Here is a 72089-nt window from a genome sequence, read left to right as displayed (position 1 = left end):
GTGGGTGGGATGAAAGCCACAGCTTTGGCTGAGAAGCAGAGCAGCTCCAGGAGGACTGGGATGCCACCCTCTTCATGGGATTCATGCTGTCTTTCTACTGGGTCACCAGTGCCTCAAAGACAAATAAAGGGAAATTCTTGCCATGGCTCCATTCCTTTGCACTGTCCCATGTGTGGGCAAGTGCAGAGGAGGCAAAGCACAGCAGCTGCCAGCTCATCTGTGAAGGGGGCTTCCTACATTGGTGTGAACCTCTAAGGAAGCACTGGCTGCCTTTCAGGCTCAGAAGATGCCAGTTATGCATTGCAAAGGAACTATACCTACGGTTCTGTGGGGCCTGGGTCAAGGCTTTTTGATTAGGCACTGGGGAACAAGAGACAGCTAGACACTCTTTAAGGTTATTTGTTTTGAGTAACACTTTCTGCTTACTGATGGAGTTGGCATGGAAACTGAATCAGCACTCATTTTTTAAAAGGATAGTCCATTCAGAGTGAGGTTAGTCATCAGTGGGCAAACCAAAGAGACTCAGGCTGCAGCTGCTAACACTTATGCCTTGCTCGTGAATAGGCAGAATATTCAAAATGGTAGCAGTCATGTTATCCCAACTTCTATGGGAAAAAATGTGCATCTATTGAGAATTATATTATGTGTTTTGGGTGTTGTTTTATTTTTAAAGAGGGGAGAGTTATTTAATTATCTGAAATCCACAATGGAACTTCCTTATTTCTAGAATATGCCTTGTGTTTTTATGGATCAGTTGAATTTAAGGAGTTAACACAGTTCATATAAACAATAGTGCTTGTAATGTTGTGGTGGAAAATGGCATAATACTTTAAGTATTATAGCCTTATAGCTAAGGCTGTAAGCTTAGCACTGGGGATCTGTGAATGTATAGCCAAGATGGAAGCCTACACAGCATGCAGGAAATGGCATTTTCAATTACTTTCCCTTTATTGATGAAAAAATTCAAGATGTGCTTATTTCCATCATATCTTTTTTTCCCCACACATAATGTTAGAAGCAAAGAAACGGCTGCTGGTTTTCTGCACAGCTAGGCTGAGAAAATATTGATGGCTAAATTACTGTTCAGTGGCATTTCATGAAGTGCCTGCTGGCATTCTGTTCTCAGATGCAGAATGATAAATGTATATTTAAATTTGAAAAGTTTAATTTAATCTATAAACTTTGGTTCCTGGCTTTTTGTATCCTCGGAATACAGACAGTACATGCCTTCTTCATTGATACAGGATCTTGTTTACTTTACAGTGACTATTTACATTCAAGCTATAATGCTTTTGCCAAATTGATGAGGGCACTGATTTCTCTTTTCTTTTTCTTTGCCAAACAGATAATCTAAGTGATGCCCTGAAAAAGCTGAAGATAACAACAACTGACAGCACAGCAGATAGCTTGGAGGGATGCTTGGATTGTCTGCTTCAAGCTCTGGCAGAAAACAGTAAGTTGTGTGGATCTTTCAAATTTGAAATTATACAATGAGATCAGTGAATTAAAGTGGAGGTAGTATGATGTGGCAGAAAGACTGACTCAAGCAGTAGGCTGCTGGATTGGCTGTTCTGAGTTTTGGTTTTTTTAACCCATATATCTGTAACATTCAGGTAGCATCAAAGGCAGTGACAGTAAATACCTGGATATTTGGAACAGCATAGTCCAGTCTTTTTTCCAATATGATGAAGTAGCACAATTACTTTTCCAGCTGATCACTCAAGAAACAAAGAACAAGGAAGGACAAATAAGCCTGATGGGATGGGGAGAAGGATATGGGAGCTGCTTCCTAATTCTGGTTAAAAGAGCATAGTTTCCTATTTGTAATATGTTTTTCCTCATACTTCTGATCACATATTTCTTATTTCCAATAGTTTCAATTATCAGAAATAGGCTGGATATCCAAAGATGGTCCAAATTTGACATGTGGTATGTATGATAACAAAAATAACTTAAGAATGGAACAAGATGTCTTTTTCACCAAAAGCAATAGAACGTGTGTCCCCACTTGCAGTAGGCAGAAAGGTATGGTAAATGATTACAGTTTATAAGACTTTTTCAAGTTTAACTTTCTTAGTGCTTTGGATGGTGGCAGAAGAAAAGTCTGTATAAAATTTCAGGTTGAAACACTTGTCAGGATAGATACAAGCCATGATTAGAAGTTCCTTATTAAAAAAAAAAAATACAGTTCTTTGTAAATATCATTGCATTCAAAAGTACATACTATTAATAAGTCTTGTTTCTTTCCTGTGATGATATTCTATAAATTACAGCCTTTTAGCTTAGTTGTAAGGTTGTTAGGTGTAAAATACTTCAAGGGGGTTTTCGCAATAGAATATAAGTACCATCAATGTCAAATCAAATATGGATTGCAACAGTCTTTGCATTTAATCATAATGGGTTTTGCAAGGAGATGACAGCCAGGAAATAATAAAATATTTGTGTTTTAGATCAACCCATTTTTTGAAGATGCTGAATCATTTTTCTTATGGGTTTATTTATCAGGTATATCCAATACTTTAATCCAACTTCCAATTGGATTTGCTGTTTCCTATACTTTTAAGTCCAACACTTAAACAAGAAGTACTAAAAAGAAGATACGAAAAATGGCAAAGTACTTTGTCTAAGTAACAGAGTTTACCATTTTGCCTATGAAGGTCACATAGCTATGTCACAGAACAGGTTTGGCAGATGCAAAATAATTTTGACTAATGTACAGCAAACTTACCGATGCTTCCTTGCAACCAGATGACTCTCTTCTGTCTCAGTCTAGGGCTATGCTCTTCCTTCTGAAATTTTTTCTCTTCTAGTCTCATAGCTGCCAGATCAGACAAGCAGATTATTAGGATTTTGAGGTCTCTCTTTCGGGCAGTTTTACAAAATATAGCTATAATCACGCCACCGTTTACCATGTTCTTTGCATGTAAGTCAGTAACATGAATATAACCCTGCTGAGCTGCCATATGATACACATCTCCACATATTTTCAGTTGCCCAAGATTGAGGGCAGCTAAAAAAACTCACTGAAAATTAGGTGGTTTAGATGAGACAGTTTTTTCAACAGCTTGCTGGTGATTTAGAAGCCTGTATATCAGTTCCCTTTCAAGTGAATTAGATACTTCAATACCTAAGTTTTGCTGTCTCTTTGGACAACACACTTCTCAAGATAGTCTGATGATTTAGGAAGAAAAAAAAGAAATCCTCATAGAAGACACATTTATGCTTTGAAATAAATTTGTGAGAACAGCAATACATTCAAAAGACTTCAGGGATTATGAAGTAAATTGCATATAATGGAGTGATTCAACAAACAGGTATAGAAGCAGTTTTCTACATACTTCAGTCTCTGAGTTATTGGGCTACCAATATGACTGTCCTTCCTTTAACCAAACAACCAATGCATGTCCTTTGTAATAGTTGTCATCTATCCACTTAAGATCCTAATATGGATTTTATTGACTGATTGATTGATTTTTAGTTACAGTGTGTATTATCATATATGTGATATATATATACATGATATCATACAGATATAGGATACACACTGTACCTCTGTGTGCGTAAATTATTCTATAATAATTAGAAATTACATTGTTTATTTAAAACTACATGTTAATTGTAACACAGAAATAATTTAAATAAGATTTCTCATGTAATTATTCTGCTCTCCTTTAGTATATTCCCATGTATATGATTATATTAATGAAGTATACATTCTGATTACAGTTCAGTGAGTCACCATGTTAGAGTAACACTAGAAAAATAAACCATGCAAGGAGAAGAGTGCATTTTAAGAGAATTTTGCAGGACTGTGATTTCATTGTGAATACATGGTGGTGTTATAAGTCACAGTTTTATTAACTTCATTAAGACTTGAACATAAAAATATTATTTTATATAAAATTTATTATATTACTATACATTAACGCAACCCACTACCATCTACTGCCAGACAAAAATAGCAGTTAAACCCAGTATTAATAAAACATTGAGGTTTTTAAATAAAGGAATTAATCATTTCCACAACTTCAGTTTGGGTGTATTGCATTTACATATGAATGTTTCAGAGACCATTACACTGCTTTTAATTACTAACTGCATGTGTGCAGCGTAGGGTTGTGGATGCTGCGGAAACGTAGGTTACATTCCTTAGTCTCTACCAAAACAGTGACAATTATAATTCCATTTACTTTGTATACAATCTTTTAACTTTTCATTAAGTTAAAACATTACAAACTACTTTCTTCACATATTATCTACCATATAGAAAGGGATGGCAAACTTATGATTAATATTGTGGCTTTTAATTTCTTTTTATGTAATCTGCTGATTTTTCTTTTGCTTTCCACATTCCTTCTGACAGATGATCTTTTGACATTCCCAGACAGGCTGTAGTGCCCTGGAACATGATAGCTCCTGTCTGGCTTTATGAGCTATTCTACCATTTGTCACACCAATCATATTAAGTTATATACACACACACGTGCTATACTATACTACACAATCAAATAGTTTGCTGAATGTGATATCTGCTGGTAAATATTTGGCAAGCCAAATTCAGATGGTTTTAGCTACTATTTGTTTAGAGAGAGAGCTGTATAGCCCTTCACATCTGAGACGGGGGTCTGAAAATCCTGCACAGATGGTTTCTTTAGGAGACATCATTTGGGGAGACATATATTCCTATTTATGCAGGTATTTTAGTCCTTATCAGTCACCAGTCCTTCTGGCTGAGGCCAGTCGTATATGGACTAGCTTGATGTCCTAGATAAAACTGAGAACTTTAGTATGAAGGAGACAACAATGACAGAGGAATAAGAGAGAAGCATGCATAAGAAATGCTTTAGAATAATAAGAACGTACCTCATTTTGTGTGGGCTTCCTTCAGCATTCCCAGTGAAGTCAACTGGCATAGCTGGGGACTTTGCACCCATACAGCCTGCAGGAATGAAGACATGCAGTAACATTAGTCTAGATTCCCAGCTGATGTAAATCAGCACATTTCCTTTCACATCTGTGGACCTACCTCATTCATGTAGGCTGAGATTCTGTCCACCTTAATTCTGCAAGGAAAACACAAATGCTTGATCTCTCTCCACCTGCCAGCGTTCACCATCTCTAGATTGCTAAACTTTCCATAATTTATATTTTTAAAGGAGTGCTGTGGTGTGTGATCCATAAGCAATGTTAGCAGCAAAGAAATAGTCAGCCATGCGCTGAATGAAATATTGGCTCTGCTGTGGTGTGTGATCCATAAGCAATGTTAGAAAGAAAGTCAGCCATGCGCTGAATGAAATATTGGCTTCTACTGAATCAGGATGTGAAATTAATGTATCGCATGTGTTTTCTTTTAAAAACTATATATTAAAACAAGTGACTCCATTGTCTGCTCTGTAGAATTTTGATTCTTTCTATATAGACATGATTTGCTATGTTACTGTCAAGAAAGAATTTTGCTGATCTGGAAGCAGACTGTTTACAGTAATATGAAGTGTAGAATGATTATAATAATCAGAAAAGGAAAAAAACAAGGAATTACTTTGTCGGAGAATACGATTCTGATGTTCTGCAGCTTTTTTTGAATTAAAATTTAAAAAACCTCTGAGATTAACGATGTGTTGTAAATGAAATTTATTTTTGTGTTTAATATGTCAGAATTCGTTACATTATAAATTGAGACTTTTTAAAAACGGGTAATTTTCTTCCCCCCACCCTCTGCTAATGAGCTAGAGTAATAAACAGCTTATCTTGTAGCTGTAGTTATGAAAGCTATATATTTCCTCTGATATTTTTGTTAAGTTTCTGTTGTATTTAGCAACATTGTAATTCAAGGGTATTTTGTTGAGTTTTTTTAAATGACAATTTAGAGAGGAACATTTTCTGAAGTGTCTTTTTTCCCCTACCTACAAGTGGTACTGAAAGTTATGTGAAAGATGCAAGGGAGGCATATTTGCTTTCCTGACCAGCAGAAATTCTCAGTGCAAATACTGTAAAAAACTGACAGTATTAAACACCAGCTCCAGTGGCATCATTAGACTTGGTATGTTACTGAATTTTACTATTTTTTGAATAATATAAAACAGCTGAATGTTACAAGATCAAGTTACTTTCTATCTTGGAACCAAAAACCTATCTTGTGAAAAAGAAAACAATTATTGTTTTCAAGAGTTTTGTTCCAAATGCACAGTGTTACATGTTTTACTATCATAATTCAAAGAACATTGTAGTTAGAACTTTGAACTAATTATATGTAGAAAAAGATCTGTGAGACAATTGATAACTTTATTCCTTTTATGATTTTACTGGCTCAGATATTTTCAATTTAAGCCTTAATCAATGGCAGGCTAAACTAACAGAGAAAAATATGATAGCTTAACATATGCTTTGCAGCTTAGAATCTCTATAAACAAACTACTACTCAAAAGAATGAGTAAAACACTTACACACTGGAAAAAAGTATTTTGAAAGATTGTACTCTTGCATTTCTGGAAAGAAGTAGTAAATGCTTTATTTTTTATCTCACGCCCAAAGAAAAATACGGGTATGTACTATTGGGTTTTGTGAATAATAGGTTAATTGTATTGTATGGGGAAATACAACAGAAAACAGTATTTGCCACCATTTTATATCAATGTATACAGATTTACACCTATTAAGAGCCATCTCATAAATATTGTGCCTATCAAAAAAGTGCAGTTATCCCAAGATCCTCAAATAGATGTCGGTGAGAAAGGACTGTCTGAGAAAAAGAAAACAAGAAGGAAATAGAGGCCTTCTGGAAGATAATACTGCAGCAACAACAACAAAAAAAAAAGTTATTGCTAGTCCAGACATGCAGTGTTTCAGATACAAGAGGTTATAGCAGACATAAATAACCCAGTTTTGACAGATGAGAAGTCTGAAAATCTGCTGAGAACATTATTTTTGTCTCTAATATACTCAGTGTAAGAGGCTGAAAATGCCCCCTAATCCCAGCCTTCATTACCTGGCTCTGAAAAATGTCTGACCTGTAACTGAAGTGCAGAGGTTAGCACATGCATTTGAAACATTTTTTTACATACGCTTTTTGGGAAGCTAAGAGTATGAGTTTACAAGCTTATGTGTGAAAATGGTTAAGCAAAATCAGACCAATAAAGATAAGCTGGAGTGAGAGGGTGGGGCACCAATTTTGAAAGGGATTTAGAAATTTTGGAAAGCTCTTACAGTTCAAAGGAGAAGGTTTAAAATAATGCACTTGACATTGAAGATATGGTTGGCTACGATGCCCTATTTTCTATTTGTTAAACTATGCTGATAACTGGTAACTTGAGGAACCATCAAATGACACATGAAAACTTTAAATTTGTGTTTGAAACTGGAAATTTCAGCATTATTCTAAGGCTGCTTTGGCATGTCATTTTTCTCCCCATAACATATTTTGGCTAAATACTGTAGCCATGTTTTGTTTTGGTTTGAATATACTCACTGTGTTGTATCAGAGAAAATAACATTATGCTACAAACTTCCTGAGCAACTGGTAGCAAGCCTGTGCCATCACTTCCTGCTGTTTCAGCTTTATGGTGTTGAGATCATGAGCTCAGCCCTCCTACCTAAAGCTTCTGTTCAGGTTTTCTCTTGAAAGTCACCAGTGGGTTTTGTGAAATGCGTTAGTTCCTATTTGATGGCATCATGGAGGAGGATGTGTTAGCATCTGGAGTGCTTAAGAAAATGTTGGGAATCTGCAAAGACTGCAGATTTCTCAGATTCCTTCATCAGTGATTAAACTTTCCATCCAATGCCCTGAATCTTCTGTAGGCACTTGCTTTCAAAGGCATCTAGTTTTCCATCTTTAATGTTTTGATGGATTTCCAGTTCTCACAACCATATGTTAACACAGAGGTTATATTTGAGTTGGAAATTCTTCATTTTATTCTGTTCTTTATAGCAATGGCTTCCTCATGTTGCTGAATTTAGTTAGTACTCATGCTCTTCCTATACTTGATGTTCCTTTCTCTGATCTTCACTGGCCATATAAGAACAGTTCCTCTACTGGAACTGAAAAACCATGGAGAATTAGAGATAATATTTTGTAATTGTTAAATTCAGGGCTCAACTAAAAAGAAATTCTGCTTCTCTGAAAATTTTAAATGTATTGTTGCTGCTATAAATGCCTTTGATTTTTGGGAAAAAAGCTTTACCTATTTTTATCTATTTCCTTTTTGGACATTTTACCAGTTCTTATTTCTTCATCATGGAGTCAGGTAAGCAGCTATCTGCTTAACTTTTAGCACGTGAGAGTGTCATCTGATTGTAGTGAAATCTTGTACCTCTTTAGTACACACAGAATTAAGCAATAGTAGTTTCATCTTTTGTTTCCATGATTCTCACACATTACTATGAAATTAAAATATGTGCTACCCCCCCAACACAAACATAGAAAAAATTAAGTTGTAGAACCTTTTGTCCTACCGGAGTTATTCTAAGGTATAAACATTACCTGAAATCGCTTTTTTTTTTTTTTCACATTGGCTAGACATTTGAAGCTTACTCCTTTCCCTTTCTGAAGCATGGAGAAAAAACTCCACATTTCACAGCTTGCTCAAGCAATCCTGTCCTTAAACATCACCAAACTAACCTTTCTCTGTTTTGAAGAGACTGTTTGAGCAGAACAAGAGTGAAATGAGATGTAAGAGTAAAATGGAGTAATAATAATTTCATGTGGACTGTGACCAAGTAACAATGCTTTCATAACTGTGAATGCTTGCACAGCATTATAGCTTAAAACAAAACAGTAACCATCTGTAGGCCCTCTTCTGACCCCTCACATGTAGGATTAACTTTTGGATATTGTTGTTTCATAAAAAAAGAGCACTTAGCATCCCCACAGATTTAGTACACATTACTGACAAGTACCCTGTAACAACACAAGCCAGTGCACAAGCACATCAAGGTAGCATAGCACAAGCAAGTGGATAGACAGTGGTACCGATTGGGTCAGTAGTCTGTTAAACCAACTGATAACTAGTAGAATTAAGTCCAATGACAAACTAGTCTGTTAAACCAACTGATAACTAGTAGAAGTCCAATGACAAATAGCATTTTCCTGCTTTGTTATTCCTTTTTGATCTTTAGCATCTCCTTTTCATCTTAGCAGCAGCCTCTCGTCCAGGTGGATTTTTCATCCTTCTCAGGTCTGCGCTCCAGTGATTGCTAGTACATGTCACCCACCTGTGATATGAGGAGGAGGAAGCTACCCATGGATGTATACTCAGACACATGTCTGCATGTTAGTCCTGACACGTAAGTGTCCCAGCCTGTACATTCAAACAAAGCAACAGACATTTGTGGTGTATATCCATGAAAAGGAAATATGTAGATGAAAGCTAAAACATCCTCATCCAAAAAGACAAAAACAAAACAGTATTATTGATAATTGTCTACTGAAATCTATAGTTATCTGCTGAGATTAAAGTATTTTTTAGGAAGATGGTGGCCTTAGCCCATGATAAAGCTTTTACTACTTTGTTATTCCTTGTTTGTCTTGGAAACTATGAAAATATTAAAAGCAGCACTGAGCTACCCATAATACCTTGTACAACTCGTTTTCTTTGCATATTGAAAACGAACTGTTGTCTGTTTAGGAGCTGCTAAGTCTTGATCCAGCTTCTTTGGACGTAAGTGGTACAGGTATAATGTATTTAATGTCTGGTCAAACCAAGAGAGAGAGAGGGAGTAAAAATGAAACTAAGTGGATGAGTAACAAGGAACAAAGTAGTACATAAGATTTTTTAGAGGAAGGAGAAAAATGGAAGAAGAGAAGAACAGATTTAAATACAAAAATTTTGGAAGAAAAAAAGCTAAATGCAGGTACCTAAGCGGCGATGGATGCCATATCTTCATAATTCCCACTGCCTTTTCTAACAGCTGCTTACACTCAGAATCTCTGTTGATTCAGCTCAGTGTATTACTGCAGCACACATTTAGAGCACAGAGTAAAAAGAGTAAAAAGAATATAAAGAAAGGTCCTGATTCTGCCAATATTTACACATATTCTTACCTTTAAGGATGTAGATTCTTATGTTCTGGTAGCCCCACTGAGCTCAAGATGTATATTGTATGTTTAAAGCTATATACACAGCAGAGCATTTCCTTTGTTTTGAGTGACCATCAGTCTTGATTCTTGTATGACAGGAGGCGTCAAGGAAAGTATTCTTCCTTCAAAGATGTATTTCCAGTTTATTTCTTAGTACAGTGTCTTTGCTGAGCATCATATAAACCTGTTTTTTCTTGGTAGCGAATAAAGCTATAAAATTAAAGGAAAAAGCATGACATAAGCATTTAGCTATTGCCATTGGTTTATGTTTTACAACATCTATATTAGTAGAAATTAATATACCATTTAACATAATTGGGAATATTTTGCATGACCAAAAATGATTTTGATTGGCTTATATGCATAAAATCAAGTCTTATGCTCACATAAATGGTGATAATGGATTACAGAGGAAAAAAATTTTGACAGAAACATTTTCGTATAGAAATATAGTTTTGGTGAGAAAATGAAGATAGTACATAAAACCCTGAGGAAGGTTTTATATTCTGCTGCTAGGGAAGGCTTAGGCCTGCTTTTGCACTAGCAAGGGTGAAAACATCTTAGTGGAGATGCAGTTTCCACTGACAAAAACATTCCTTTGCTACAGTTCATTCCTTCCCTTACACCACGTCCCTCAGAAAGTAGCATTACCAACAAAACAGACTTTTATTATTTGTGTAGCTTTTGGCAGTATAGCTGCATCAGCAGTAAGGGTTTGATGGTAGGAAGCCATCAAACCAAAAACCCGCATCTTAGACCACCATACTCATGCAACCGCTTCATCTGTAAGCGAAGTGGCCCAGTAATCCTGATACACTTCCTGTAGTGTTCAATTGAAAACAGATTATGGAGAAGGGCTTATATTAAAAGATACAAGACTTACTTAATAGAAACTCATACAACCAAGAATTTCTAGTCTGCCTCTGATGCAGATAATTTCTTGTAGCAGAGCTAGAGGTTCAAATAGAATTGGGCTAGCTCAGCCAGTTAAACTCATTGCAGTCCATTAAGTTTACCTGAGAAGATTTCTAATAAAATACCTTTCTGAAAGTTGGGGATCCTGATGGATATTTTGATGGAGTTTTGGCTCAAATACTGTGTTATAAAGGGTTCCTCCTTTTGCTGGAGAAAGATGTTTGTTGCATCTTAGCTCATGAAGCTGTTGCCTTTTCATGGTGCTGTATACACATAATCCAGAAATGTTTCATCGTAAGTGCTGTGTATAATATATTATTACAGTATACCTATTTAATTGGAACATACTAAATCAAGGTGACTGCTTTTTATTGGACTGTCTCCCAGTAAACTGGCATATCCTAATGATACTGAATGGTAATCACTGCTGCTTAGTGGGATTATATTTTACATAAATTCCTCTTAATAGTGATGTATTTAGTTAGTGCCAGATAGTTAAATGATGTTTATCCAAGTGTTAAATTCCAAGTGCTATTCATTGAATACACAATGTGCCAAATAAAGATTAAATATTATATATTTTTTCTCCGCAGAAGGCATCAGTGAATAGCAGTTCCAGATAATAGAATTGACAAATTTCTCTATAGACTACATTTTTGAAATGCAATACAAGAAGCAAAGGAAACGGCCTGCCTTTTGAAATGCAGTAGAGAAGCAAAGGAAAAGGCCTGCTTTTTACAAAAAATTGTATTTAGAAATCATGTAATTCACAATTTCAGGTTTAAAATTTCATTCTTGGTTTTGTCTCAGTCCCTTATGACTTACAAATGTGATCTTTTTTAGATTAGCTTTTCCTTAAGCTACTTTGGCAGCAAAACTTTTTAAAAACATCAGTATGAAAAAAATTCCTTGGTACGTAGACATTCTCTTCCAATAAGCACTGGGCAGAATTTGACAGCAGGCATTTGAGCTTGCTTCAGAGCACCCTTAAAGAGATTGCTTAAAAGGAATATGAAACATTTCTTGCATATATAATGGACAGCTTTCAAATCTGATTTGATTTTTTAAATAAATCAAATTTGGAAAAAGGATTTTACGGTATGGGCCTAGTATTTCTGTTATACAGATTGAAAAACTAAAACATGAGGATACTTACAGCTTTCTCCAGTCCTATAATAAGCCCAGTTAGTACAGGTAACAGAGAAGGCAGATTAAAATGTCCCCACAGGCTGAATATAAAATATGAAGATACTAGTGGATGACATTTGTACTAAGATGCCAGACAATGAACTTGGCAGCTGAGGCACTAATATCTTTTAGCAATTGTGCTGCAAAAGCAGTTACCTCCTGCAGCGAGTGAGTCAGAAAGGGGGAGTGGGGGAACTAACGGCTCAGATAAATCCACCAAACTATGCATCATGGCTCTAAACTAGATCCAGTTCAGGAACTCAGGGGTTCTGAGCTGCCTAACTTTAATATTCTGCCTTGTGCTGTGGCATATCCTTTGAAGTATTGATGTGCATATTTCCCTATTGAAAGCAAAGCTGGCATGTATTTTTATTAAATTACTTCATTGGTACCTGCAACGGGCTATTCAACGGTATTGGAACAGGCTGCCCAGGGAAGTGGTTGAGTCACCATCCCTGGCGGTATTTAAAGAACGTGTAGATGTGGTACTTGAGGACATGCTTTAGTGGTGAACTTGGCAATGCCAGGTTTACAGTTGGGCTAGATTATCTTTTCCAACCAAACTATTCTATGAGTCTATGATTCTTCATTAAAAATAGGAACTGAAGTACTTCATTGGTACCTGCAACGGGCTATTCAATGGGTGGGTTTCATCCTGAAATTCACTTTTATTCTTTCGATGTAGCTTTAGAAGAATTTAATCAGTGGGAATCATGCAGCTAGTTGGTTGGTGAATCTGTCTCTCCATCTGTCCTTCCTTTCCTATTAGAGCTGAGATGTTAATTACAAACATCTGTGCACTATCTCTGTGCCTCCTTTCAGAGGAGGCTGAGGGGAGACCTTATCACTCTCTACAACTACCTGAAAGGAGGTTGTAGTGAGGTGGGTGTGGTCTCTTCTCCCAAATAACAAGTGACAGGACAAGAGGAAACCGTCTTAAGTTGTGCCAGGGGAGGTTTAGGCTGGATATTAGGGAAAAATTCTTCACTGAAAGGGTTGTCAAGTATTGGAACAGGCTGCCCAGGGAAGTGGTTGAGTCACCATCCCTGGCGGTATTTAAAGAACGTGTAGATGTGGTACTTGAGGACATGCTTTAGTGGTGAACTTGGCAATGCCAGGTTTACAGTTGGGCTAGATTATCTTTTCCAACCAAACTATTCTATGAGTCTATGATTCTTCATTAAAAATAGGAACTGAAGTTGCCCTGTTGCTGCTGGCAGAGGCAGAACAGACCAAACACCATGATAGAAACATTCACACAGCTAAGGGAGAATCTTCCCTCCCTGCCTCCTAGAGGCAGGATATCCTAGTTGGAAGGATAGGTGAGCAAGCAGACTTTATTTGTGGGGATTTCCCCATGTAAGGGGGAACAGGACAAAAGGAAGTTATATTAATACATTTATTTCTATATATGTATTATTATTAGATTATTTTTGTTCTGTAAAAACAACTCTTGATAATTGGAACAGTCTTTTTGGCTAAGTTATGTTAAGAAAAAGCCTCCTTATCAGTGGTGCATTGTCTGTTGCATGAGAGCATGTAATTTGTTTCACTGAGATTCTTTACAAATCCAGTTTTTGTGCTCTTGTAGTCAGACTAAAATCTCCATTTTGTGGTTTGGAAAATACAGTAGGAGGCTATGGAGAGAGAGCGAGACAAAGCTTCTTGAGGGAGGCCATATATGGAGAGAGCATCAATACTTGCTCTTGGTCACGTGAACTTTTTTTACTGTGATGGTTAGGAGGATGTGCCAGTTAGAAAGATATCCATATCCCTTGCTCCCTTCACTCTCCTCTCTTCTGTCTTCTGAAAGAGCAGATAGAAGGTTCCTTTCATGATATACGTGGCTCATCATTATTTATTCATGTGTTCATCTTTCTCGTTCTGATGAGAATACATGTAGGAGGGACATTATAAAGCCAAGGTAATTTTCTGCAGTAGTTTCAGGAGGTTTATAAGACATCTTTGCAGCTAGGAATACATAAATTTTTCAAAAGAGTACATTGCAAACACGGTTGGCTTAATAAAGAGGACACTCACAAAGCTGCTCATTTACAATTCTGTGGTGTGCCTCATTTCTCATGTAAAGCTCCACAACATGGGAATTATTGCAGTGCTAGCCTTCACTACTGTTTTGATACATCTAATGGTGTAACTTAAATTCATTGTTCACAGAGAACAGGAATGGTGAACCTATAGCTTTCTTCTGCTAGCAAGGGCAAAGTGGTATCACTTCTGAGAGATATGCCTTGTCTTTCCCTTCCCCCTCTCTGCCTTTTCTTTCACTTCAAGGTGGACGAAATGATGCAGAGAGGAGAAAAGAGTAAAATAGATACGAGTGAAATTTCACAGGAAATAGAGCTGAGAGGGAAGAGAGTGTAGAATTGAATTTGAGCCCTCATTGGATTTTTTTTTCCTATAGCGATTTCTGCTACTTAATTAAGCAGTCTGATAGCCATGATGCTTAGCTCTCCAACTCCCTTCTATGGCATTAAGGAATTTCCTGCCCACACCCTTTATTACTCTGACTTCAGCACAGCAAAAACCATGAAAAGTGAAGATATTGACATTTTAGTCACCCAGTTATGACATTAATAAGATTTTGGCACTATGTGATCTAACCTAACCTTTGTTTTGATATCAGGTGATATAAAGAGATACCTGAAGCTGCAGGTTTTACCTTACAGGTTTTTTCCCCCAATTATGCTGCCATGGCATATCAGTGTATTATACTGTGTGCAAAAGGGCTGTTTCTAAAGCAGCATTGTTACAGTCCTACAGTTTTTTGTGCTTTAAGATAAGGGGCAGTGGGTGGGTGGTGCATGCAGACTCAAAGTCAGGCTTTAAAAGAAAGCATTTACAATCCGAACATCACATATAGCAAAAGGATTTTGAAGTGTGGCACCCTGGTGTCAAGCTACCTAGATTGTCAGGTTTCCTTAAGGAACAAACTGAACAGATGCAGTGCTGCTAAAGGAGTTAAATTGGCAAGCATAAGCCAACTTTTTAGCATGTAATTAACGTTGGCTAGAATTTCTTTTTTCTCCATTATAGAAAGCAAGGGAGGAGATTATGTGGTGGAGGTTTTGCCTATAATTTTCTTGCTCCTAGAGAAACATTTGGTTGCTCCATCTACAACTGACAGTATATTGAAACAGCAATTCAATAGACCACAACTGACATAAGTTTTCCAAAATAATTTAGTCTCTAATAATTTACTAGGAAGCCCAGAATGAAACGAGGATGCAGCAGATTCATATCCTTAACAAATAATACATGTTTCATGCATACACACACAGACAGGAAGCCAGGCAGGCCTTCTCCAGCCTCTGAAGAGGACAAATAAAAGGCAAGAATTGAGGGTTGCCTACGCTAAAGCCATTAGCAATTTCTAATACTCAGCAAACCCCAAACTATTTCTCCCAGGCCCAGGCAATGGTATAAGTACCAGCCCTTTGGCAACATTAGTGTGTGATCTTCCAGTCTTAGGTTCTGCAAAAGGAAAACCAAATCATGTTTTTTACAATAACAGTGAAAATACTGCTACATAAATATGACCCTTCATCGTCCTCTTCAAAAGAGTAACACCACACACATGTTTTCCTTGATTTCTGTCCCCATCTATCTTCCTCTGCCTTTTATACAGGACTTGTGTTATATGAAGTTGAGCAAAAAAGAGACAGAAGTGCATGAGCCTTTATGGGCAGGTAGTCTAAATCCATGCTTCCTAAAGACCCAGCCCTAACAACCATGCCACCCTCTGGTTTCAAGTGGAAAAAAACAAAGAAGAAAAGCTTGGCTTGCTTTAGGGCAGTTACTTGCTTTTCAATGGTCTGTGCAGCTGCAGCCCTTTACTGCTACCGTTAGACCTTCAGTGCATCCTGCAGAACAGGGTCTAGAACTGCACACATACATGTGCACAGTCACACGCAAAACTCAGCTCATGTTTTGAAAGTAGCCATGAAGTAATTGTCCCGTTTGGGCATTTCTAAGAAACAGCCAAACTGCTTATTTACCTACAGCTCTGCTGAAATAATCTTCAAAACCTCCAACTTGGTATTTTCTTTTACAACCACATATTTCAACAATTTCTACCTGAACTGTGTGCGCAGTTGACTCCTCAGATGAGTGAAGGGTGGCTGAAGAACTTTGTCTGGACTACCCAGTTTCCACAGGCAACCCTGTGCATCATTTGCCCGTTAAGCCTTCCTCCTTTAAAAGAAGATAAAAAATACTGAGCAAAAATGCTAGATTTAACAAGGCAATTTTAGGTTTATATATAAGACAACTTATTCCAATTAAAATATCTTTCCTTGTGTAAGCATTTCAAAAGCCCACCAAAAAGATTGTTTTTCTGTAACTAAAATGTCTGCCAATTACATATATCTTAGGAAATTTATTTTTATATTTCAGCACATTCTTTTTTTTCCATCTTTTTGTTAGAACTTTAATGTGATGAACATAGAATCCCTGGGAAAAAAAAAAAAGGATTTATTCTGCAAGTACAAAACAGGACAATTTAGAGTAATGTGCATGTGGATGTAACAGTAATTTTATTGGCACATTCCCTTATGATGCCTTATATGGAGGATATACTATAAACTGCCAGCAAGAATTTAATGTCATACTGTCATATCTCTGTTTTGACACTGCAATAATTTGTATATTACACCAAGTGTAAATTATAAATGTTCTGCAGAGAAAGCACATTGTGGGCTGTGTAGTTAGTAGCTATATTCTGCCTGATGCTAGAGTAACATGCTTTTCCCCTCAAACAATTATATTTGAACACTCACTCAGGGTAGAGAGGAGGTAGGGGTGCCCCTGCCCAGTGGTAGGAGAGGTACACTTGCTGCTAGTCAAATTAATCAGTCTTCCCTCTTTTGTCAGTAGCAAAAGTTTGACATTTATACTCAGCCTGGGTAACAAGAACCAGTGGGATGTTGGTTTGAAGGGGAGAGTATATGCAGGTGTGCCTCCTGTATTGCTTAAGAGTAAGGAAAAAAAAAATCAATGGTCTGTTTTCATCTGTGTGATCCCAGCTAGCCGATTTCTCATTTCTGACTGGTCTGTATAGCCCTATACTTTTATTGGTACTCACCTGCTTATCATAATAAAATAAGTCAGTGCATATCTGCTACATACAGCTGGCCTGGAGAAGTATTTAATTTTATTTTCCCACTTCTTGCAGGATATATTTTGTTCAACTTATGTAATTTAAGCTTTGCACAGTAATAAGTCCATCAAACTACAGGTCACAGAAATAACATTGGATACTCTGTATCTCAGCAACATGGCAGGAGAAAATGCATTAACTTCTCCTGCCTACTAATTGTGGTTAAGCTTATACAAGCTTACAGATATCTGCATTTCCACTTTTAAAACTTTCAGTTTTGAACTTAAAGGAGAAGGAGGATCTCTTCTTTAATAGACAGCTAAGGTGTCTGGACCAGTCTTTAGTCCTGACATGATTTTCTCTGAATTCAAACTTTTCTTTCATCCGTATATATCCATGGAAGAATGTACCTACTAAGTATATGCTATATGTCAGAATTTCTAAAAGCTTCCAAATAAGCCATAAGCTCCTGTACATTGTATCTTCTGAGAGGGTATCTCAGTGCATTTCAAAAATTGCAGTTAACTGGATTGCAAACAGATTAATAATTAGCACTTATATTATGCATGATGTGTTGAAATTATTCAGTCTTAATTTTATACCTAATCTGTTTGTAATCAGATGTCAGCTTAGACATACTGTAGATGTCCTAGCCAACAAACAACATCCCAAGATGGAATTGAATACAGAAATAGAGTCATAACTGCAATCCAGACTTGAAGTTCTCTCCTTTTAGTCCATTTTCTTCTGTCACCTAGACATCACTGGCTCTTAGCCAGTGAAGCATGTACATACTGTATGTGAGCCACAAAACCTGTGTGAGTCACCTCTACCAGGCTTGTGCTGACTTATCTGCAGGGTGAGCTCGAGTGGCTCTGTCCTGTGCTCAGAGGCAGCAGGGGTTGTCCCAGAGCTGCCACAAGTCAAAAATCAATTGCAGTCCTGAGAATGGGGAAAGGAGGAGGAGGAGGAGGAGGTGAGCCTAGTGACATGTCGTTACCAGTTCACAGGTAAGAACAGCTGAAGAGTGGTTGCAAACTGCTGCTCTTGAAAACTAGCCAGTTGTGATGCACAAAATACTCATTTACTTGTTTAGAGAGAAAACAGGGACTGTTGTCTTAAAAAAACTATTGGATTAGTTTAAGGCTCCTCCTTTGCTGTTCAAGAGTGTATAATATCTCTCCCTTTACTCCCAGATTTGAAAGATACCAAAATTAATTGATTACTACTATCGCTGCCCAGCCTGACTGTCTTGATAACTCTTACACCACCGTAAGAGTGCTTCTAACAAATGGCAGAAAGTGGTGCTGTCTTCTCAACTCTGAAATGTCTACATCTGTTTCTCACTGACAAGCCCTAGCAATTTTTTAAATTTTAACTTGTGCTTACTGTAAAGCTTTTAATTTTAGTGATGTGAGGGGGTTTGTGCATTTTGTGGTGCTTAAAAATGCCCCTGGGAGACGGGGTTGTCGAAGAACAGACTTGCATTCAGATGGATTTGTTTTGCTGTGCAAAAGTCATCCATTAGAGCATCTCACAGCCATATTTGGAGAATGCAAGTAACTTTAATTATGGATGGCTTAAGGAATCATGATGCTTTCTGAAGTGATAGCTGCCATCTAATCATATTGTATGTCACACTAATATTCATCTCAATTATGTGGTTATTTGAAAGCATTAGCAAAACATATTTTAGCATCTAGTACCTTATCTTTAATTGCAGTGGAATCGATATTAATTTTTAGTTTGTTACAGAGGTGTTGGCCAGCAGTGCTAGGTGGGGCCCTGTTATGGAGCAGCTGCACAATTCCTCTCTACTGTAGGTAGAAAGAAGAAAAAAATTGTCCTGAATCTTTAATTTGTACTCTACTACAAGAAACTCAGTGTTATTTTTCCCTTTCCCTTCTACTGAGACTATGCTGGAGCTACTGTAGTTTAGCAGAGTAACAGAGAAGATATCCAGGCTGAGTGCAAGAGGAGTCTAGACCAGGATCTGCTTAGCTCTCCCTTTTCTCTGGTGTCTGACTCCTACGCTGCATTAAGCTGTGCCCTCAGCTGTAATGACATCCCCCCATCATTCCTTGAATGTTTCAAATAATTAATCAGTTCAGAGTACTGTTCCTTCACTTTTACATAGTGTTTTAGGATACTGCCTATGACTCCATGAGCTTTAGTCCTTCTACCAGTCTCTCCAGTAGTTTCTCTATGTATGCATGAGTATGTATCTATATGTACTTCTATAACACAGAGTTGCCTTATAAAGATCAATTGATGAGAAATGGCAAAGTATTAAGTTCTATAAACATATCATAGAAAAAAATTATGATCACTGAAAGAGCAGTTGGTTTCTTATATGGGAAAATAAGTACTTTAATAGTTACCTTTGAGAAGACTTAACTTCCATTCTGCTTTTGTTTCTTTTCTTCCCCAAAGCAGGCTGTTGCGCAAGTCATTTTTCTGTGATGTGTTTTTCAGATACGGAAACAAGTGAAAAAATCCAGAAAAGTGGAGTTCTTCAGGTGTTTGCGAGTCTGTTGACGCCACAATCTTCCTGCACAGCAAAAGTAGCTAACATCATAGCAGAAGTAGCCAGAAATGGTGAGGTTTTCCACAAGAACTTTTCTGCTGGAACATCTTCAGTTTTTCACCTCACTTGTCAGTATGTTTTACTTCATTTATGTTTTCATTTCGTAGATTAGACACCTTCCATATCCTTTCCTTTCACTCTTTTTGGTTTTGTTTTGTCAAATTTGTTTCTCTACTTTTTAATACAATCGAAACAGCATTTGGCTGCTGGAATTTTTTTAGGCCTTACTTTCATGCTATTTAGTCTTTAAGACAATCAACAGTATAATTTGTTGGGCAGAAGTAGCACGCTGCTGGTTTTATGAAATGCATATAGGAAAAAAAGACATGCATCATTTATGCATGCAGTTACACATAGTGCACATAATTACAATAGTAGTATGTATACCAGTGGTTAAGGGATAGTAGATCATTTCTTTAGTCTGAAATTTGTGATTATATTATTACCATTATGTGGCCTTTGATACCCCACCAAAACTAGTTACTCCTACCTAAAGAGCATTACATGTGTTAGAGTAAGAGCCCAAAATGACAAATGAGAATCAGGAGTCCCTTCTGGTATGTATTATATATATATACAGTCATATAATGTAGGAGATAATCTAAAACTATTTAATTTTTTTTCTTTAGAAAGAATGATCTTAAAACTCACCCAATACCCTGCATACCTTGAGCTCAAAAAAATTGCCTCATATCTGCAGGCAGGTGATACTGGCAGACCCTGTGATGAGGGTGGAGGAGGTTTGTGGCTGACTTTTCTCACTCCTCGACTTGCTGCTGTCCCAGCCAGAGACACACAGACTGCATTTTACACTTTCCTTCCCCAGAGGCTAGGCAGAGAAAAATAGGATGCCTCTTAAATGCTGTCTACATGCAGGCCTGGCAGCATCTCTCCCTCTGTAAACTCTCATGCTGATGCCTTTTCAGAGAAAGGGTTACATTATTGCTGAGTATTTCCACATTGCCTTTCCTCCTTTTCTTTGGAATCACAGTACTACAGCTTCTTACTGATAGCCCCTGGGTGACCTCCTCCACCCAGTTCACTGATTTTGAGACAGTGCTGTATATGGATATTCAGAAATAACATTAACAGGAAAATAAGATATACTTTTTTAGTTTTTAAGTTTTAAAATTCTTTAGATAAATATACAGTAAAAAATGTAAACTTAGAAATGTTTCAGAATGATAGATTCATGCAACTGTATCACATACTTTTTCTGTACTTAAGAAATTAAAATAATAATAATAATAATAATAATTAATAATATATTTAGAATATTGCAGTCAACTGTGTATCCTCGAAGTTAGTCCTTTTAGCTCCTACCTCAGAATGGGAAAAGTTAAGAATAAAAACAATGTTCACAATAGCTTAACTGATTACTATGCATTGTTTCCTGCAAGATTCTCTTACAGAGCATTTTAGTCAGTATCTTTCAAAGCTGAATTAATACATGAAATCTCTGAATAGTTTCTAATGTATCATTTTCCCTGCCAGCTTTTAAATTGCTGTTATGAGTACACTCTTCAGAAGAGCCAGCATTTTACCTGGTTCATCGTACGAAATAGCTTTTGTCTTTTTCTTACAGTTATTTATCAGGTGTAACTGGGACATCTGACAGCCAAAGTTAAAGTGAATGTATTCAGAAATTATTTAAGGTGCCCAGTGCTTTTAAGACTGAGATGAGCTGGCTGTATGTCTTTGGATTCTAACTTTGTTGAAATAGTTGCTCAAGCAGGATAGCAGGGAATACCTCATTTGAATTCTGATGTTTTCTTTATCCTCTTACATAAGAACACAAGTTTTTTATGCTTATATTGCACCTTTTTCAACAAGCTCCAGGGCGCTTTGAGAAATTTGTGTTATCAACATCCTACAGATAGTAGGCATTGAACCCAGGCAATTGAATGGATTTCCCTATGGTCACACCATGCAGCACTGGCAGAGCTGGGAGTAGTGCCTCTGAAGCTGGGCTTTACTGATAAAAGAGCATCTTTTTCTTCCTCACTTCTTGCTTTCCTTTCCCATTCCCCTCACCTGGTCCTACACACACACATCTGATCACGTCGAATCCCTGTACTTGCCTCAGTGGTTTTGTCATGTTTTTTTTCCTTCTTTTCATCCCTTTGTGCTCTTGCTGTTTCACTTCTCCAGCTCGCGTGACTCTTCCTCCTCCCAACATGAGCTCCTGTTAGTTGCTGCCATTTTAAATATCCAAACACACAAAACTCTTGTCTCTCCAGCTACAGCCATTTCCCTTTCAACAGTGAGCTTACAAGGCTCAGATGCACTTGCAACATGGAGTTTCTCTCCCCACTGTGGACCTTTTAAACCCTCTTCAGAGGTCTTTAGTCTCCTCATCTTTTCCAGGCATAGGAATGAGAACATCTTCTTCACAGTCTGTAATACTATAACGCAATTACTTTTCTCTTTCAAAATCTTGTCCTCCTTTGGTTTGTTACGCTGTCCTCAGTGGTTTTCCTCCTAACTCCTTAAGCAATTCTTCACTGTCCTTCAAAGGATCTGCTTCATTTGACTGCCAGGTTAGTGTAAACCTTCTACATGATTCTATTCTTGATTACCTTCTCTTTCTTCTATTACTTCCATGTAGTATCACCTGCAAATATAGTTGCAGTTACCACATTTTTGTTGCTGTCTCACAGATCTCTCTCTTGCTATATATGGCACCATTTCTTTTACTTTGTGCCCTTACATGACCTTGATAAATACAAGTTTGCTCAGCCTATTGCCTAAATATTTTGTTGCTGAATGGGAAACTGAAAGCTGCTGCTCGGTCCAAATAGAGGAAGAGTTTCTTACTCCTTTTCAGCGCGTGAGCAAGAACCTAAACATGCAGCACAACAGACTGAGACCTCTCAGTCTTTTAGCAGAGAACAAGTTCCACTTCCTGTTGCAGACTAGGAGAAAAAAAAATAATAATCTTACTTTGATGATGTAGAAACTATGGTAAATTAGTGGGTGTAAAAGAAAGTGATGCAGAAAAAAGATGAGGAACAGAGAAGAGTTTTTGTAGGCAATTAAGAGAGGAAAAGGCTGAGGGGACAGAGAAGAGAGAGGGAGGAACAGAATACATTTAGTAAATAATCATTGAGGTGACAATCAAAGTGAGTGATAAAGAAATAGATTAAAAGTTACAAGGACATGGCAAGACCAACTCTATAGAACAGATGTATCTGATGTTTGTTCTGTTCATTACAATGGATACCATCACCATTTATCACAGTACAGCATCTGTCTACAGCTTAAAAATGTTACAATATCTTACGAAGTTGGGTCACTTGTGCTGACTGCTATCTTCTGTTGGACTTGTGCAAGTGTATAGATATTTATGATTCTACTTCATCTACTTGTTGATATATCAAAATTTATGATCACGTGAGGATTTCTTACCTCTGACAATTCTTTCTTTAGCTAGAATAACACTGCAAGATTAACTACAAAGGATACAAGATTTTGTAGCTACAGAAACAACGAAGAACATTGTAGTAGGTGCAACAAAGGGAGTATTTAAGAAGATGTATTTGTACTTCAAGCATTGTTTTAAATCTTTGAGTTTTTGACATGAGGGTTTCTGTTGATCCAGAATCAGAAGAACTTTCTCATCTCTTTTTATGGGGATTGTACACCCTGGTTCATTCTGTCTCATAAATTACTAAGTAGCACAAAGGTAAACTGGTTTTGGAAGACCCAACGTATTCTAGGATCAGGAAGAGACGTAATTTGCAACTCACAACAAATCAGAAACATATTGACCTTTTCCTATTACAATGCTACATCTCTGAAACTATTAAGTGACACTCGGTATATCAGGTGGTGGCTTCTGTAAACTGTCCTTGTAAAATGGGCAGCACAGTGCTTGTCTAAGTATAGCTCCTTCTGGAGGCCAGTCCTTCATCTCGCTGACACCAGAATAATTGGTGTCACCATCTGTGACTTGCACGGATGTGAAATATTTTGGTTCTCTGTGACTGGGGGACATAGCAGGAAGGAAGGAAGGACAGAAAGGCACAGAGGTTTCCCAGTGGATGAGTCCTCTACCCTTCCTCCCATGGTGGGCATCAGATGATAGACTGTGGAAAGGTACAGGTCTTTGGAGTCGCATAATCTCTCTTATATTTCCAATTTATTCTGTTCCTTTCCTTACTTTCCAAATAAAGAGCCTGCTACTTAGCTTTGATTTCTTTTTTAAATTTTTTTTTTTTTAAACAAAAGTGTTTCGGGAGTTCTAATTAAGGGAATAGAGAGTAAAAAATGCTGCTCATTTTGGAGTATGAGTACTAGTTTTGTGTTATATAGTAATTTTAATTTATGTTGAATTTGTTGGGGTGGAGAAAAAGGTTGTGAAATCACTGTTCTTTTCACCACTTCTTTATGATGCTAAAAACATCCTCAGTCTGAGCTATGTTAAATTAGTTTCCATGGAAGTCAATTAAATACTCTTAATTCCTTCTAAATTAGTGAATAATGGAAGAACATAAGCCCAAATCCTGATTTGGGTTTATTCTCTAGAAACTTGCATGATAACTTGCATTGTGTGTTTATGCATATGTTTATTCTCACAAAAGACCCAGTTGCAATGCCAGTGTAAGTAGAATGGATGAAACTGAAAAAAGTCAGCTTGCTTTAACAGGCTTTGCATTATTTGCAGAATTTATGCGGAACCCATGTGTGGATGCTGCATTGATCCCTCCTTTGGTGCAGCTGTTAAACTGCAAAGACCAGGAAGTATTGCTTCAAACAGGACGTGCCCTGGGCAATATATGCTACGACAGCCGTGAGTGTTGTAATATGCCATATTTTGTAGATGCTTTTGCAGGAGGGAGGGAAATGTTTTGGTGTTATGTACATTGTGTACTGGGGGGTCGTTTTCTTATTTTCTTGATATTTACCACATGACTCTTTTGATTGCATGGGACAATTGAATGTCACACTTGCTTTATGCTTTTGTGACAGAAAAATTAAAAAACCTGTTTCGATATTGTGATACACTGGATATAAGAATGTGAAAGATTTGTGATCCTGACCTTGGTTTTTTTTTAAACATAATGAGCTAGGTATTCAAAGAGCAAGTGCTACATACACAAAGGCCTCAATAGTTAACTTTTCCTCAAACAGAATGTTTCAGAAGGGAATATTCATATTCTACCAGTTTCAAAGCTGTGCAGACCTACATATACGGCTGAAATGATGGCTGAGCTATGTTGGTGACTCTCAAAATTCTTATGTGGCCTATCAATTGCTCCCAGATTACATATTGGTATTTTTGGTAGTCAGGGGTTATGGGGGAGGAGGTTGGTGAGGTTTTTTAGCTTTTTGTGGGCACAGTAAATTTTGTACTGCCAAGCAATGAGTTTTGAAATGCAGTTGTGCCTCCATGTACTGATTACATGCATGGACGTGTCATTTGCAAAATCAAAACAGTGGTTGCAGTGTTTTGAAAATGCAGCTTCGTTATCTCTTACTTTAAATATTTTTATAAAAGCCAGTATATGATAAATATGGTACAGAAGCAGAGACACCAGTAACATCTTTCTATGTACATGAAGGAAGCAGAAGCCTGTGGATGTCTGCACACTGGAAGTGAGCTGAATTTGTAAAAACATTTTGTTATCTTGAGATTTAGTGCCTTATTTCATATGGCAAGAAATTTTCTTTGTGCTATGAGTTGCATTTACTAAAAGTTTTGCTGTTCTGAATACTGTCTGTTTAAAAAACTCAATTATTAGTAGCCTTTCTCCTTGCTACTTTTTTTCATCCTAGTTTGGAAATTTACATTTTATGTTGTTGTATATTAACTTGCCTTTGACCTCTGGGAAGTTAATCAGATTTTCCATGCTGGCTTTTCCATTTACAGACAACTACTGCTTGGGGATGTTAATGTATGATTCTTTCATTTAGGATTTTCTTTAAGGTCATCAATCAACTGAACAGCTGCTTCCCCATGGAAACTTCACATAGAAACTGTTGAGCTTTCTAGAACATAACTTATTTACAATATTTTATTTCAGGGTCGTATGTGATATAAAGCTCACTCCCCGGTGGCACTGGTTTACTTCTTAAAAGTAAAATCTACATAACTATTCATGTCATTGTTCAACCCACATTTTTTCATGAAATACAATAAGGACATACAAAAAATGGGTTTGTAGTATCAGGTATTGTGGACTAAGTCTGGCTTTTACAGTGCAGGATTTATCCAGTACAGAAAAGCTGTATTACACACTTTGTGTTGCCCTTCTGTGGGCAAAGCTGGCACTGATAAAATCTACAGGGGGAAGTGAGGTGTTCTGTATGCCACGTGTTGCTGTGCTTCTGTGGGATGATAGTTCACTACCTTCCCTGTGTATTTGAATAAGATTAATGAATAAAGTGAATAAAGTGTCACAAAAATCAAGATTAGCATCTTGAATTTGAGTAGAAGAGGCTATTTACAGTGCTTATTTAACACATCCACCCTATCTGACTTCATTTTGTATGTTATCATAATGTGTAATGGTTATGTAGTTATGTACTCTATCCTAAATTCTTGTTTAGGACAAACACTTTCAATATGCTTATTACTATAAAATTTAATATATTGCCATTTATTACTATTGTTTTTCCCTTACAAAGATCTTACTAAAATATAACAAAGACAAGGTGTGGAGGCCAATAGTTCTAATAGAAAATGTTGTTAGGCATTGATAATCTTTTTCTTTTCAATTGAGACAAAAGCAGCTGTTACCCATCTGATAACTGGGAATCATATAGGAACTTGAAATACATCAATAACTATATTTTTCCATATACATGAGCATTTTTTCACTTTCACTGCCCATGTAGTTATAATATGCAGTAATGAGGAACGTCTTTAAGTCCTAGGTCAATATTAGGCTGAAATTATGAAATCAAGCCTGAATTGAGTGGCTCATAGCAACATTTCTGTTTACTGAAAGCCCTAATTATCCTGTATTTCATCCCAGCAAGTATGCATCACTTTGTTTAGTGACAGTTTGTGCAAAAAGGAGTTAATCAGGTCTCAATTTCTGAGAGAAGTCTGCATGGCACAGGGTGAAGGTTGTGGGACAAATGGCTTTTCCTACAGGGAAGGCCCCTTAAAAGTGGCCTTGCAGAGGAGAAGGATTGCCTAAAATATTTTCTTGATTAAATGAAAATGGCAGTGGCTTCTCAGAGTTCATGGATCCTAGAGTTGCTACATGAAGGAAAGACCATTTCCACCTAAGTTCAGGAGGTGCTACTCCTGGAACACAGCTGCTGTGGAAAGGTAATTCATAGTTAAGTCCCAGTGCTGGAAGTGTTTTAGTATCTTCCACAAGGCAAAAGGGAAATTACACACTTGCTGGCCAGAGACCTTACTTACTGAAGAGATTCATCTCCTCACAGAAAACATGCAATGAAAAGCTGTTGACTTACTGACAGATTTTCTTCTCTATTAAGTTTGAGGTACACATGCACAGTGTTATTGTCTGAGTGCTCGATGAGTGTTAGCCCCCTAAAATAATACTGAATCGCATTTTGTAAACAGTTAAAAAGGAAGAACTAGGTCACATTTATCCCAACTAGCCTTGAGAGCATCCTTTTTAAAGTATATATGTTGTGAAGAGATCTGCTTTATGTGAGTCTCTGAACATCAAGAATACAGGCAAATATAATTGCAAAGAGGAGTAGAAGGAAGCTTTGGTAGTACTGATGAAGCTTCTAGTCTCCCAGCCTTCTTCTTAAATGCAGAGATGAAAGAAACAATTGAGGCAGCCAAAAAGATTTTAAGTCAGGAGCAATGAATTAAACTAATGGCAGTATGCAGACTGTTCAGTGCTGTCCTACAATTTAAGACCAGATACATTACTGCATGTTCCTGTACAGCCTGTAATTGTTCTACATGCTTTATGTAGTAAACGCTACATACACCTTGGGCCCCAAATTTTTGTCAAAGCAGAAAGTGCAAAGCAAAGAAATGGAGACGTGATCTCTCCTCTCCCTCCTGCTTTCTCCCACACTATATCTACAGCCTGTACTGAGTACAGCTGCTTGTACTTCCGTATCCCCAGACAACGGCTTCCTCAGCCTCATTCAGAGACAGAATTTCGTTTGAACTTTATTACTAGATGCAAAGCTCCTAGCCCACTCATTCCTTTTAAACACTAGTTATGGTTTTTTGCTTATAATTAAAACAAAATTCTTAGGCATTGCCCAGTCAGACCATAAAACCTATCCTTCTAGCTGCTTCACTAGTCCTTATCCATGAATCAAGCCATACTTTTCTACTGTCTTTCTTTCCAGCCTCCCCTACCATTCTCCTCAGTGCTGTTTCTTAAGTAAATTTGTTAATTTAGGGCTGTTACATATGTATAGATGTCACAGACTAATAGGGCATACCTCCAAAACTCTTCTAAGTTCTCCCTACACCTTAGTTCCATGTGCAACATGAAGATCTCATCTCCACTGTTCAGGAAAAGTTATGTTTAAGACAGCATGGGCTACAAAAAGTAATGTCTTAAGTCAGAGCAGAATGGTTAATTCTGCTGTAGATAAAGCCTAAAAACAATTTGCTACCATCAGCTCTGGCAGTTGGGTTATTAAATTAAAGAGTTGCATTATCCAAATTGCAGACTGTGATCACTTCATGAACAATATGATGGCTAGTACGCACCTCAGCTCTCTCTGCTGGCTTCTTTCCCAATAGACTGAGAAGACTCTGGTGACTCAATCGTGGCAGATTGAGTGCTTGAGGGACAGGGAGACTGAGACCACAGTTTTCAGGTTAGGCCTGCCTTCTTAAAAGACCCACATGAGAATGGGGGAAAGATCAGGCCAACCAGATAAATTTTAGTCAAGAATTTCAATGGAAGATGATACTATATGATAATAGTAGTATTTTCTTAGCAAATAATAGCCTTACGGTATTTTTTTATCATTAAGTTTGTGATACACATGCTATCTTAATCTCAGTGATCTTTCCACATTTATTAAGCTTCAGTTTTTAACTGTTTGACAAACTGTTTTCCTGTGCTTTTATATAGCATTGTGCACACTATAGAAGCTACCGTAATTATACTATGAAAGTGATAATTTTAAGAGGAAGTGAAAGGTTAGGATATTTAGAGCCTGATTCAGTAGCCCTACAGACTAGAGGGAGTCATTCTGATTGACTTCGGTTGTGATTAGATTAGGCTCTTCCCCTTTAGAAAATAATTCCTTCTTGCTGTTTAGAGCATCCACATATTCTAAAAGCTATCAAAGGGAAATAAGCTCTCCATATATCTTGTAAGGGAAATGAAAAATTTCCCACTCTGCCCTTCCATAATATTCATATTAATGGTAGTGCTTAGAGACCTCCTTGGGAAATCTCAAAGGTATTGAGATTTGCACCCATCCACAACCTTGTTTCTTCATGAAACCACCAGTCTGGTGGTCTCACCAACCATACTTTATTATATAAACAGCTCTAGAATTGGAAAGAAACTAAAAATGCCAACTCATTCTATAAAAGCTCTCTTCTGCCAGCTGCTTATCTACCCTTTTCTGCAGGAAATTTACTGGATCCTTTTCTCATTTCCCAAGCTGTACATTTCTTTGTTATCTGCCTAGTCTTACTTGTATTGATGGCAAGACTCCGTGCTGAATTTCAGTGATGTGGCCTTTCACATAGACCCAGATCTCCTTTGATCCCAGCCTTAACACCAGACCATGAACATTATACCACTTACTGTTTAAAAAGATCTTACACCTACTATAAATTCTGTATTCTAAGCTGCCCATCCTTATAAGGATGTACAGACCCTTTTGCAGAGACCTGCTAAGAAAGGCTAAGTACAAAACCCAGAAAATACTCGACTGTACAGTTACATACATCTCCTCTCAGGAAATGAGGTTAATTTCAGGATCTAAAGCAGAAAACCAGACACTTTAGAATTCAAGGTACTGGAAAGAAGTCAAATTCAGTTTTCTTTAAAAAATGGCACAACTTTTTTCAGTACCATATGGAAAACCAGCAGAATCCTGGAACACAACTGGTGTTGATAATGGCACACTACTGGCTAATCATTTTTATGAAGGTCACCCTGATTCATGCAGCCAGGCAGCATCTTACCACAGTCTTGCATATTTCATTGTACTAGATCCTACCAAATGCAAATGCCACCTACTAAGCTAGGTGGCATTTGTTACTAAGCTGTTTCCCAAGCAATAGCATTAAATTGAGACCAGAGGCTTTAACTTGTTGCTTGAAAACTGATTGTTTAGAAGAACTTACAGAGAATTAAAATTCTAGATTTTAATTGTACAGTAATAGTGTTTTACCTTTAGATCTGTCCTCTCCAAGGCATGTCAGAGTCTTAGAAAACTACAGCATTTTTAAGTTAAAAGTCCTTGATAATGCAGTAATTTTTTCCAAGCCTCTGCAGCACAAGTATTGCATCAGCTGGAAACTAAGCATACCATATGCACACCAACACATACTTACACAGTAATATTTAGTACTTATCAGCAGTTAATCATGAATGTTCTTAGGAAGCTGTTAAACAATATTCTAATTTACTTATTTTATAGCTGGCCTAAATGGAATCAGAATGATGAGATCTTCCTAGAGTGTCAAAAAGAGCCATTCAAGAGGTGATATGAAAAACATGAATTCTCCTTCTCAGGCTATTATTACTCTTTTTAAAATTTACATTCTAAATATTAACTCTACTGAAACAAGGGGCAAAATTCTCATTACTCTAAGCCAAAACTTAACAGAAGCCCACATGGTGGGGGGGGCAGGGGAGGGGTAGGAAAGAACCAAAACCAAATAGCTGTGGATTTGCAATTTTTCCCTTCTTTTAGAAGAAGGTATGAAGCCTGATTTTCTGTTTGTTTTAAAGAGTATAGATATGATAGATCCTACTTATTTTCTGCAGTGCAAATATTTTTTCTCTTCCTGTTTTTTCCAGGAACATTGTTTGAATAAGCAGAATAAGTAGATCAGAATTCTGTCAGTACAGTCACACGTTGTTGCTTTAAAGCCCCTTGGAAAAATAAAGCTTTTTAATTGAGTGTCTAGCTGTGGCCAGAGTGTATAGTTTATTCTACTTTATTTAGAAAAGTAGGCATTATGTGACTAGAAATATCAACTGTCAGCAACGATAGAAAACATCAACTGAATTACCACGGAAAACAGAAGAAAAAATCTGTTAGCATCTTGCTGAGCACTACTTATGTATAATTGGGGAGCATTTATTAATTTTTTTTGTTAAGCTTGCAGCCATTGTTCTCTTTTTAACTTCATTTTTTAATACAGTTTAATTATATAATCATAGCTTCTTAAATAATAATGTAGAATATAATTTTTTTGTACTCTCAGATCCATTTCTGCAGATTTTTGCAATACTGTGCACTATGCATATATTGCACAGGCTAAGTGTTTTAGTTATTTACATGATAGCTACAAAGGCATCTGGTTTTATACAGCACGTCATACAGTGCAATAACAGCGTAGATTTAACATACCACATGCAAATTCAGTTACATTTGTTGTGTTCATATCTAAGGAATACTGTGCAACTCTCAAACAGAAATTGGACATTATTGGTGAAGAACTACATTAGTAAAATCTGTCTCTTAATGCAGTGAAGCTCCTGAATGTCTCAGCAGATGAGGACTTGGTTTAGCTAGAGGGTTTTTATAATACTGTTTGTATACTAATATAATCAGGGGAAGCTGCAGCCTAAGTAGGTGACAAAAGAGTTAGGTAAAACTACAGATAATCACAAGATGATTAGCATTGGCAATAATAAAGCTGTGTTCCTGTCATGGTGTGTATGAACAAAGTTGGTCTTTGAGCCTCCTTGATCCCGAGACTGCTGTGTGCCTGACAAGTTGCCCAGCCAGCAGAATGGCCCGAGGAGTCAGGGTGGCTTCAATACCCTATCTACAACAGCATTCACATTTCCCTAAGAGAGTCACTTACCTGAGAGAGCGTCCAGTTTATCAACTGCATCTTGGCACCACCTGGCCTCTTGAGTGTGGGCTGTTCTGCAGTCGTAGTGCATTGCTAGTTGCCCTCTGGTCAAATCAGTGGATCACCTTCTGCTAAGGGAGGTAAAACATTTCCTAAAACAAAACACTTTGCTGGTCTTTCTCAGGCTGTATCCTACAGCCTTCAGATACAAGAATCTTCTACAGCTCAGCTCCTCCATGCAGGCTGCAGGCGAACAAGCAACAGCCCGCACACTGCTGCTAGGACTTGCTTCAGAAGGCCAAGTCTTCTCACTCCCACTAGGCTTCATGAGTTGGAGCAAGGATTGCAGTGACCCCAAACACAAGACTCAACCCAGCTTTTCCTAGATCCCAGGGCCACTTGTTACTTCTCACTTCTCTGAATAATTTTCTTTTCTTCCCAGGGCCTAGTAGGATCCACAAATATGCTTTATGGCAGGTTGGTTTGGTTTTGGTTTTTGCTCCTTGGGCTTTTCCCAACCTACTCCAAATCCCCATGGGTTACACGCTTTCTGAGACTGCTCCTCTGGCTGCTTTGCTGGAGACTCACAGATCCTTCAAGCTCCTTTAGCTAGCAGTACCACTCTCACACAATACAAGGCTAAGCTTCTTGCCAAGCTCCTTTCAGCAACACCCAGCAGAATGCCTCTGTTCTGCACAGGACTATGACTATGCCATGCTCAGTTCACACCCTTGTTCTTTGAGAGTTTGAAGCTGAGAGACAACATTGCACTCCAGGCCTGGGAGTAAAAATTCTAAATTAATTGCTGTGGGCAGGTTTATTCTGTTAATAGAATGAGATGCTATGAATGTCTATTTATCAGTGTAGAAAAACTGCCTGATATTTTACTGTATAATTGGATTCCATTATTTATTTCATGCCATATGAAATAATAAGCATAGGCTGGCTTCAGCTCTGACTTATGCTCTCATAAACCTAGAGCAATTTGTTTGACTGCAATGGAATTACTAAGGAGTTGCATAGAGTTATAAAATCAACTGAAGAATCTGCTGTAAGAATATTGCACATGGAAAGGAAGACAGAAGGAAGTCCTACTTTCAACTTTGAGGGCCTTCACTTGTATGTATCTAGTAGGACTTTTTCATACTGTCTGACTTCCTTGTTTTCAAATAGAATTCAGTAGTGGAAATTACCATGCTTTAAAACTAAAATCTCCTTGGAAACAATAACAAATCACCTGCTAATACTGAAACTAGCAATATTTTATGTCTTGTTGCTGATAAAAACATTTCTGCTGTTATATTGAAATTATATAACTTGAACTAGGTCCACTAGTAGAATTTGACTGGAAGTGAAGTATTAGGAAGTCTTGAATGGTAAATTCATCACTGTTCTTTTGTCTGAAATCAGAAACAAGTTATTTTTCTCATATCTATCTGACATACAAGGAATATAAAAAGTAAGCAAATTTTATTTGAATTAAATTGTGGAGTTGAATCTGGTTTGCATTTGACTGCTGTCTTGGTGTAACATTAGGGAGATTGTGATATTGGCACATTTACCCATGCCTTCAAACATTCTGCCAGACTCCAGACTCTGTAGACAAAAGAAATCCCATTATACTCATGAGAGAGATTAGAGTTTGTCCATGCTGGTATCCTATGGTCCACATATTGAACATATGTGGTGGGTTGACCCTGGCTGGATGCCAGGTGCCCACCAAAGCTGCTCTATCGTTCCCTCTTACAGCTGGACAGGGGAGAGAAAATATAATGAAAAGCTTATCGGTCGAGATAAGGACAGGGAGCGATCACTCACCAGCCAACCACCGTCATGGGCAAAACAGACTCAACTTGGGATAACTAATTTAATTTGTTACCAATCAAACCAGAGTAGGCTAATAAGAAATAAAACCAAATCAAAATCACCTTCCTCCCACCCCTCCCTTCTTCCCAAGTTCAACTTCACTCCCGATTTTCTCTACTTCCTCCCCACCAGCTGCACAAGGAGACAGGGAATAGGGGTTGTGGTCAGTTCATCACACGTTGTCTCTGCCACTCCTTCCTCCTCAGGGGGAGGACTCCTCACACTCTTCCTCTGCTTCAGCGTGGGGTCCCTCTCACAGGAGACAGTTCTGCATTATCTTCTCCAACGTGAGTCCTTCTGATGGGCTGCATTTCTTCATTAACTGCTCCAGTGTGGGTCCCCTCCATGGAGTGCAGTCCTTCAGGAACAGACTGCTCCATGGTGGGTCCCCCACAGGGTCACAAGTCCTGCCAGCAAACCTGCTCCAGCCTGGGCTCCTCTCTCCACAGGGCCACAGGTCCTGACAGGAACCTGCTCCAGTACAAGCTTCCCACAGGGTAACAGCCTCCTTCAAGCATCCACCTGATATGGGGTCCTCCATGGGCTACAGGTGGATATCTACTCCACTGTGGACCTTCATGGGCTGCAGGGGCACAACATGTTTCACCATGGTGTTCACCATGTGCTGCAGGGGAATCTCTGCCCCAGTGGCTGGAGCACCTCCTCCCCCTCCTTCTTCCCTGACCTTGGTGTCTGCAGAGTTGTTTCTCATGTATTCTCACTCTTCTCTGGCTGCAGTTGTGCAGGTTTTTTTTCTTCCCCTTTTTACATACATTATCACAGAGGCACTACTACCATTGCTGATGGGCTTCTTGGTCTCAGTCAGCAGCGGGTCCGTCTTGGAGCTGGCTGGCACTGGTTCTGTCAGACGGGGGAAGCTTCTGGCACCTTCTCACAGAAGCCACCCCTGTCGTCCTCCCACTACCAAAACCTGGCAACGCAAACCAAGAACAGTGTATTGTAAGGAGTCTACCAAAGATCTAAGTATCTCCATTTGGATACATTTTAAAATTTTATTTGTTAGAACAAACCAGTTGCACAAGAGGGCCACAGCACGTTGCTGCATCAGTTGTCCTTAGCTAGCAAATAGCCCGCTGTCAACAGTTTTATCCAAAAGGATCAATGCTACGTATTTTCAGGCCTTGAAGACAGTATATTAAAAGACAGCAGTCTGTTAGCATTTCTAGTTTACTGGTTGCACGTTTACTATTTTAGAAATAATTTCTAAAAGAATAACTTATGAGACAATACCCTCAGTGCAGCTGGAGTTAGGGCTAAGGATAGTTGCCAGCAATTTAAGATGAACTGATTACTGTCTTCTGTTTATCTCTGAAGCAAGCATGACTAATTCAAGATTAATTTTTCTTCATACAGCGAAATTTTTAAGGCTGTATTGGTTGATTTTAATCAATAAGCAAATAAAAACTGCACTTCTGGTAATCGGAGTCTTTTAATTCCTGAAGGAATTAAATAAAGGGAAAGGAAATTTCAGTACAGGGTAGAGCAATCTCAAAAATTGTCATTCAAATTATTAAAACGTGAATCTCAAAATACCGTATTGCTGTGTCCTGTCCTTTGTAGACAAGTGCACAGAAGACATAGAAAAAGCGGCAAACAGTCATAGTGCAATATAACTGCATGAAGCTTACTTTCCTTGAAAAAAAATAAAATTAAGGCAGAGCTGCTCTGTGTTCTGTGACAGGGTTGTATTCTGTATTCTCACAGTCAAAGAATTGACAGGGTCCTGAATCCAGTGATTTAAAAGCATACACAAACAGACTGAAGATAAAAAGTAGGGTCAGGTATTAAAACTGAGCGACAACATTGCATTAGAAGTTTTCTCTTTAAAGTGTTCAGATAGGGAAAATAAAAAAAAAAGGTGATCTCCCAGTATCTCTAAGTGGCAATGTTTTTCCTAATGTCTACACAGATAAAGCAGTTTACACTAACTAAGGGTTTGCCCCAACAGTGTTTTTTGAATATTTTCTCTCTGTATTTTCTTAATAAGAAGAGAGAAAACATGTAAGCAGGACCTTTCTTCCTTTAGAGTTCTACTCTGACAGTGTTTTCCCCACCGTGGTCATAATTTTCTGTATGTCACATCATAATTTCCTCTGCAGCAGCCAGTTGGATATCACAGAAGATTATGACTTCAGGTGAAAGAATAAACGGCAAAAGCAGATTAATGCCTCGGCACAAAAACCATGCAAAGAGGACCTAATTAAAAAATAGAGGATAATAAAAATAGAAGAAGTAGAACCCCTGCACCCACCTTGGGCTACTGTAGATTAGTTAATCTTTAAAAAAAAAAAAAAAAGAAAGTTACCCATAAAGCACTAGTCTAACCTAAGAAATATTTTGGTCAAAAAGAATGCAAGAGCCAAATGCAATAAAGATGAAGCACTTAAATTAAAATGGCAGCGTGTCATTTGAATTATTTGATCATTATACCCAATTGCAGAGTAAAAGAATTTTAAAAGAAATCTACTTTTTTCCATGTCATCAAAAGCAACTGACTTGGCAGTTTGGCTTGTGCAAATCAGGGACCTTTATCACACAAATCACCCTTTCCCTCACTGACTTGCACCATTTATACCAGTGTAACTATTTACACCAATAAACTTTCACAGAACATGAATTGGAGAAACGAGAATTCAGGTTATCAGTTTCAAGACAAAACCAGAACATTTCAAAGTACAAATCTTAAATTTGAAGCCCTAAAGATCATTTTTAAGATATCAAATAGTTTTCCAACTGATTGTCTGAAAAATTGTTATATTTTTGAAGCCTACATATATAATAAACATTATAAGGAAAGTTGTGATTTCTGGTGCTTTTTAAAGGTGAAATCTATTTTATGCATTTTGAGTCTGCAAACCAATATAGGGTCCCTACTGAGAAATATAATTGCATATGAAATAATATTGTGAAACACAACATTTGCATTTCAGAATGAAGACACAGTAATTAAGACTTTAGCAAAGAACTGTTTGGAAAGCAGTGGCGCTGTGGCCATCATGATGTAAGGATATGATAGGCAAAGGTAATACAGAGTGTTCATACCTTACCTTTTTTGGTAAAAAAAAAAATGGACAAACAACAACTCAGTACATCTCTATACAGAACATAATTTCCTATGCTTTTGCATAGTTATTATTTAACTAGCTATGATGCCATCATCACCAGGATCGTAGACATCTACCTAATTTTTACCAACCTGTGGGTTTACTCACCACATACCCATTTAAATAATGATGTGCATCTTTGAAGGACCAGGATAATTTCTGAAGTATAAATGACATCTAAACTGTACTTTAAAGATTAGAGATGGCAAAGACAAAAGTCTGGAGTAATGGAGGACCCAGACCAATATATTTTAAAACTTAATTAAAAATTGGGTAAAATATGAGGTTTTAGAACTGTCTGAAACTGTGATTTTTTTTTTCTTGTGAAGATACAGCTTTAGATCCTAATAGAACATTAATAAGAAATGGTTTTGTCCCAGTCTGTAAGAAATGCATCTGCTTCTTTAATGTCACTTGGATTGGCAGAGCTTAAACTTTATATTAAAAAGGGCCCAGTATGAAAACAACAAAGTTATTTTAAACTTTAGATTAAAGAGCACTAGGTTAGCTGTTGGCAAAAATATTTTCTGATATTTGTCTATACTGTGGCACAGCCCTTTGGCTAATGTTACTATATTTCCAGAAATAATAACCTTACAGTGGTAACAAAAATGAAAGTATTGGTGCATGTGTTTTAGAAATAACTCATTGGCTATATGTAGCTTATGCTTTACATTGTCTTCATACTTTAAACTGTCACTTCAATTATTTTTTCTTGTTAACCTTTAATGACTTAGTGGTTTGTTTTACGGTTTAGTAAACAGGGGAAGAAAACTCAAGGGAAAATTATGCAAACACATCTTGGGAATAGCAGATTGAAACTGCTGTAAGTGCTGCATTTTAAACACCTACCTATCATATGCTCTAAAAAAAATCATCTTTGACTGGGGCATCCATTGGAGCAGGCGTGGCTGAGCCACAGGAAATTTGACAAGACTCTGTTTATAGGGGAATGTGAGCAGTCACAGCAATTTGATAATCCACATTAAAACCCAGTTTTTCATAAAACTCCTGTGAGCAACTCAGGATAGAAAAAGAGACTACTAATTCTTAGAGATGGTTGCATTGCATTCGGCTAAAGAACACTGTGGAAGTAATAACTCATTCTGTAATAAATCTTACTGCATGTTTTGTAGGAAAAAAAAATCCCCCTGGTCTCCTGGGTTGTTGGCATTCTGGCATCTTTAAACAGTATTACATGTACTTAAAAAAACAAAACAAAATAAAACAAAACAACTATGCAACAGCATTGCCCTTTGTGAGCTGCAGTGAAGCATTTCTAAGCAGAAATGTGAATGTCCTCATTAAACTGTTCAATCACTGATCTCTTAGGAATAGCAAATGTTTATTTAAAAAGGTCCCAGGAAAAAAATTACAACACAGCTCCTGGGAGGCTGTGAGCACGTTAAGTGTGGGAGTTCATAGAGCTGCTGAACTGCAAGGTAATAGTTGGATTGAGAACAAGACACGGCAACATGCTGTGGTCTTGTTTTGACTATGGATGATTTGGAGTTCAGTGAGTATTCTTGTGTGCAAAATCTGTTTCTTAGCGACGGAGCAGGGCGAAGCGAGTCGGTAATAAGTACACGGAGCTTTCTGAGTCAGAAATACGCTTTTTGGTTGGCGATTGAACTGGGTTACGTAGCCTCAACTCAGAGTGGGTAGTCAGGACCTTCAGGATTTTTCTCCTACATCTGGTACAGGATTCTTTGTGGCCCTGCACTTATGCCCAGGAGCTGAGTTAATCCTCCTGGGCATAAGAAAGCAGCACTAGGAGATTCTAATTCTACCACTAGCCCAGGTCTCTTCTTCACCTGGCTGCCTAGGGCAGAGAAGCAGCTATACATGGTAAGCTCAAGCATGGGAAAGAGGTAGAGCAACAAACTCAATTAAGGCATCTCTTTTATGAATCTACCAGCCTATTTAGTCACGTCAAAGTCTGTCACTTCTAGCCTGCCACCTACTTGGGATGGATCATGAAGTTCATTTTACCCTAACTTCTGAGTATACTATAGAGACAGAGAGACATTTCTTGGAGTGAGGTTTTTGTCTGAATCTTTCTGCCTTATTTTTGCTGTCTGTACAGTAGAAGCTGATGATCTGTCTACCTAACAAAAATATTGTGTGGATAAGAATTTTGTTATGTATTTGAAGTGAGACACTATTATGTACTTAAAGATACAGCAGGTTTTTTATATATCACCTTTGACAAACCATTGAGAATGGAAGTAAAAGGATATAGGAAATAGATTTTCATTTGTTTTAAGACAGTATCACACAATTATTTTCAGTGGAGTTGTGCCAAATTCCATCCAGGTAAAGAACTTGGCTTTTAACTATTTTGGGGGTTTTTAACCCTTGCTTCCAAACCCTCTTTGCTTACATATTTTATATGAAATTCCATAGCAAAACACAGGAGCAAGCTTGACACCCAATTGTTATCTCAATCTTAATTTTATCATGGTTTTAGTTTGTTGATTTCAATTGCATTATAGTAATTTGAGGGCCACATTCAGTCCATTTGATCCAGAGTCAGTGATTCAGTTTCATTTTGCACACCTGTTTTGTCTCACAATTTTTTGAAGTACAAAACAGGTGAGTCAAATAAAAAATAATGTATTTGCATAACTTTTGTAATACAAAATAGCAGAAGAGGATACATAAAACAGGATGGTAGAATATTCCAGCCGAGTTTGGTTTCTTTTTTCTCTGGTGATCTGGTAAACTTAACCACTGAATCTGAACACCTGACTATATTGTTTCACTGTATTTTGGTGTAGGACTTCCTTTCCTTTCAGCATTATGCCTCCATTTGTAACTGCATCAAGGATGTGAGAGATTTATTTATTTTATATTTCTCCTTTTTTTATAGTCCTTCCTTGACACAAAATCGTATCTTGAATTTGTTTGACTGTAAACAGATTCCAGTTTCTCCTTTTTCAAAACAGAATACACATACTTCCAGTGAAGCACAGTCCCCTGATGTCCTGATCATGTCCAAAGTGGACACAGTCACGGCAATGGCTTTTTTCTGCTGTTGCATGTATCTCAGTTATTCTGCAAAACACATTACTTTGGTAATAAATTGAATAGTTAAGATCCACCAGGAATTACCCTTTCTCCCTTCAGCTCCACTCAGTAAATTATCTGAAGTACCTATATATAGCCCTCATGTATTATGTATATTTATATGAATATATATATAGTGTAGGTGTATATACAATACTTATAATCCTTTTATATATATATATATAATATGTGAGGGATATATATGCCTCAAAGAGTATTAACAAGAATTGGAAGATTTAGAAACTTCTTTTTGCAGAGCTCTGGAACACTTTATAATGGAAGATAATATTATAAGTGTGGACAACTTTGGGTTTCATACTGAATGCATTGCAGAACAAGGAAAACTTAATCGCTTGACCTCCACGTGTGATGGGGAGAGAGAGGAGTGATGACAGAATGATGAATAACAAGTGAAAGAGGAGATTTGCTTTGGGGCCATTAATAAATTGAGGAGGGGGGGTGGTTTCTTACCTTGCAAAACTTTTGCTTTAGTGGTTTTCCACCCAAGGTTTTTTTTTCATCCAGATTTTCCAGTTGATTCCAACTCTAACTCACTTGGAAATCTCTCCTTTTGGAAGCCCTGGAATTTAGGTTATTAACTGTTGTCTTTTGCTGATTGCCTGCTGGGAAAGGAAGCAGTATTGTCAATTACTGTAATAGAGGCAATTTTTTTCCTACATTGATACATCAAATCTGATTTCTTTTACAGAAGGAGTTACATACAAAGACTATGGTGTGTTGTTTACAAAACCTCAGAACATTGTAGTTTATTATAGATGCAGAGCAAATTATTCTTTTAGCCATACAAAAAGAATCTAATAGTGGTATTAAATTTCAGGTATAGGCTTACAAAGAACGTGATGTGTGGCAGAGTGAGTGCATGAACAGAGTTTGTGACTGGCAACTAGTAGTACCTCCATCTGCTTTGTCTGTTTTATTCCCCATTTTGTTTTTAAGTAACCCAAACAGTTTTTTTCCTGTATTTCAATTTCTCAATCTGCATAACAGTGGGATTAATTTACCTGGTTCACAAGGCTGTATGGACTAGGCTTTGTAAAGTGCTCAGAACTTCCCTCTGGCAAACCCAATGTATCTTCAGAATATTTTTTTATCAGCTCCAGCAGCTCTGCCTCAAACACTGAATTCTTTACCAAGGTATTAGTGCCAGGTGGTTGATGCCTTTTGTTGTAGGTGTTTTCACTTTCTGAGCTCTGTTGCTCTAAAAGCTGGCCCTCAAGCATCTCTGTAGATGAATTTGACAACACTGGAGGAATGACTTCACTCTGTTTAAAAACTTCGTTTTGTATGATTACTGTTATGTTTGGGACGCTGCGGTGGGTTTTGGTTTTATTTTTTTTTAATGTAACTCTTTGTTTTACAGATGAGGGCAGGAACGCAGTTGACCATGCAGGTGGTGCACATATTGTAGTAGACCATATAAGGTCACTGTGCAGTAAAACAGATCCAGCCAGTGAGAAGCTCTTGACTGTCTTTTGTGGCATGCTGATGAACTATAGCAATGAGAATGGTAAAGAACACCACAAATTCACTTTATGTCTACCAGGAGAACAACCCCATCAAAAAAAAAAAAGAAAAAAAGATAAAAGTTAAAGTCAACTGTAGGTTTGCATTGTGGATACTAACACTAAGTTATTCTGAAAAGATCAAGTACCTCAATTCACATGTACGATATTCTGTTTCAGTAAAATTATGTTCCCAAAAACACTAGATGCATCTTCCTGGTGCAGTTCCATATAGCATATCATATAAAATTTTAAAATCAACATCTGGAATTTACTTCTTTGTCTAAAAGCAATATATGGAGATGTATCATACACCTTAAGAGAAAACAGATTTACAGAAGTAAACTAGAAGGCCACATTAAGTCCTCTTTTTCATTAGTATCAAGCAACACCATGAGACTAATTTGTTGCAGGCATGCAGTGTTGTCTTGTTGATGATTTGGGGGTATGTATGCCAAACAGTTTTCCTTAATCATTTTTCTCCTTGTGAAATGTATATAAAACCACATTACTTTCCTCTAAGATAAACGGGGAATAATTTATATGTATGTTCAACACTGTTCTCTGTCTACAAATTATAAGTTTATGTTCTTTCTTTCATTAAATGGAGATGTTTAGAGGCTGGGACAAAAAATCAAGATAGTATCTTAAATGAGAAATCCTTAACCACTGAGGGTAAGAAAATAGTGTCCTACACTAGTTGCACAAACATAGTTTTATTTTAGTACCTAGTTTGCTTCTGCCTGAAAGTGTAGTGATATGCTAAAGCGAATTTTACAGCGTTGACACATTTCCAAGTTTTTCAAAATTTGAATCTCTAAGAAAATTGGGATGAATGAGGAAAGCTAAATAGAGGCTCTTCTCCTGACTTGTATTGGCACAGATTTCATATATAGTTAGCTAATCACATTGTTTCTTTGATCATGCCTGTTTCCTGAATTGTAGCATTTTATCTTAGGAAGAAATAGCTTCTTTATTAGCTGCTCACCATTTCCTCGAATTTATCACTTGCTGTAATTCACTTGCCAAATCTATGCTCCCTAAACTCTTCCACTTTTCAGGATGGTCGATAGGCTTAATTTTTTTTTTCCTTTTTTTTTTTTTTACCTTTACTGTATAAACTTTTAATCTGCTTTACCATCTCTTCTAGCATAGTTTCCTTGTGTGCTTTCTGTGCCATCTCTCTGGAGCTCTCAGCTCTTAGTGTTACTTATCCACCTCCAGATATCACTGTTGTATGTGTCTCATCTCTTGTTCTTACATTCTTTTTTTCTCTCCAGTTTTCCTAGTATTATCTGAGAATACTTGCTTACACTACTTCTTCCTTCTTTGACAAATAGCAACTTTCTAGTTCCTTTACTTCATACAGTTTTCAGGAACTGTTTTGCTTGATGTCTGTACAAGTGTCACATTTTATTACATGTCGTAGTGTTAACTCCATATTTTCTTTATTTGTTAAAATATTTGAAGCAAATAGATATTCTCACCTCTAAACTGCCAGAATCCTCTGGATTAATTAAGACTAATGAGCATCCAGTATATTTGGTAGACGGACAAGTCCAAAAGTGCTGTGTAGAGATACTGAATCAGTTTTGCTTCAGTGACCAAGCTCCCTGCAGATCTTCCTTAGGAAAACTAATTATGAGATAAATCTCCCAAACAAGCAGCTTCTGAACAGTTTAACTGTTATGAACATTGAATAAATGACTCATTCCATCTAGTAAGATAGCTTATTCTGATGCAATCAATAAAGCAGTTGTGTAGTTCAGTGACAACTAAGAGGATTCACTAGCTGCTCTCTACTCTGCTAAATGACATCTTTCATCTTGCACAAACTAACGAACTGACGCAATATTCACAGGAGCCACTGAAGCAGTATCGGAAGTGAGAAATGCAGGAGTATTCCTAGCTCCTGGATCTGGGAGCACACTACCACCCTGTCCTACCACCACATCAGGGAGGAATGCTGGGGGCTTACCAAACCCTAACTTTAGCCCACAGACTTGGTGGTCTCCATGAGAAAGGACCTTTTGTTAGGGACCCAGCTCCTCTTTGGCCCAGCACCCATGGGTATGCTGCGTAAAACTTGTGTCCTGTAGTTCCACTGTGAATTTACTCACCAACTGGGACAATCACTAACTGAAACCTCTAATAATCTGCCAAATCATTAAAAAAAAAGAGTTAGAAGATTAAATTTTTAGAGGAAAACTCAGCGACTGTACCTGCAGCATGTGAATGGGTAGTTGTCCTGTCTTTCCAGTTTTGTTTTAAGAGCCAGAAGTACAATTGGACATATAGTTGTGAACTGCTCTAAAAATACTGCCTGCAGACCATCATAAATTTTCAGTGCAATGGTCAATGTCAAATATGAGCCCAAGACAACCACTTACTTCCACACATTGCTGCATCGGGTGGATAATATCTGAGTAAATGCAATTCTTTTCTAACCGGTTAAACATGAAAACTCAGATTGCCCTGACAGTTAATTGTGCTCACAGATTAGTGGGTACCGTTTTCAGGATTTACTTGCAAAGGCTTGATCCCATGTTACTTACGAAGAATATAAACACTGCATTCGATTTGCTGAAGGATGAGGAGTATGGGATTGCAGCCTAGAGTCCCAGATTGCTTTGTCTGTAGTTATGGAAACAAATTGGACAAAAATAAAAGAAAAAATACTAGAAATGTAAGAAGGAAGTGTTTCAGACTTGGAAATAGCACTTCTACTTTCTCTTTGTTTCTGTAATATTTTCCAGCTTAGCATGCTGTGTTACAAAATTACAGGTGGGGACTTTGAAGATTTCTTTACCGCTTTTAATGACTCGCACTCTTTTAAGTTGCACTAGCTATCCAGATAAGGATGATTACAGCACATTTGGTTCTTAGTTGCATCTAATTATCTGTGAACACCCTAATATTTTCTAATCCTTAGCGTTTTATGAGCAAAGAGTATATAAATTGTCTTACTTGATTCTAAACAGTTCATCATTCCCAATCAACTAATTGCCCTCTTTTTCCAATAGCTGCTACATTATTTTTAATACCCATCAACTACCTTATCTTTTTAACATGAGAGACTCATTTTTGAGTACTTTAAGTTTTTTGAATTTGCATAGGGATTTTATCACACATTAGTTTTACAAAAATGGCAACTAAAAAGAAGCTACAAGTAATATTTTCTTTTACTAAATATAGCTAATTAATGGAACATTCTTGTTTCTTGATTATGGACGCTCAGCTTGCAATTGTAACTCCTTTCATAACACTGGTGTCTAAGCTTTAAAACTAGGATTCCCTTTAAAAGTTTCTTGTGCCATATGCTTGTGTTCAGGAATTATTTTTGCCTGATGTCTCTCAAATCTTCATTTGCCTCCTTGGTATCTTATAATTTCATTAGTCGCTACAATGTTAATAGAGCAAAGTCAGCTTTGGCATCTCTTGCAGTTCTTTTAAGGTTTTAAAAAAAACCTGTAAATTTTTAATTGCTTTACTAGAAATCAGAAGGCTTTTTCTGATGGGACAAATCACTTGCCTTCCACCCAGATTATCTTAACCTCTCTGTCATAATCGTATTTTACTACCCAAATTCAATTAGACACAAATAGCTCATCCCTGCTTTCCCTTATTCGTTCTTAAAATTCAAAGTTGCAGGTATGGTTAGGAATGGAACAAACGTGTCATACATGTCTGTGAATGTTTTTGCTTGTAGCTTAATCCCGAAAGAAGCAAGTCTTGACAAAAACCTGTAATAATTCTTTCTTTGTCAAGCTATGCAAGTTTTATTTGGGGTGCAGAGTACCCATGCTTAAAGCTGCTGTTTTGGCACATTTCAGTGGGTTCAGTATGTTGTTGTGCTTCTCCCATTCTGAAGACTGTTATCATTACATATAGTCTCTGTGTAGCTATGAATCTGCTTAAGAGCAAGAGGCAAAGTGGGCTTGGATAAAGAGTGAAAAACTAATAACTAATAAAACTAATAATCATATGCAAACACTCACATAAAAGAGTTAGTCACATGAGTAGTTATTCTGCAGATCTCATAATCCTTGTGAGCCAAGACTATTTACAAGTTAATGAGATCAGTCTATAAGGTAGCTAATTGTCTCCTGAGATTTATAAAACAAGCCATGAAAGCATTTGTGAAGACATGCGGAAATTATGGAAGAACTAGGCCAGTTGGCTTGTTAGGTAGTCAAATTGGAGATCAGAAGTTAACTGGATACACTATGTATGTGTGAAAGTATACATATATTTATGTATGGGAGTATATATGTAGATAAAAAATAATTATAGATTGCTTCCTCATCTCATTTCATATTAAACTTCAGTCTGTCAAGGTTGCCTTTCCTTCAGTGCTTTTATAAAATTTAGCATTCTGATGTTAAATCATACAACTGCAAAGCTTTCTTATTCTCAGAAAACTCTTAGCGACTGGAATTAATGTTGGGGACTGATTTGTACTGTTTACCATCTGCAGAAACTATGTAAATACACAGGAAATGAAAGGGAGATATATGGTACCATTATTATGGTCTAAAAGCAATATTTCAATAATGCTTCCTTCTAAGACTTACCTTTGCTAATTTTCATGCTTGCCATGGTTTTTGTTTCATTTACATCACAGCTAAAGATGTCCAGCATGCTTTCAAGACCTAAATATACTTAAATGCACAGTAAAGCATGTAAAAGCAGATGAAAAGTAAGTTTCTTGTGATAGTGAGATAATCAATATAATCACTTATATGTTATATGATTATTTAACATAGATGTGGGGATTGCGAGCAGGTTTCTCTAGGGTATGAAGTTATGCCACCAATTTGTACAAAACAATTTTTCTTCTAGCATTATAATCACGGTTACTGATGAAACATTAAATGATTAGTTGTTTTCTGAAATTCTGTCCAAAATCGTGAACTAGCCTAAATCAGCATTTTAAATTCAAATGCTCCCAATAAAGTTCTCAATTTGGGATATTCTCCCCAGATCTTTCTCTTTGGAGTTTCCATGTGTGTCACCGAAGGACATGGAGCCATTGAAATTCAAGTTTTAGGTAGGTAATTCTTTGTACTGGCGCATGTATTGATTGCCTTTTATCTACCTGTATATGCATCTGTACAGCATCCCTGTCAGTGCTTTCCACCCCAAGAGAACACAGAGTTGTCTTACTAGTGCAACAAGTGATAGCAGTGTAAAATTTGAGAGAGTTTCTTTTGTGGCTGTAGGTCACAAATTCAGAAGAGGCATTCAGTTTTTCATGCTTCCTGCTCACTATGCATAAAGTTCCGCTTAGGAGGCTGATAGAATGCCTTTTCATCCTGAGACATGATGTTCCCCAGCTTCGTGGCTCATTTTAGTCCTATGTCAGGCAACTGCTTGTAGGATGGATGCATGTCCCCTGAATTTATCTCCTGCTCTAGTAAGCCTTAACAGTTCCTGCAATGAAAGCCTGAAATATGCAGTTATTCCAAGTTACCTAGTCTGTGGTCTTTCACTGGACAGCCAGAGAACTGCTGGCAGTCCCTTCAGCTAAGACTGAACCCCTTAGAGGTTTTTAATTTCTCTGAACTAAAAAGTGCTGTAGGTCTCCATTCCAGTGAGAAACCTAATGCTTTTCTCTAACTTCTTGTTGCTCTTGTATTTACTAGAGAAAGAGCCTCCTATTGATGGTAATAAGAAATGTAAATAACAAGTTCAGAATTTGTATGGCAAGCCCAGGCTTAAGTAAAAACGTAGCAAATAGCTGCTGGCAGCCTTTTATTTTCAAAGGTTTTGCCTTCTGTGCAGCTTTGTGACTCTCAGGGTTGTCCTGTCCTTGGCAGAGGAGAAAATTTATCCTTCCGCTTACTGTGGTTAAGGCAGCAGCCTTATTGGCAATTCTTGTAATCCCTTTCCTACCACTGTAGACCATTCCTGTGCTCAGGTGCCATCCTTCTACTGCAAGGAAATGAAACTGGTACCAAGTCAGGTACAATACCTGACTTTTGACCCAGTACAATTGTTCTTTCTTGGTATATTTCCTTTTTCCTTTTCTCCTGTTTGGGAATTCTAGAGGCCCTTTAATCAGTGCACACCGTGCTCTCTTGAACAATGCTTCTGTTTGGCTTTTAAGATTCCTGTTTCCTTTCAAAGATGGATATGATTTCCCTTTTTCCACTCGTCTTCTCCTCTGCGCTTTTTCTTTTTTGCATTAAGAAAGAGAAAGCAGAAAAAAACCCTGCTAAAAATAGAGAGTTTATGCTTCTGTCAGAATGCTTTGCTAAATGAAGCCCGTAGAGATTAATTGTCTCTTTGTCCATTACAATTGGATGAAGTGATTTTAGAGTGACTAAAGGCATAGTCTAGTAACAAAGCAATTTATTTCAACGTAATTTTCTATGGCACTTGTGGTTTGTGTCCTTGTTCTCCTACTCTCCATGAATACCATTTTTTCCTTCAGAATTTTTAAGTGTCTACAGGGGACAATCACAAACCAAGGACAAAAACAGATTATTTACCAGTAACTTGAGTTCTCCTACACAATCATTTTCTCCACAGACCCATTCCAGCTCCCCCCTCCCCAGTTTTCCTTTTCAGAGATAGATTTTTACAGTCAGTTTGGAATGAAGTAGGAGGGTGTAGTAGTGACTCACACATCTGCCGGAGGTAAAATGGCATTCAATGCATGCGCTAGTGCAATTTGTACTTACCTGAAATTTGACAACTTCAACAGCTCTTTTGTGTCTGACATGGAGTTCTCATAAATTTCTCTAAAGACCATGAATCTGTGGAAGAGGTAACCCCTGCCCCCCAAAAAAGGAAATTCAGTTACTGGTAAGTAATATAGTTTTATTAAAGATGTCAAGCAATAAGAATTCCTGCTCATCCCCAATAACCTGTAATAAGCATGCCATTTACTTATTTAATGTACCAAATTGGTAATTGTTATTAAAGTGTTTTACACTGACTGTAAATGAACTAAACATTCCAGAATCTTTTCATAATTTTTATTGTATGAAAATTTCAAACACACTTGGTCAAATCTTGAAGGCTAAGATTTTTCTGAGAGCATAAGATGATACTAAATTTGTTAGACTTAAGATGTAATGTATTTATCTCCCTGTAAAAATCTGCAATTTTTATGGCTCTCATTCCACAGATATAAAATCTCCAACTGATTTCAGTTGCTCAGAATTAATTCCTTAAAAACAAAACAAAACAAAACTAATTCCCCTGTAGGCCTTGACCCAAAGCTAAATGAAGTAATAAAATTCGCTTGAATTCACTGTGCTTTGGATCTTTGTCTTTTGAGTCTGTAACATTTAAACATAGTTAAAGGGCTTAGAAACAAAGGAAAAAAGATGGTTAGGAAAATTACTAAACAACATCTGTTGTGTTCATGTCTGCTTCATTCTATTTGACTGTGATACAATGTTTTTCTTCTTTGCTATGTTATAGGTAAAATGTGTAAGAGAAAATATCGTTATAAATAATCCTTTAAAGCAATCATGTTTCTGCCTAACCATCAAAGCATCTTTCTATTTGCAGACATCTAGGAGCAATAACTTTCTTACTTGTAAATACTATAAGCTTTCATCCTATGCAAGAAATTATCAGAATGGCTTCTAAGGACTTTTCTTAAACCTTCCATTTTTTTGTCTTTATTAAACTTTCTTTTTTCTCAAGCTCCTCATAATCTACATTGTGACTTCCTGTGTTTATAAAACTTTTCATGTTTATTTCAGTGCCAGTTTATATTCATTCTAATTTTAGTTTTCCAGTTTTGATCTTTAAGGGAAAACAGTATATAGGAACAAGCTCTCAGATACATAAGCATTTCACTGATGTAGTTTTGTTTGATTTCAGTCAGCTAGTCTCAGTGAGCTCAGAATCAAACTCAACATGTATTAGGAACCTGATAATCACAAAATTATCAGTAGCTGCATAACTCACTATACCCTTTGACCATATCAGGAGGGAATATCTCTGGGAATACGTCCCATTGCCAGGGGAAGGGGTAATTACGAGTCCGTATCTCAAGCCTGGACCAGATCCTAGTGTATCAGAGTAGAGGAGACAGACATTTTAATGCCACTTAGCCTAGAAGTTGCTTTGTGTGAAAAATGCTTTTTTGGTTTAAAGAACAGTACTACAAACAAAAATGCTAACTCACTGTTGTACTTTCTTTTCACTGTAGATACCCTGCAGTCACAGCTTATCAATATGGGTGTTATTCCTACGTTAGTGAAATTGTTGGGTATTCATTGCCAAAACGCAGCTCTGACAGAGATGTGCCTTGTTGCATTTGGCAATTTAGCAGAACTTGGTAAGTCCACAATATTATTTTCAAATTTACATCCATTTTTCATAAAGTTAAATCTCAAGACTAACAAAAGCTTTGCACCGATGCTTGTACCATTCCTTTTGGTACATTCAGAATTTAAAGCAAGCAATTTCTGCTTATTGTCTCTAAAATCTATAGTGGTCTTTTTTTTTTTTTACCCTTCAGTAACTGAGATTTATTTGGGTACTTAGTACAACCTTATGTTTTATGTTAATGTTCTTCAGCGCAACTAAGCGCATTTTAAATCATCTAAACAGTATTTCCTGAGCACTGCTACTTACTGTGAATTATTTATTAAAAATATAAATAATGTACCCTGGTGTAGCTCCACTAAGTTATATCAGGATTAAATCTGGCTCATGGAAGTCACTGAATGAAACTGAGACAGGCACAGTTCATAAATCTGCCTATACAATATTCATTTAGGTGTAGAGTTTTAACATGTTCTAGTCTAAAAACTTGCATGTATAAATCATTAATACTGCCAAGCTGTAGATGTTCTTTTTAGCAAGTTTAGTTACAACTTCATTTAAATTGAAGTCTGTGGTCCTGTTTTGGTCCAGTATCTTTGTAAGTGGATTAGTTTTCATTGGAATTCCACCAAGTGTAAACCAATAGGTTGTTAGGGACTGTGTCTCATTATCACTTGTGTTTTACATTGCTGTTCTTTTGCTAACGTATTCTGTGAAATTTTAGTCTTATGAGGTTTTTTTGCACTAGAGTGCAATAATATAGCAGTTATGATATCATCCTATATTTCCAAGAAGATTCAGCAGTTCAAAATATTAAAAATATATCTGTGAGTTTGTACTATTTGGTAGCCTGAAATTATTCACAAACTGCCTAAGTTCATAAATTTCAAGGCCAGGGAGAATATAATGTTATCTAGTGTAGTCTGATCACAGACATAATACCTTTGCTTATAGCAGACAAGTCTGCTTAACAAAACTACAACAGAAAGAGCCATCAAAATAGCACTAAAGACATGAATAGCTCAGAAATCTTCAAGAGATGGCCACAATGTATTGTGTCCACACAGCAGAAAGTATAATATGAGTCACATACTGGAAATTCAAAATGCAGCTAAAACTGTAAGGATATTAAATATAGTAAATGGTATCTTCACTGAGAACTACATTTCCTTGCCCTCTTTGGAAAGATCCAGCTCTGTCCAGTTGAGTAGTAAGAACCATGGGAAAGAAGCTTAACAGCAGCTGCTCCCCTCCCTGTTCCCATATGCTGAAAAGATGCTTGTTCTTTAAGATTGGCACAAAATTAATTTAGCTTGTAATACTTTAATCTCCCTTAAGCAATAGCTTAGCCAATCACATCGTAACCGTAATATTTTATTTTTGTCTTGTAACTTCAGGGAATTTTATTGTGAGGTTGTCATTTTTCATCACTTAAGAGACAACTGCATTGCACGGATCCCTTGAGAAGCATTATATGAAACACTTATTCTGTGTCAAAGCAGGGCAAAAACCCAATAAAGAGTGTGGTGGTTCTGCTTTTAAAATTACTGGAAAGGTCAAAAATCCACTTAGAATATGCTATGAAATTGCGCATATTGAGAGACAACAATAATATGATGTGCACAAAACGGTCTGGGTCTGCAGTTCATGCTTCTCCCTGGTCCTTGGGGTCAACTCTACATTAAAATAGTCCCTAACCATCCATTAGAGCAGTAGCAAAGGTGCTGGAAGTTTTTCTAACTTCAGATGGCCCTCAGGAGGTGGCAACTGGAGAATGCAGAACACCAGCCCTCCCACCTGCATCCCCCATAACACTGCCAGTGAAGAGGAATAAGATACAGGCAATGGAATAAGAGGTGCTTTTGTTGAACCTCCATTTGGAGAAAGCTGGCTAACCTCCTGGTAGCAAGCTAGCCCATCTGTGAAGCTGCTTTATGCTCTCTGTGCAGTATGAAATGGCCCTGCAACAGCCACGCACAGATTTCAAAGGAAATGTCACCATCATGAAACCATGTAAACATTACAACATTCAGTATGACTCTTCATCTCTCCCATAGAACCTGCTGCTCTTGCTGTTAAGGTGAAGGAAATCAAACACTTAATATATATTCTTGTAATGTTACTGTTTCTATAGCTACTTTTACATTCGGTTGGGCAGAAACAGCCCCAACAGCCTCAATCATGTATTTATATATTTTTAACAGCCTTAATCATAATTAATTCAGGTCAGTACATTTATCTTAAAGTGTTAGACATTTTTCTTTTCATTTAGTGACAAGCACGAGTCTGTTGTTCTTGTCTATGAGGAGCACTATTAGTCATCTTACTGAATAAGCCTGGTAATAAAGAGAAAAAAAATAGTCTTACCTTTTGATGCGATCTGTTTACTTGATGCTGAATTTTTCCTTTTTGCTTCACAGAGTCAAGTAAAGAGCAGTTTGCCTACACAAACATTGCTGAAGAACTTGTGAAACTGTTCAAGAAGCAAATAGAGCATGATAAAAAAGAGATGATTTTTGAAGTTTTGGCTCCCCTGGCAGAAAATGGTGAGAATTTTTTTTCTTACATTATTTTTTATTCATTCCCGTATATGTATCTTAGTATATTGGTGTCTTTTTCAGAGACTAAATGCAGAGTAACTGGCTGCCTCATTCAGAAGCTGCCATGGCTGCTCCTTGTGATGATAGTTTCATATAAAGTGAATAGGTCTTAATTGTCTGAGCAAACATCATGAGCCAACAAATTGTTGATGCTAATTTCACCTCTGATTCCCTCTGTATATGATTATGTAATATTATGTATATTAATCCCCATGCCTGCAGTGGAATAGCAAAAGCCGCTTTTTAGAGGGCTTTACAACATTTGTCTGCAAAATGCTGGCTCAAGCATTCATAGTCTGTTAAGCACCAGGACACCAGTCATGGGACTGCAGAACCACCAGCAGTTCCATTTCTATTGGACATTATTTTTGCAAGGGCCATGTTAATTGCAGAGCTAAGAGCTGGATGCTCTCCCTCTACTGTTCATTGACAGATCATAGGAATTTCATTTGGGTGTTTGGTGGCATATATTATGGTAGCCCCAGGAGACTTGAGGTTCATTCACTGCTCAAGCCAGAGCAGGAAGTGATGTGAGCCTGATCACCCCTCAGGGACATTCCTACCAAAGCAGTTCAGGGTGGTTTGTATAATCTACCATCTGCCCTTAAAGGAAACAAAGAAATGAGTTAACAGGTGGAGCTGGACTGAAGTGGGAAGCAGTTCTGAGTATAGAAGACATCACGGTACTTGATGTCTCTATAACCTTGTTTTAATCACTGGAGCATTAAAGCTTGTTTGAATTGAATAAATTGTTACATAGAACTGTAAACTCTAAAGATTCAGGTTTCATCCTACTCTGTTGTACACACATACTGTCTGTGTCTGTTTTACATAGTATAAATGAAGATAAATTTTTTATTTCAATTTGAAGAGTTATTGTGTCTTTTAAGTGGTATATGAAAACAAGATTCCTTTTTCAGGTCTAAAAATGCACATTTTGCCAGAATATATTCATCTATTCTATAATAACTAGCAAGTTGCTCTAAGATAGTGCCATCCTTGGAGACTGACACAGAATTGGGTTGAACTTTTTGTTAATAAGTTTGACATATTTCAGTTCAAATGCTTAATTTTTCTTAGACCAATGGCAATTTCGTAGCAGTAAAATTTGGTAAGTTTACTGCTGCTGAACATAACTCGGGTGCTTGCACGTTACGAGGTAGTCAGCTGAACTCAACGGGTCAGGAGGCAAAAACATCTAAATGAAGTATTGGCAGAGTCTGGATTTTGTTGGTTGGAGATTTTGGAGGAAGTTTTTTTGTTCAGTTCTGTTGTTCTTTAAGCACACTGCTGTAGCAATGTATATTTCAAATCACAGAACATCTGCAACCTGGTATTCTGTAACTAAGGAAACTCTATTTTTTAAAGTATCTCAGTGCAAAATTGCCCATTTAAAAAAATCCCAACTGGATATTTTGCATTCCCTAACAAAGTTCATGAGAAGGTCAGCCACTCTTAGAGGAACAATGAATTTCACTCAGGCAAAAAGCCTAGTGACAACAGGCAATTGAGAGTCAGACACATCTTTCACCAGAGGTAGAAGGATTTTCCTCGTGCAGCTGTCGCTTGCAAACTATATGAAAAAAAAATATTTCCAAAGCTTTGGTCTTTAAAAATATTTTAACTTGAGTTAAATTCCTTATTGTTGAAACACCATTTCATGCAGAATGTTAAGAGAAATCCATTTGTTTGCGCATTTCTGCAGAGGTTTGTGACTGTGCTTTCTGAAAATCAGCATGCAAAAACTACCAGAATCACTTTCATGTAACAAAAAGACCTAACACAGCATCAGACAACCTGCCATTTCCACTTAACAGAAAAGGACTTTGGGCACATAAAGGAGATTCCCAGCTGCAAGTTCACAGGGAAAAATCTGTTAAAAGATTGTGTTGTAGAAACAATAGAAAAAAATACTGCTCCCAAGTCCTATGTCAGCACCTGAAAAACACATTTATCACCTTCTCTGTTGAGCCTTGTTGCCACTAACAACTAAGAAATGAGTTTGCTTCATCAGTTTCCATTTTTTTCTTCAATCACAATAAATTTCTTTCCCAACCCGGCCTTTTGGATTTGGCCTTACTGTACTCCTCCTGCAGCCCTTTCAACACATGGCAGAAATCTTGGCTCAGCCAAAATAAATGGGCAATTATTTGTTCTGAGATTTCATCAGAAAGTTCTATATTTTATACGTGCATGTCTCAGTGAAGTCAGTATCTTTTCTGTACATGAGATAGAATAAGAAACCCTAAGTTTGTTCTGCAACACAGTCCAAAGCCTTTGGAAAGCCCAAACACAGCAGTCCTTATGAGTGTGCTGCATGATGACTGAGATGCCAGAAGCTGCTGTAGAGAAATATGCTCATTTTTGAGAAGCAAAGAGCAGCTCCATACAGCTTCAGTGTGTAGTTGTGCTCTAAAGGCAGTTCAGAGCCAGGAGAGCACCTAGTAGATGAATAATAGCAGAAATTGGCCCTGAGAATTTAAAATATAGAAGTTGCAGTTTTATCTACACAAGCTGTCAGTGAAACCACTGACATCACTACTTCTTTTCAGTCTGTCCTGCGTGTATGTACAATAGAGGTATTTAAAATCATTATTCTGACTCTTGTTATCCATGCTGTTCTTCAGATGTCATTAAACTGCAGCTGGTTGAAGCAGGCTTGGTGGAGTGCTTACTTGAGATTGTCCAGAAGACTGTGGACAGTGACAAAGAAGATGATATTGCAGAGCTTAAAACAGCTTCTGATCTTATGGTTTTATTATTGCTTGGGGGTAAGTATGGTGTGTCACCTACTGCTGCCAAGTTACTTGTAATGCTGTTTGGCTGCTGAATTTTGCTATTTATTAATTTTCTAAAAAACCTAGAGGACCTGCTACCTGCCGGTTAACATTTAACATTACAGGACTGGATTAATTGCAGTGAAGCCAGCAGAGCTTCACAAATATAAAGACTTTTCCCTAATAAACACTTCTTTGGCTTGATGACTGTCTGTGCTTTTTACCCCAGATGAATCCATGCAAAAGTTATTTGAAGGAGGAAGAGGCAGTGTGTTCCAACGAGTACTTTCATGGATTCCTTCCAACAGCCATCAGCTACAGCTTGCAGGAGCATTGGCTATTGCAAATTTTGCCAGAAATGGTAAGAATATGCCATAATAGCTTATGTAAATTTATCTGTGCCCTTGTATCACACTCTGCCTGTACAGCTACAAACAAAAACTGCTTGTCACGGTAAAGCTGGTATTGAGCTATACAGCAACATCAGTAGTTTTGTACTTTGCAATCCTGAAAAGCATTAGGCCTACTTTAAAAATACTGTTTCACATTTATAGAGAGGTATAGGGGATTTCTGCCTTCTGCAGTGTTTCTTACATCACTCTTCTAAATTTGTCATGAGCACTGCAACTCCCATTGATGATGGTGGTCAAATTCTTAACAATGAACTCTAGAAAGGAACAAGGAAATAACCCTTCTACTCTTAAAAAGCTCTTGTAAAAATCTTAGTAATAATCTTTCATTCACAAGTGACTTGTTTCATCTTGCACAGACGGAAACTGCATCCATATGGTGGATAATGGCATAGTTCAAAAGCTGATGGATCTGCTAGACAGACATGTGGAGGATGGAAATGTAACTGTGCAGCATGCTGCACTGAGTGCTCTCAGAAACCTGGCTATTCCTGGTAAGCCTCACTTTGCATTGCTAATTACCCAAAGGTGAGATTCTGTTCTCCCTCTGCAGCCCCCAAGGGATGAGGGTGGGAGAACTGACTGACAGTCCTAGAGGCAGGTCAGACTGCTGCTTTTCATTCAGGCCCATCATCGCTTCTACAGCTTTTGCACAGTAGTGGTGACGAGCAGTTTTAAATACTTCACAGGCCTGTTGACTGTCCTCTGCCACTTTGGTCCCACAGTATTATCCCCCACCAAGGAAAGGGCAGCTTTGTAATAGACAGGGTGCTGAGGAGGCCTCAGATACGATTTCTCAATCCTTTCTGTCCAGAGCAGATTGCATTTGGGATCTCTCACAGCTGAGGGTCCCCACCAGAGAGCAGTGCCCACTTTGTTGAGACACTGCAACTTTCTGTAACTTCCTCAGTCTTTGACAATTCCCAAATTAGAGCTGGAGGCAGACTGCTAGAATAGCCAGCCTATTGCAGTTAGTTACTCTTTGTAGGCAATGAACTGAATGCTAATTTTGTCACTTTTAATAACTACATTTGTATGAGTTTTGATTACCCAAGCATAAAAGGCAGAGCACCTGCACATAAAAACAAAGCAAGTCTGTAATACTTGCATATACTTTCTTGTACCAAGCCAAAAATAAACCTTTCATCCATTTAACCTTATTTTACTGTTTGCAGTTTTGACAAACAATAACTTTCTAAAAATGCATACATAACTAAACCCATGCAGCTTTAGTGATATGCCATTTGCTTACCTTTCTCAGGTGAGTAATTCTATTAACTTCCATCAGTCAGTAAGCTTCCCTGTAGCCTATGCTCAAGGATGTCTGCCAGACGTAAGAGTTCATGTGTATTTTCTATAAAGAAAAATGAGCAAGTAATAACTGGCCTCAGTGAGGAACTGCTTGTTAAACTCTACTTCAAATATGAAATAAGTACTTTTTTCTAATTACAATATTGAACCAATTTTGCACCTTACATATATTTCAGAGAGCTCCATGAAAGTGGAGAATATGGACTAGTAGAGGGGATGAAAGAGTTTTCTGGGGGGGCAATACAAGGACTACAGGCTCCAGACATGTCAGGCTACAGTGCTGTTTGTATGAAGTATTGAAACTGGGTAAGAGGTTATTCTGCTAATTAGATGCTTTAGTTACTTTGCTTATGTAAAGTAAAAGAGTGTTGTTGGGAATCAGAGAAGTTCCCTCATGTTTTGGGGTGCAAGTACCACCCTGGGCTTCTACTTGATGCATGTTGTGGAAGATGCCTTTCCTAGACCAAGGAGGAGAAGTCTAGCTTTCACTTTATGTTCAGACTGAACACTGAAAATTAGATGTGCATGCTAGGAAAAAGCACTTAATTTCACACCTGTGTCTTAGCAACCATGACATTTTTCCACAACACAGTATTGTCAGTGCACACTCATGTTCCTGAAGTGTGTGTTCACAAGCTATTTTTCAAACTGTGTCTGACAATTTGCTTCAAGACTGCCTTGGAAATGAACTGCATCTTCCAGAAACGTTCTTGAGATCATCCCTGTTCTTTATTCATGCAGTTGTAAATAAGGCTAAGATGCTATCAGCTGGTGTTGCAGAAGCTGTATTGAAGTTTCTCAGATCGGAGATGCCCCCTGTTCAGTTCAAGCTGCTGGGAACATTAAGAATGTTAATAGATGCACAAGGTAAAAATAAACTGTTCTCTGTGTTAAGTGATTCTCTTTGGTTCAGTCTGTGATACGCTGCCAAGATTCTTACAAGAGAGAAGCAAAGGGTTTTTTAAAATTTTATTCCTGAAGTCTTGGAATAAATCTAATACATATGCAAAAGGAGAGGAATGGGGGTTGATCTTTTTTTTTTTTTTTTTTTCCCCCAGAACTCCTAAATTGACTACCAGGGACCATCAGAATAGGTGTCAAATGCTTATTTACTTTTGTACTTCAGAACTCTCCTACGCTTTCACATTACGAGTACATACTGAGGCGTGGGTGTTTTAAGCTACCACCCCTGTTTTGCTGTTCACTTACTGCATTTCCTGGCTGTACCTAGCTCCTTGGAACAGACTAATGCACTTGTTAACACACCTTGTAGCTTGTTCCAGGATGAGGATTTATAAAATCAGAAATCTGCTAAAACTCAAAAGTAGTTAATGAGATAGATTAGCCAAGTATTATTTTTGACCCAGGCCTGCAGATTTTTTTCAAAAGATCCATTCTAGTTCTAGCAAAGCTATTAGATGTGAAACAGAAATTCCCTGCAGAAACTTATGTGACTTATTATCTATAAAATGTAATCTAACTGACCACAGTGCTCCCTTCTAGCAGTGGTCCCTCCCTCCTGGTTTTAATTTTTGAGCTAGCTCACCTGTATTTTCCCTACTCTTAATCAATGCACAAGCCTCATTAACTAGGCTGCTAAGTTGTTTTCAAAAACTGGATTCTGAATGTTTTTCTGTATTTTGTTTCCATTCTGACTGGCTTTATTTGCTTCCATGCAACCTAGACTTCTCCCACTGTTAGTGCAAGCTAGCAAAGTTCTTCTTAACTAACTCCTTCTAGTTGGTAATTTTCAGCTTATTTTTCTAGCACTTGCTTTAAAAAGTGACAACTTTTTTGTTGTGTTATTGGCTCTGGCATCATGTAGCAGAAGCAGCTGAACAGCTGGGCAAAAATGTAAAACTGGTGGAACGGTTGGTGGAGTGGTGTGAAGCCAAGGATCATGCAGGTGTGATGGGAGAGTCCAACAGACTACTTTCTGCACTTATACGACACAGCAAATCAAAAGTAAGTTAGTGGTGAAAAAGGTCAGCTTGTAAGAACTAAGAGTTACCTCTGTGCTTGGTATTGGTAGCCGAGGCTTCCGGTTCGTAATCCTTATAGAGACCAAGGTTGGTTCATTCATGTGTTGCATCTCCTCTGCCTCTGGGACCGGCCAGTCAGACACGAGCAACAGGTTTAAATGCTTACTGGAACTAGGTAGTTAAAAAAACTGAAACAAAGTAAAACAATTTCAGAGGGGTGTGCCCATTGAAGGAACATTGTTAGGATTCACGTGGCTAACTCTTGACTCGTTTTTATTTGTGTGGTATCCCACAGAAGTTCAGCATGCCATATTTTATAGGTTTTTAATGAAGCTATGTATGAAGAATCATTTCCCTCAATTGTTATGATCTTGCTATAGTCTGTCCCCCTACTGTTCATATAGCACAGTTCAGAGTTTTAAGAGTCTAAGAGATCATTAGAAATGATCATTTATTCCAAACTCTAACAGAAGCTTGCTTGTACATGGCAAAAGGTAGGATGTTAAGAGAAACTGCAGGACAGATGAGTTCTGTCCTTCCCATCACCTTCGCATCAACCAAATACCTTTGCATAAGCAGTCCAAGTACACAGTCCTTGCTCAGGAGAGCATTAGGCAGAAGAGAGCCTTAGAAAGGACAAAAGCATCTCCTCTGGACACAAGCTATTTCAGCCTCTAAAATGGATCAGGTTTCATTTTTTTTTCTGAGTTCTCACTTTTTCTGCACCCCACACACACAGTCCCCAAGATGCTATATGCATAGATGGCATACACTGCCACAGATGGGAGCTTTTGTCAATACTCTTTACAGAAAAACAGAATTCAATTCTGAATACAGAGACACTATTGATGGCAGCAAATAGATATTAATATGGAAGTTAACAGAATTATCACAGATTAACTTGTGTGTGGTTTATGTACTCATAGAGGAAACTTGACTGGAAGAGGAAAACAGAGCTGAGAGGGTGGTTTTTAAAATGCTTTTACTGCCCTCTAGGTTTGAGTATTAGTACAACTGTATGCTTCTTTACAGCACAACAGATTTGAATTAGGTTTTTAATTTCAAATGATTTGGGGTGATATTTACAAAGGCAACAGTAGTTTGGAAAACTTATGTCTTGTTCTAAAAAGTGGAGTAGGTACTTATTACTGAAGCCACACTAGCACCAAACCGGACTGCTGTCATCTCTTCTATATGGTACTGCCTTTTAGAAGGTGATGTTCACCTGCAAAATAAAAAGTTGTGATGTTGAAGGTGCTGATGGATTCCTACTGCTTATATAGCCAAAATTCCACACCAGTTCAAACAGAAATTAGCAGTTCCCAAATTATTCCATGAAGTCTCAAAACTACTGTGGAGTTCCACCAGAAAATCACAAGTAATAAAACATCATTGCAAGTAAGGAAAAATATAAAAGTATTTAAATGCTGGCGTACATTATGTCATTGAGGAAAAAAATATAGGTTTTAAATGTGAAATTCTTGAGTCATTAGGCTGTGACTTGTGTCACTAGCATCTTCAGTATGATTATCTAAAGTTATTTTAGTTTTTAAGGACTATAATCGTATTGTGTCCGTTTCCTTGCAGAAAGAATGTCACTGCATAGCCTGTGCAAGCAGTAAATAATTCTAAACACATGTATCAGTTAATGAGTTTCGGCTTATGGCTGGAGTTAGACAGGGTTGTGTGCTTTAAACAGAAATTCAACACTGATTAAAAATTTTAAGTCGGATTCTTATTTCAAAAAATAACTAGTATTTCAAAGCTTTATGTACCCACAAAAAAAAAAATAGAAACCACATTTCCTTGATCAGTCTCCCTTCAGCATGCCAAGTTGCCTGATTTTGAGGCAAATATTTTGGGACATATAATGGTGAAAACATTAGGTGCAAACTCACTTTTTAAATGACATTGGTATTGGTAGCCGAGGGTGAGGTAATCAAAGACCTGTAGACACCAGCAATGTTTATTCATCCTTTGTCACATATGTAAGTTCAATTAAATTTTGGACTTGAGAACAGAATCCCAGCTGCATATTTTTAAACAGTTTTAAAGTCATTTAACCCAGTCAGCATTTTCATTTCCTAAATACTGGGCAACAGTTCATTTTAATTGATGGCTTTAGAACAGAAACCAACACACTGGTATCCCATAACTATCCTTTCCTAACCTGCTTTGTATTTGAAGGAAGATTTCACAATACTTGAAGAGAATGCTGCTCATTTTCCTGCCTATTTCTAAAAATCTTTTTTCAAGTACAACATTTTTATTATGTAGTAGTGATCTCACCTCTCTGAACATTTTGAAGAAGCTCTGAAAATTCATGGAGAGAGATGAAAGATTTGCTAACTTTATAAAAACTATGTTCTTGTGTCTCCCTATCCCAAATATCTAGCTTGGTAGGTGCTTTTGATAAGCTGCTCTGAACATCACAGCACAAAGAAGGGAAAGCGAATCAGCTTGAACTCAGTTGAGTTCAAATATAACAGAGCAGACTCATTGTTAGGTGATTCATGGCACACCATTAGAACTTGAGTTACACAGTGTAACCTGGAAAAGAGTTTGTTATGTGTGTCTTAATTCAGTCATGTGGTTAACTGGCTTGTTTAACAGGTTGCACTTTACAATTGCAGAGTAATAGCAGATAATTTACAGGCCCATATGCACATACATTTACATATAAAGTGATTCTATGTGCATAAACCAATGAGTATCCTTACCCAAAGATAACAGCATCCATGACAGTTTCGTTGCTTAATACAGTTTGTATGTAATGTGGAATTTTTTCATTTCTATGTTACTTATTTTAGGATGTAATTAGGACCATTGTACAGAGTGGTGGCATCAAGCATTTAGTAACCATGGCAACCAGTGAACATGTAATAATGCAAAACGAAGCTCTTGTTGCACTGGCATTAATAGCAGCTTTAGAGCTAGGTAAGTATCCCAGCGGTTAACGCTACATGTTTTCTTTCCAGACATAGAGGGAAGAGTTGTGTGAGTTTCTTTTGCAGTGAACAGCCTCCTCCTTGCACCTGCCTTTCAGTAGCACAGAAATACATGACAGTTCATGCAGACATAGGCAGGCAATAGGGTTATGCAGAAAACTGGAGTTTGCTGGTAATAACACTGTCTGCTCCATCGTTCTGGTAGGTGACCACATGATCTAGAAAGGCCCTTCAACATAACTTTCAGATTTTAGGTAAAACCCAGAAGGCGAACCGGTTCCGAAAATCATACTTTAGAGTGGAGACTGTATGACCTGACAACATTCCTAGAGTGCAACAGTTAATCCCCTTTCGAGGGGGCTTATCAAAGTAAAGCTTTCACTTACCTAATTAGTGAGAGCTAGAGGATACAGAGAGGTGGATGATACTCCCAAAATGTCTTTATTATTATTAAGTTCCACAGAAATAGGTGCAAGAGTTGCCGTATGAAGGCAAAGATTATTACATCTTGCCCTGCCTTTGTAGTAGCTTAGCTTACCAAACAGAGGTTTTTTATCCTGTTTGCTTGCTTATTAGCTAAGATGAGGAACTAAGCAAGCAAAGTTACATATTTTTGCTCTTGGCTTCATCTCTTGCCATCATGTACTACAGAAATGCTACATTCAACTTCCAAATCACTGCCAATGCATCAGGGAATTGTTTTAATGAAAAGGAAAAATGTTCCTATTCAAAAGAATCATCAAACCTTTCTTTGTCTTGTCTTCAGACATTTAAAAGTTTCAAGCCTGCATTCAGTATATTTTCTTAGAAAACTCAGAAGAAATAACTCACACTGTGATCTAGTGAAGTTTTTCACACAGAGTTACATCATCTGTATTTACTCAGACAAAATTTCCAAAAGCAAATTCAGGCAATGGAAGTCTTGAAAGCTGAAACATTGCAGGTGTTGGCCTAAGAAGCTAGAAAGACCGGTGGCTTTTCCATCAGCTCCCTGCACATTTAAGATTGGATTTTATCATTAAACTCTGTGATTGTCTTTTTAAGCAGTTAGGCTATTTTACATTTTTATAGCAAGAGCTGCAATTCCCATCATCATACCATCTAATACGTGCTTCAGTTTTATGCCAGTGAGTTATGTACCACAGCAGCACTTTCACTATGGTCCAAAATCCATGTTTCAATAAGTGGCTGACACATGGAAGTATCAAAGCAAGCGGCACTTACAGATTTACAAATTTTCATCTGTATTTCAGTTACTGCTGAAAAGGATCTTGAAAACGCTCAGCTTGTTCAGATTCTACACAGACTGCTCTCAGATGACAGGAGTGCTCCAGAAATAAAATACAACTCCATGGTGCTGATCTGTGCCCTTATAGGATCTGGTGAGTATTCAGGAGGGGGTGCTTTCTTAGGAGATTTGTGTATTTAAAGTTAGTTCTCTGTTTTAGCCTGGACACAGAGTGTGTGCAAACCCACTCTGAGACTGATGCTCTGTTCACAGTGAATGTACACAGAAGGGTTCAGTTTACTATGACACTTTATTTATAGTGTCAAGAAAGAGACTTTTAACTCAGTTTTGGATATTAACTGGACTCTGGCTTCTGCAGGATGCAGCTAGCTCAAACTTCAACTGAGAGTAGAAAAATGAAAGGCATTTAACACTCTACAGTATCAGGCTCTTTGAAAATATGCAGAAAACGTATTTTCACCTTTACCTGCAAGTCCTCCATAGTTGATGTGTGATGGCAAGTCAAGGAAAATTTGGTGGAAGAGAAGTTTGCAAGGAGCCTCCTCACTTGTAGTTTTAAATTCCTACAAGAATGGTAGGAAACAAATAAAGGTGCAGGTAATATTTGCAAGGACACATGTGCACACAAATGAGCACTTAGGCTATAGTCCTGCTTTAGGAGGGATCCTCACACTTACCTCACTAGTAAGAGTCCTTCCCTCAGCAGCCCTCACATGCTCGGCCCACCAGGCACAACTGTTCATGTTGCTTTGAAAGACAAGGAGGACATGCTCTAACACATGCCAGTGCTGGACACTGTAAACTCTAATTTTTCTGAGCTAACCATCTGCTAAAGGTCAGACTGTTTTGAGGATGGTGCAGCAGGCTGTGGTTTGGTATTGCAACTTCCCCCACATGCATGTGGGCAAACAAACAAACAAAAAAAACCAAACAAAAAGCAAGGTATCACGGGGAAATTTGATTTCCAGGTGAAGTTTCAAGAAGTGGCTATGTTTCTTTCCTTCACTTCTTTAAGAAGTATTTACTCTGTGGAAGGAGAGCAAATTTCATTCCATAAAGGTTTCCAGAATTTACAGACAACTAAGATGACAACTGGATTAAAAACAGAAAAGTGGAAATTCGGAACCTGCCTGTACACAACTTGCCAAGTGTGAAACATCTGAAGGTTCTCCTGAGTTTACAGCAATTCAGTTGAATTGATTAAAAGTTATCATAGCTCAGTGTGTGCCATCTCTGTAAACAAAGGTAGTTTGGTTTTTTGGGTGGTTTTGTTTGTTTGTTTTCTTAAACAGAGTTGACTGTGCCTACTTTAAGCGTAACTCTGGTGATCTGTACCTCCATGTAAGTGAATGCTGTGTTACTGCCATCGTAAAGGAACAAACATTTGGGTGTAGTGCAGTATATACATCTCAGTGTACGAAGATTGTGCTCAAAATTTGCTAACAAGCCTGAGCTCCCAGTAAGCATTCACTTTAATGTTAGGACGTGTCATTTTGTTGGGTTTGGGATTATCCACCCGTTTTACAGCGGACGCCTTTCTGCAGGGGTTCCCTCAGCCTCACTGTGATGTTCTCGTGTGTAGTCCCAATGCTTCCAACTAAAGTAACCATCCTCAGAAATTCTGCCTGACACTTGGCGTTTTCTCTGCCCTGAGTCTTGTCGCCTGCAGGATTGACAAAGTTATTTAAAGTCAAATACCTGTCTCCCAATTCTACCAGAGTAAGGAGCAGTCCTGTCTTAGGGGTTTTTTTAGGGTTATCCAACTGGCAGAGCTGTAAGCTTTGTCTAGACATGAGGCATCTTAGCCTGTTCCCAGGCTTACAGGGACCAGGCAGCACATTCTTACAATATGCAGCTGTAAAGTTAAGGCCCAGCACTTGGCTGACCCAGTGTTCAGCCCTGCTTCTTGATGAACAAACCTGTGTAAAATCAGTCAGTACATGAGAGTAACAACTGAGCAACCCTAGTATTAACTTTTTTAAAAAAAAAAAAACAACCTATTTGAACCAAGGAGAGGGGAATCAAAGAGCCTGGTCTGCTCTTTACACGTGAAAATACTAGAATGTATCTCCCTCCGAGCTCTGTTGCCTTTAACTTACTTTCACCACTGTCTCCACACAGTGAGCAGTTATATTTACATGTTTCCCTATTCTACCGTAAGCAGACTTATGTTGCCATTTTAAAGTAATTGACCCCAGTATATTTCCATAAAGACTAGAAGTGGTTGCACTGGTTTAATTATTGGTAAGTTTAATTCTCCAGTGACTGCTGTTGTTACTATCCTTTGTTACAGGCTATCTGGCATTACGTTTAACTTGATATTGCCAACAGCTGTGTGTTAAGCAGGAAATAGATGTATATTTAGATGTCATTTTTGCAATCTGGAAGTTGCTCTTGCAACTGAGTGAATGGATGGAAAGAGGGAAAAATTAGGACAATGGGAAATGGAAACATAATGTAAAGAATCAGTGAAAGCAGAGCATTCCTAGCTGGCACAGTCACTTCTGTGGGAGTGGGGTCTCCAGGCTCACAGGAACCTGATGTTAACCAGGCTATTCAGCCACTGTAAAGCACAGTAAATCCCTGAAATTCAGTGGAGTGACATCTGCTTAAACATGATGGTATCTCAGAAGGAGAAAAGAGAGCAGAAACTGACACAGCATAACCACCCCAACAGCTTCACCAACAGTGCTCTGTATACACAGGTTCCTGGGTGCACAGCAGCGTGAGAGTTCCCAGCTCTGGTGCGGTAGGAGTTAAACTGCAAGAAAACTGAAAACACACCAATAAGAAAGTAGGTAGGAAGGGAACCAAATGTCAAAGTCTGCTATTAAAAAAAAAAAAGTAAACACGCATAGCATACAGCATAGCTGTCTGAAAGAGATGGTTGGGCTTTCTCCTGGGAAGCTCGGGGATTAGGCCCTCAGCAGCACCTGGGAAGCAAAAAAATACACATAGGTGTTTGTTGTTGAGTGAGAGCTTACTAGAGTGGTCTGCACAGGGCATGAAAGACCACCAACTGCTTTGGATCTCAACTGTGAGATGTCTGGAATACAGGGCTTTGATAAAGCTTTTTTTTTTCCTCTTACAATGTTCAATTTTATGGGTTGTTCCCAACTTCTCGTTATTAATACAAAGTCCAGGGCAATCCAGGATCAAAATCATAAAGCCGTGTCTCATAGTTTTGAGTAAAACATAATCGCTGTATACAGATGCACCGCACCCGGCAACGCACCACGCGTTGTATTTGTATTTTCAGAGCTGAACTGTAAATGGACAGCTAACAGTGACCAAGTGGTGACACATCCATTAAGGAACCATTGCACCCACTTCACACTCCCACACAACCAACCAACCAGAGCTGATCTGATACAAACAACGTAGCAAACCTTTCAAGGCAGGCTCACTTGGTCAGGCTAGTTTAAGGAATACAGCAGAAAAATCTTTTCACTAAGGTTACTTCCTAAGGATCTCAGTTGGAAAGCAATCCAGGTGGATTTTCTTAACTGCTATGCAGCAGCTTCATCTTTCACCTCTACCTGAAATCCGTGGAGTCTGTGCACACCCGTGGGGAGTTTTCTCTCCATCCTCAACAGCAATTCAACAAAGTCAATAAAAAGATTATGGGTACACACACGTTTGTGTGCTTACGTGTGTATGGGGTTGTGTAGGAAAGTTCCTCACACGGGCCAAGCTTTTCTGTTCTTTTGCCCATCTCTTACACTATTTCTTTTTCCAGAACCTCTTCAAAAGGAAGTGCAGAGCATGGCGTTTCTAGAAGTCGTATCAAAACTCCGCAGCCATGAGAACAAAACTGTTGCCCAGCAGGCCTCGCTAACAGAGCAGAGACTTGCTGTAGAAAGCTGAGGACAGTCTTGTTTCCAATGCATCCCATCACAGATTTCACCTTTGTCCTCCGTCCTGCTGCCGCTCCTGCTATGTTTTCCACTGTATCACTCGTGCATGCGTGTAATGTTCCCACACAAATTGATGAACTGCTGTAGGTACCCGTCCAAAAAGGTTTCTACAAATTCATAGGTGGTGTTAACATGAACCTGTCTCCACCCGTAACTACTTGTATTCTTGTTGCTTGGGCCACATAGTAGAATGTGCATGTTGTAGTCCTATGATGACGTAGAAGTGGTACTACACAATGACTCTTTCCTCATGCCCCCTAACTGCATAACAATGTACTACTAAATTAGGGACAATACAAGATGCAGCAAGTCCAGGCTAGTGTGCTGACTGTAGGATTAAGAAGTAAATCTAGCTCCATTTTTGGTGCTTTGGAGATTCAGGTTTGAATGCAATGTACTGCTGCTCATTCACTGGTCTTGCCTATTAATGTCAAACTCATGGTACCTAGAGGTAACAAATAAAAATTTCAGTGCTCTCACTTTATCCTGTGGTTTGTCCATTTTTGTGATCACAGGCAGAAGCTGCAACTGCACCACCATGCACTGGTGAGGAGCCCCTTTCGTTCCTGGCTCCGGCCCCGATGCATTCACTGCCTTTCGGTTGAGCGAACACAAAGGAAACTCTCCCAGCCGCTTTCCCTGTGCGTTCCCACAGAGGCACTGTGTGGTTTAACAACCGTGCGTTTTAACAGGAGCACACTGAACAGTCCTTATCCCACAGCGCCGTGTGGGTGCGAGTGCTCTCGGGCTTGCTCGGGGTTGGGTTTTAATTTGTTGGGGTTTTTTTGTAGATGGATTTTTAAAGGCGTATCTTGCAGCAGCTTCTTAACAGAAGCGCATCAAGTGAGAAACGCAGCGTGGAACTGTCATCCTTTTTCTCCTTCCCTAGGTAAAGGAGTTGGGAAATTGACAGTTTAAGCATCTTATCTCACAGCTGCTCTTTTGTAGGTCTGTAACCTGCCAGCAAGCAAACCAGCAGACGAGTCCTTGGCAAAACAGGCAGCAGTTGGGATAGCGGTTTCTAGCAAGCCAGCACACGTTATTTTTGACTGTATGATACCATTGTCTAGCTTGATCAAGCCCACAGTGCACAAAGAGCACAAGATCTGTAACATTTCAAAGTGAATTCAGCACTCCCAGGGCTGAAGTGCCGACCTCAGAAGTTTCAAGCTCCTTGTTTATCAGCAGAGGCAGCAAACCCAGCAGCCAAGCACCCACGCCATCCCATGCCACTGTGTTGCAAAAACACTGCTTTTGACCTTCCCAAATTCACTTTCTGGCTCCATGGAACCACTGGCTGTCCCACACACGCGGTGATGTGAAGATGCCAGTCCCAGTGGGAAAGGGATTATGTACAGAAGCTGGGTATGAAAATAAATTTGCCTCAAATAACCAGCTTAAACTCTGAGACTGTACCAAAACCCAGCAGATGCTACAGGAATATTCCCACAGCAGATGAGATTCCACGTCCATTTAATGAAGTGCCAGAAACACACAGAAAAAGCCTCTAATACTAAACTGTACAACAGCCTCTTGTTCATTCCAAAGACATGTCCTAGTAATAGTGCAATAAAGGCACTGACAGAGCATAGAGCTGGGAACAGACCAGGGCCCCGTGACACCAGGCTCTGAGTAACACGGAACCTCTGCACCGCTGAACGTAAGCAGCACATTTACAATCACAGTTCATAGCGGACCCACATGAGCCCAAGTTTTCTCAGGCACAGAAATAATTTCCATGTATTTAAATAGACCCCAAAGTACATTTGAAAGACCAGTCACCAATGACTCACCTGGCTCTAGAAAGAGACTGTTCCTTTTGACATTGGTATAAACTGCAAACGCCCACAGGAGCTGATCGTAACCAACAAAGTTGCAACACCGACAAAATTCCCATTCCGTTGTTTAGGTCCAGGTCTAACGGGACCTTAGGTTAAGCCTCAGCCAGATCCTTATCACCCAGTCTTTATTAGGGATGCCACTGCGACCACAAGCACAAAGGCCAACACATATCCTACCTCCAGATGGTTTCCCTGGACAGAATATCAAGTAACTTACATTTCTAGATAAAATCTGTGCTAAGCCTGTACAGAGAAGGAAAGTCTGCATAGGGGCAGATGGGTGTATGTCGCTGTAGAAGGAGGTCATCCAAGAGACTGTACCTACCCACACAAACGCTGTGCTGTTCTGAGACATGCTGCAGCCTGCAGGTCACTTCTATGTAGCTGGTAAATCATTTATCCTCTGAGCTACTTTTAATAAGAGAAACAGGATCTAAGGACAATATTACCACGTGCATTTCACTACTCACCTGACTGAAGTCAACAGAATCGAAATTGCTGACAGTAATTCTGATTAGACATTTAATAGATCAGTTACATCCAAGCAAAGCTTGACATCTGCTGCTCAGACTATTTTTATGATGGTGATGCCAGACATTGGGCTTTTTCATTTGTCTACTGCCACAGCAAACCAAGCTAAAAGGATCACTGCTGCCCCACTGTGTGGGCCAGGCAGTACCTCCCTGGTGTGTAGCTTCACAAACCAGTACGCAAGTCTTAAAGAGCGTGACGGAATGCAGGCAGCCGCTTCTGGTCTCCCCCCAGTCATGAAAATGGCTTATCCAAGTGCATCACGTCTCCTGCATGTTAAAATTTAGGCAATGCCCTCAGCTTTGCTTCTTTTGGGTTGTCTTTTGTTCTTCGCTCCCTGCCCAAAGCCTCCACATCTACATTGTTATTTTAACAAGTCATTTCCATACATTCAGATAAAAGTATATGCCTGAAATATGCAAAAGGCATTAGACTTCAATTTGGATACAGAGATGGGCTTTTAAAACAGTCACGGTGGTGTTTTGTGCACAAAACTGTAGGTTTGAGATAATGAATTGGATTAGCTCACTCTACAGTTTTTTAAATACTAAAAACCTGGGCTTCTTCCTCTGTCTAAACAAGCACAAGACATCATTATCCATTTTACCTGCATAATAAAATAAACCAGGTCTCACTAATTCAGTTTAAAAATTTGTTGCACTTAGAAAAGTGAAATTCCCACCTCCCTTTACAAAAGTTTAATTAAGTCATGACAAATCCCCTTTGTGCTGCTCCCTGCAAAGCAGCAACTTCGGAACACTTCAGGGTCACTAAAGTGATTATGGGGAGAGCTCCAACAGTTGTACAAACCAGCAGCCACAGGAACATCAACGACCTGTCACAAAGAAGCAGAACATGTTCATTATCCAGAGACTTCAACAACAGTTGACAGTAGATATGGGATCTCTTCACATGGGGATGTGCTCGTCACGTATTAGCTTATTATTCATTGAAGGGCAGCCACTGGCAGTGTGACAATGTGTTTTGTGACTTAATTAGAACACGGAATTCTACATTGTATATGAGAGACTTGGAGATGTATTGCTCCTGTTAGTTTGGGGGAGGGCAGGCAGGAGGTCTTCTCCTGGAGGAATTTTGCATGAATATATCTTTGTACTATTAAGGGCTACATCAAGAGTACACATTTACAACATCATATTTCACGCAATTTTATTTATAAAATTGTAATTATCTAACAAATTGCATATAAAATGATTTACTTCAAGTAAATACAGAATACTGCACAACTATTAAAACTATTGTATTGTCCATCATAAGTGTATTAAAACATTCCTAAAAAATGCCTCTATTAAAAAACAAAAACCCAAGAACACAAGTAGCATGATCAAGACCACTTTCAATAGCTTAAAATGAATTACCAGGAAGTTGCATTAACTTCCTAAGTAGACTCCAGTTACATCCATTGAGATCAGCATGTGATACAATACCACAGTCTAATGCTAAAGATGACAAGGAATACATTACGCACCTGATCTATGCTTTTCTCCTAGACTGAAGGTAACCAGTCTGAAATCAGACAACTAAAGCTCAAGTCAAACTCTGCTGGGCATGCAGTTCTGTTATAGCAATACTTTCAGTCGGTAAGTGTAGTTGGCTTTTACAATCGAGTTTACAACTGATAAGAAAAGGAACACAAGAGAATACATTCGTATAAAAAGGAATGATACACAAAGGGTAAATATCGGCGGCTTCCCGTACACCCCAGGATGAACCAGAGACAGAGATTCAGTTGTAATTAATCTGGAATATACATATCAGAGACGGGGCTGAGTCACAAAACCCAAATCCCAATCTCCCTAGAGCTCAAGGTAGTATCAGGTCCATCTCTACTATGTACACAGCGTGAACATGAACACACATACAAATGGAGCTTTTCATTAACACATTTATATTGCTGCAACACAAGAGACAGCTAGCAGTGCTGCCGGGTGCACGCCAGCAGTCACAACACTTATTTTTATACTGCATGTTAAGGGAGACAGATTTTTTTTTTTTTTTTCTTTTCTTCAAGTGGCAAAATTCGGTAGCCAATGGATCCAACAAGGAAGTTTTGTTTTGTTTGCTTTAGACAGTTTCATGACCAATTACAGATATTTGAAAAAGCTTCAGAGAGAAAACAAAAATGGGAGGGAGGAACAAACCTTCAACGGTGCTTGAGACCTGTTGAGATCTAATCTCCTTCCTAGGTAAGTGCAGCACTGCCCTTCCAATGCACCCAGAAGGCACACACAGCAAGAAGGGAAACGGAATCAAAAATTCACACCAGAGCTTCTCTTGTAACCAATGTTGTTAATCAGAATCAATTTTACAAAGGGCATCTCCAAAGTAGTAAAATGTCCAGGACAGTTCTTATAGCACCATGTTTAGTCCTGTCACAAGTGATGACAACCCCCCAGAACTGGTAGGGGGTGCTGACTCCGACCCTCCATTTTACAGTCTAATGCTGCTCTAATGCCAAGTAGCGAAGGGCAAAGGCAGGGGAGGTCCTGCTGCCAAGGGGGTGGCCAGGGCTGTACCCCTCGGGCTGTGCCGCACGCCTGCCGGGCGGACACGAGAGGGCAGGCAATGAAAGCGCTCCCGCCTCGCCTCCATAAAGCCTCAGCCACCACTCTGCTGTCATCAGCAAGCTCTCACAGTGGACACCTTTCATACCTAGAGTAGACACTTTTAGGGTGAAAAGCAGTCATGTGCAAGAATCGTTTAATCTGCATGCTACTATTTACATTTCAAACACTACTTACACACCAGACCTACAATTAGCATCTCTCTCAAAGGGGGGAGAAGGTGGCTTTC

General features: G+C 38.2%; 1 protein-coding gene across 1 annotated transcript; it reads left to right on the top strand.

Moving 5' to 3' along the window:
- The first annotated feature begins 19886 nt into the window (after positions 1 to 19886).
- Positions 19887 to 67387, top strand: RAP1GDS1 (Rap1 GTPase-GDP dissociation stimulator 1). Its single transcript, XM_029085561.1, has 13 exons — positions 19887 to 19950; positions 24545 to 24670; positions 41276 to 41422; positions 49591 to 49719; positions 52130 to 52255; positions 54937 to 55080; positions 55316 to 55447; positions 55856 to 55990; positions 57549 to 57674; positions 58633 to 58772; positions 61600 to 61726; positions 62991 to 63119; positions 66726 to 67387. Exons 1-13 carry the CDS (start codon positions 19887 to 19889, stop codon positions 66851 to 66853), a joined length of 1653 nt encoding a protein of 550 aa, XP_028941394.1. The 3' UTR covers positions 66854 to 67387.
- Positions 67388 to 72089: the final 4702 nt, after the last annotated feature.

Source organism: Antrostomus carolinensis, unplaced genomic scaffold, assembly GCF_000700745.2.
Source record: "Antrostomus carolinensis isolate BGI_N321 unplaced genomic scaffold, ASM70074v2 scaffold1070, whole genome shotgun sequence".
Taxonomy (NCBI): Eukaryota; Metazoa; Chordata; class Aves; order Caprimulgiformes; family Caprimulgidae; genus Antrostomus; species Antrostomus carolinensis.
This window is presented reverse-complemented; position numbering and strand designations above follow the sequence as displayed.

What these genes read in the sequence shown, in the direction of transcription:
- RAP1GDS1 (XM_029085561.1), top strand. Translation starts at nt 19,887, where the DNA reads ATGGTGAGGTTTTCCACAAGAACTTTTCTGCTGGAACATCTTCAGTTT. An exon ending in GAACTATAGCAATGAGAATG is followed by an intron (nt 41,423 to 49,590) that starts GTAAAGAACACC and finishes TTTTCACTGTAG; the next exon opens with ATACCCTGCAGTCACAGCTT. An exon ending in GGCTCCCCTGGCAGAAAATG is followed by an intron (nt 52,256 to 54,936) that starts GTGAGAATTTTT and finishes GCTGTTCTTCAG; the next exon opens with ATGTCATTAAACTGCAGCTG.